The 72,089-nt window shown below is 38.9% G+C and overlaps 1 protein-coding gene across 1 annotated transcript; it reads right to left on the reverse strand.

Annotated features, from left to right (window-relative positions):
* Positions 1-28,410: 28,410 nt before the first annotated feature.
* Positions 28,411-40,880, reverse strand: LOC306773162 (monocarboxylate transporter 2; the record flags this gene model as incomplete). The annotated part of the gene is made up of 4 exons (XM_079262902.1): positions 40,661-40,880; positions 30,674-30,817; positions 28,942-29,745; positions 28,411-28,691 (listed from the first exon to the last, which is right to left on the reverse strand). Exons 1-4 carry the CDS (start codon positions 40,875-40,877, stop codon positions 28,411-28,413), a joined length of 1,446 nt encoding a protein of 481 aa, XP_079119028.1. The 5' UTR covers positions 40,878-40,880.
* Positions 40,881-72,089: the final 31,209 nt, after the last annotated feature.

Here is a 72,089-nt window from a genome sequence, read left to right on the forward strand (position 1 = left end):
GCTTGACCTACTGTCATACACAGAATTGGCAGCTGCTTTGTATGCTGCCATTTTGAATCTCCTTTACCTTTTAAAACAAGCTGGAAATTTTGGGACCAAACTCAATCAAGGCAGAGACTAAAAGGAAGACATGTTCAAGCAAAGTGAGATGAGATAGTAATTTACCGCTAACAGTACATGGAAGTAACACAGAACATGAAAGTCCTGAACAACATCATAACAGAGTGAGGAAAATGTGTAAAACCAACCAAGAGGCCAGCTTTTAAAGGAAACAAAAACCAAAACACAAATCTTCAGTTATAGCAGCTGACGTGGACGGAAAAAAAACCCAACTTGCTGCTGCTCAGAAAAACAAAAGAAACCCGCAACTCTCCTCATTAGCTTCTCAAATTCCATGTGTCAGAGACACCTGTACATCACAGAGAAATGATGGATGGACCAGACGGAAATTAGCCTTGACATGTTAAGTTGTGACTTGATCAGATTTCGAAACGTGGCACCATTAATGGACGAGCTAAGCGTTTTTCTCTGTATACTGAAGACCCAACCATATTTAGTTACCAAGACAAGTCTGTGACCTTGCCAGAATCCATCATACACTGAAATATTGACAGGATCATTACAAGATTTCAGTCAAACATCAGATGAAAGTTAACTGAGTTCAGTTCTTACCCTTCACAAGTCCTTTCGTTAATATCTCAGGTTACTTTTACCCCAAACATCTGAGCTTTGAAATAAAAGTGGACTCTGGTTGAAGTATTTTACTAAATCAAATATAGTGAGACTCATACAATTGGACAGCAACCTCATTGTAAATAAGTTTTGCACAGTTTCAAAGCTGAATCTGTTGTTGGTCCTCTGTGGAGTAAAGCAAGCCAATCCAAGTGATTTTAGCTTTATTCTTCTGAATGACCCAAAGTGAGAGATAACTTTTCGTTTGGCTTATTTATTACAGCTGCATCTAAAAACTCACTACTATAGATCAACCATGGAAATCTTACCATCTACACAGTGAAATAGTACGTAATTCCCCTCTTGCTAATGAAAAGTTAAAATCTTATCCATTTACCAGTAAATTAATCTTCTGTGGAACATCAACAGCAGTCATAGCAATCATTATGTTGACATTCTGATTAATACTCTGTAGTCATTATTCAATATTTTATTCCAAGTATTCACAGCTCATGGATCAAATAATCCACACATCCTGAGAAATATCACTAACATTAGTTGAACTCGTGTTTTCCATACAGCTGTGGGCTGATGATCAAATCAAATTAAATCACAACCCCCAATCCCATGTTGCATAGCACAACTCTAAAAGTATATCTTCTGTCTCTGTAACCAACAAATAGTGAAATAGCTGTTTTTGCAGCAGTCTGTTTTGCAGCAGTCCGTTAACAGACTGTCAACACTGGGTCACACTTCGCCATTCAAAAGGCTGATGTATTTAGTTCATTTTTAGCGAACATTCTCCTTAATCAAAGATGCTTTTTCTTTCATTTGTCACATTTTCTGACTAAAAGAGACGTAAAACGCCTTTATTTCTTTCATGAGAAGAAATTGCTTGGGACTGCATTCTTTAATGAGCAGCGATCTTGTCTGAAAAGCTCAGGCTTAACAAACAGGCTTTGTGGCACATCATGGCAGAGACATCTAACCTCATGATGGTGTGGAAACAGGACCTAAATGCAAGGGTGAGGCAGGAGGCAAGTAGATTTAAACAAAAGGGGAACTGCCACTGCATGGTAAAAAAAAAAAAAAAAAAAGTCAAAAATAACCACACAGAAAACAACCAGACTGAGAAAGACTCTTGGAGGGAAATGTGAGAGAACAAGGATCTAGCAAGAACAACAGAACCAAGGGGGGGGGGGGGGGGGGTATTTGTCTTTATATATGCTGTAGGAACTAATTAGAGGATGAAGAGCAGGTGGTGTAACCAGCTGAGGGGAAGTAGATGAAGAGGAAGTCATTTAAACCAGAGCAACACAAGAAACGGGCTCTTTCAAATAAAACAAGACAAACCAAAATGCAAATCAATACAAAAATCACATGTAAACAAAGAAACTTCACTAAATGCAGACATAGAAGCTAAGCAGATAAAACCAGCCTCCATGCATCATGACACCCGGCATCTGTACTTTCTGACTTTGTTTTGGGTTTTTTTAACTATTGTCTTCCCTGATTAAGCCTTTGTTTCTCAGGTCCAGACCGCAGGACCACCTGCCCTGCATCTTCCTTAACACACCTGAATGAAGTAAAGGCCTCATTAACATGCTGCAAAGAACTTGATGAGGAAGTTCAATAATCTGACTCAGGTGTGTTGGAGGAGGAACATGTCTAATTCATGCAGGGCTCCTGAGGACTGAAACTGACAAACACTGGATTAAGTTTAACAGCTTTATTGTCTCCTAAACTTTAGGCATTTATGAACTTTAGCTTTAAGCAGCCTTTTGCCTGTTGGTAAGAGTGCTCAGCTTGTAGTTGAGCGTGATGACGACAGAAAGCTAACAGGGTGTGATGCAGAAGCTTTCCCCATTTATCTTATTCATTTCTATTGAAATAAGCAACACTTTTACCATAACAGTGAAAAATGTTACCATAAATATTTAAGACCAAGGGGCTGTCATGACTCAAGTGACACCATGACATTATAGAAAAATATTAAGCATGAGCTTGTATGATTTATTTATTTATTTTTATTCATTATTGATTGGTTTTGATATAAGCAGACTGGTAACTGCACTGCTTGGCAATAGTCAGATGCTCTTATTGTTTTGATGTCCTACAACCAACCAGATGCCATAATGCACCAATTAATAATGATTTTTCTTTCTCTTTTTTTTTTTTTTTTAACTTTGAGCATAATCTAAAATTACTGTATTTGAAAAATGTTTGTTTTATTCTAAGTTACTTTACTAATTCAAATAAATATGTACCATACATACAGCTTAAAACTAAGCTAATATGGCTGAATTATAAAAGTAAAATGTTTTAACATGTAAGAAGAGCCAAGCCAAATGACCTGGACTACAGTTCCCATCACTACTTTAAATTATTTGCAGATGTAATGAAAAAACAAAAAATACAGTGCTTTTCTATATGATTTATTTAGCTCCTGTTTGACAAACCCAGGAACACCAGTTATTAATTTACTGCAACTGAAGCCATGTGTGCTGTACTTTTCTTTACATGGAGAAGAGAAATCAGGAAGTGGGAGCACTCAAGGCCAACTAACCAAGCGTGGCTATACTCAAGAGGCACGTAGGAAATGCCCATAGGGATGTGTTTTGGGTTGACAAGACCGCCGTTATTTCTGAATGTACGGACAGAGAATGTTCAGCTTCAACAAGACACTAACATTTTCATTCCTTTGCCCCTCATCGCAGGATGCATTGTGTTACTGGTTCAGTCTTCTTATGAGTTCCCTGATCTAGTTGTGAGCAAATCAATTGTCTGAAGATGTCAGAGGCATTACTGCATCCAATCACACGTCCACGAAAGCATCTGCAGACTTGTCTTGTTCTACATGCCACAAGTAAAACTGCTGCCAGTAGCTCTGATTTAAAAAAGGCTTTTAAATGCAGAAGACACACAACTACCATCCTGCAGGAAATCTGACAGTAACAACATGGATGTAGAGGTGACATGTTTTCTAAGGGGGTAAATTTTATTACAATTACTATGATTACATGAACGTGTCACCTGGTTTATCTGGTTGCTTTTGCAGATCCTTCACTGGAATCAAATTTCATGGTCAAAATTGGGTCCCGTAATGAAGAGTAGTTCCTTTTGTGTTTCAGCACTGTTACACTGTTGTGATTGATGCCTGGTTTAGTGATCAGTGGAGGGAGACAGCAGCAGGGCAGATAATACTGCATGAAAAATGGAGACAGGAGCAGATGAAGCAAAATGAAATTCCACCAGAGGAAATGTGGTGAGTGAATGCATATATCTGTGTCTGCATCTGGGGTTTTAGTTCAGCTATACCACCTTGTGTATTTGACTCTTTCAGTGTTCCAGATATTGTCAATATCAGTGTAATGTGGCACTCCTAATTCAGCGCCTGCCACTATCTCTGTTGGTCCCATCAGCCACTGCTTGGTTTCAAACATCCATCCTTCTATTTTCTTCACCGCTTAGTCCACCACAGGATCGGGGGATGCTGGAGGCTGTCCCAGCAAACATCGGGCAAGAGGCAGGGTACACCCTGCACAGACCACCAGTCCATCACAGGGCCACACAAAGAGACAGACAACCACACACACTCACACTCCTGGGGACAATTTAGAGTAACCAATTAGCTTAACATGCATATCTTTAGATGGTGGGAGGAAGCCGGAGTACCCAGAGAAAACCCACACATACAAAAGATTTATGAGATTATGCAAAATTTTTATTTTTTTAAATTTAGCTAAACTACAGAATATTACATGTTGTGAGAAAACTGTAAATCTTGAGTGACTTACAGTGACAATGTGAAAATGGTGGATTCAGGTGAAGAAAAAAAATACAATTTCCTCGACTTGATGCTGTTACTGTCATGTGATTAAACCATCACATATTTAAGTTTCACAAACTTAAACAGATTCAAACCTGATCTGATCAGCTGGTGCTACGACTACATACGTTGTGTTGACCGATGTCTACCATACCAGGCGCCCCTTTGTCAATGGAGTCATGCTGTACTCTAGTAGGAAATGTTACTCCAACAAAAATGGGCCTGTTCAGCAAGTGTCCAGTAAAAGTCTTCCAGCAAAACAGCTGGTCCACACCAAGTATCTTATCCATAAAGAAAAACTGTTTCAGGTGAAAACTGAAGGAGTTTAAGGGTTTAAGACAACACATGAAAACACACACACACAAAAAAAAAAACATTTACTGTGCATCTCATTAGTTTGTGAAATCATCCATTCAGTGGTGAAGAACATGTTCATGCAAAAATTACCAATAATAAAACATATTATATGATTAGTGTAGTATAATAATAATAATAATAATAATAATATAATTCCTCTTCTATGGAAGCAAAGCTGGTTTCTCTATTATGTATGACACAAAATAAATGTGTTGGACCACTGGACATGAGGAAAGTAGAGCTGAAGAGAACTGCTGAGCATATTGTATGCAAGATGGAAACTGGCATTTAAGGTGGAAGGTGAGTATGCTTGCACGCTGCATGCAGAGCTGAGTCCTTTCAGAGCAGAGAAAGATTTTCAGTGCAATGACTCGACCTCAGCTTTTGGGACTCTGTAGTGTGATGCTATTCTGGCCCATGGCTATGGGCAACAAAAGAAGATGTGTTTGAGGGGAGGAGAGAAATGACTTTCAAACAGCATATATTATACATCTTCTTTTGCAGCTTTCAACTTGTGCGGTAGCTGTCCTTTGAATTGGTCTCACCTCCCCAGGCTACGATACTAACAAGGTTTCCTGCTATAGTGTCTGATCACTCTGTATTTATCTCACTGTCATACACCATAAATACACGACTTACAACTGCAGCAACTTCCTGAACTCAAGTTACTTTGAAAGATGTTCTGTCGATAGATTGGACAACTCTTGGGAGCAAGTTCACGTTTGATAGGCTGATGTGTTTGAGATTAACAGAATAAAGATCACAATGTCTAATAGGAGTCCAGTCAGCTATTTGATTTGACTGTAAAAATGACATTTTAATGATATAAATTTCAATAACAAAACAATAAACATCTATTTTCTGGCAGGGTAAGACACAAAAAGAATGCTTTGCCCATGAAGAAGCCCTTACCTGATGTATTTGGCAGTTTCACTGTAATTGGAAAGAAAAAAAAAGGCGCCACCATGATTTTCTTGCATAACCGAGTTATAATTCATACACAGAAACATTGCTCACTTTCTTGTTTTCTTTTCATTGCTGGTTTTTATTTGTTCTTAGTTTTGATTTGATCACCTAAATTCTCTGTAGGTGATGTCTCACAATCGTGTTATCCCACCAGCGCCAAAGCTTGCAGGAAAAAAAAACATGCATTAAATTTGTGGGTACAATTTGGTTGTCCGTTGAGCAAAAAAAAAAAAAGCTTTATATTGATACCGCCACGAGTTTTGATTTAAATACAATCCCAGGTCAAACCGATACAAACCAGTACATGTTTGGGATGGAAGTTATGTATAATAGAATAATTCCTCAGTGACATATACTGTCTGACTTTAACATGCGTGATTTGTTCATTAAATGTTTGATTAAACCATCTCAAGAAGGTCAACTATTTTACTTTCACTGTTAACGTGAACCGTTGATGCATCTGCAAGACTTATATTTCTGCTTCTTTTCCCGTGGGATGGGCATCTAATGATCGTTTCAGGGTTGCTGGCTCACAGAGGCTGATCAAACGCTGCTCCTCCTTTGGCAGCAGTAACTACCTGAATATGTCACGGTAAAGAGTCACACAAGCTTTGGACAGCTGTGAGAGGAATTCTGATCCATTCCTCCTGCAGAGCATTTTCCAGCTCTTTGACAGATTACAACAGTTACCAGAGTTGGCAGCGTTTAAAAGTTGACAAATATTCTTCATGAAAGTAACCCTGCCAAGCAATATCTTTAAAGAACCAAGACGTCATGGCATAGCTGTTCCAACTTTTACAAATCCATCGTCAAGCTTAACAGCTGGGGTCAAGCAATCGAGATCAAAGGCTTCTTCAAACATAGAATTTTCCTCATCGAGGGGATGGCAGATGATTTGTCAGGGAATCATCCATCCATGTAGCTGCATTGAGCTGTCAATAAACCTTTTAGTTGACTTTGGTGGGTGAGATGATAGTTTAGCTTTGCAGACACTTGACTAGGTGCGACTCCGTTATTTAATAACTGAACGAGATTTAATGAGCTTTAGTTGCTAATTCTATTTATTTTACCTTCCATCTTGAGGTAGACCACTCCACTAACTTGGCATCTTTGACAGACACATTTAAACATGCAGACACATATTTAGACATGATTTGACACATTCAATGTACTGAAACACGTTTAGACATAGTGAGTGTTGTATATAAGTGCCATGTATGTGTCACACTGTGTGGTTCTTCTGGTACCAGCAGCAAAAAGCTGTTTCCACTGTTAAAAAAAAATGGAACTGGAGGTCGTAACAATTTAAATAATTTATTTTAAGAAAACAGTTAAAACCCAACTAAAAATGCCCAATAAAACCATCCAATAAAAGACCCAAAAGATGGGCCTAAAAAGCTAAAAAAGGAATATGAAAGATACAAGTCCAGAGCATGTGTCCAGTCCAAATAAACCCAATTTGAGAGGGGAGGCACCCTGGCTAGAAGGGGGGCAGAGGGGGGCCCTTGTCCACTTGTTCTCTTGCTCCGGCCCTGTATTCCTTGACAGTTCCTCCTTTGGGTGGCTGTTATCATTAGTCAGTGTTACACCAAATCCGTCCCCGCTCGAAGACTTGCCCTTCCTTGGCCTCCCGCTAAAGCTGTCGGTGTCCGTCTGTCTCGTGTCTGGCTTGCCATCCTTGCTGCCCCTGCTCAGCTTCGCTCTTCTTTGCTGGCCTCTTGTGCTCTTCACCCGTCTACACTTAAATATCCCAACCCTCTTCTACGCCAATCACTCACACTGGGCATGTGGCACAGTAATCAGTCTCCAAGTGGAACTCATTAGTCCAATTTGATCCAATTAGTATTCTTATCTGCTAAAACAGTCCATGCATGAATGTAAAACACATGCAGTTAAAAACAATGAAAAAAAAAAGCAAAACAACCAAACCAGGATCAAATGTTAAAATGCTGATGATTCACTGTGACATGTATTCATGAATCTTGTTTTTTCTCTCCATTCATTTTGTGTTGCAAATTAAATCTGGCTATACTCCACCTTAACAATAAGACTGAGTAAATGACATTTTTAAGAATGAGAATTATAGCTACAACAGCATTGTTAAGTAAGCTGTTGCACACAGGTGACGTCAACAAGAAAACCCTAAAAAGTCTGGTCAAAGATAATAAAGTAAATATTACATTAAACTAAATTAAATAAGTTAAGCTAAATAAGCTACTGTGGAGCTGTGAAGTCAAATCCATAATGTTAAATAAATATGTACAGTATGAGTTCTGACAAAGAAGATACACAAGCATATAAATATGGATATAAATATGTAAATTTAAATATCACATAAACAGCAGGAGAGTTTAAAAATGAAATTGCAGCATAGAAATGATTATTATGACTGAAAATATTGCACATGTTTTAAAAAGAGAGATTGCACTGGTGTAATGGGAACGGTTTCATTGTCTGACAGCAGCAGGAAGGAAAGACCTGCAGTATCTCTCTTCATACAGCGCGGATGGTTCAGTCGGTCACGGAAACTGCTCTTCGGAGCAGACAGGTCATCCTGCAGCGGTGTGGAACTCATGGTTTAGCATGGATGTCAATTTTACCAGGGTTCATACTGTCATCCACCCACCACACCGAGTCCAGAGAACAATCCAGGAAAAAGCTGGACTTCCCAGTGATTTTATCCAGCTTCTTCATCTCCCTTTCTGTGATGCTGCTGCTTCAGCAGACAAAACAGGACGGCTGTTGCCACCACAAAGTCATGAAAGGTCTTCAGGACTGACCCCTTCACTCCAAAAGACTCCTCAGAAGGCAAAGCCTGCTCTGACTCTTTTTATACAGTGAGTCCATGTTGCTCCAGTCTGGTTTATTGTTGATTGTTCTGGTTGATTGTTGAAGTGTTCCTTTCTCGGTGTCTGTTCCCTGGAGGCTCAGCATTGAGGAGCGGCAGTGAAATCCACCATCATCTCCTTGCTTTCCCTGTATATATCAGAAGGTGTTTTGCTTACAGCCTGGTAGCAACCAGACCACTGAAAGCACATATTGGGATGTTTTTTTTTTCCAGATTTAAACACTGGCTGATGTATTGAATATTTAAGATTATGGCATTATTTTCAATAGCATGCACACATACATACAGATCTGTGAGCAATCTGGAGGGTATCTGTTGATTTCAGGATCTTGCCCAAGGACACTTTCCCACATGGACTGAACAAGGAGGACCAACTCAGCAGTCTATCCAGTCTACATGGAGAACCCAGTCTGCTTCTACTTCCTGATGTTGAGATTAAGATATCAGGAGACTCGATACTTTCTGAAGCTGTGTGAAGCCAAAGGGATAGTTAAATATGAATAACCAGAGCTCCTTTATCCAAAAAAAGAGGGGAAAAATGTCTGTTGGTGTCTGCTGTGGTTTCACTTCATGGTACAAACGCAGGCTCGAGTTCGTTCATGCCCTGTCTGACTGGGTTGCCCAGACAGGTGACCTTTTTACTTCACATCATGTCATGAAAGCTGCAGCCTGCTGCTGTATGAATTCTGGGTAACCTCACCATGTAGACAGAAAATGCCCAAGTGTGACAGCCTGCTGTGTGATAGGTCAGGAGGCAACCCACTTCTCAGGAACGAGGAAGCAAAATTCTTCTTTTCTGATTTAATCTTTGTTTGCGTCTCAGAAATGCCATGTAGAAATCATCAGCAGAAGCCGTGGAAATGATGTTAAATGATTTCGAGTGAAGCTGGAGGAGTTTTAGCAAACTGAGAGGTCGAAAGGAGCAACGTGGAGAGGGCTGCATTTGCTGGTAGCCAAGTTGAAAGTGAGCTCTTCCTGCAGATTCAGACTTCCTGTTGTGACACTCCTGCAGGGCTTTCAGCCATAATTACATGACAGACTGATCAGAATTCAGCTTAGGCTGGAATATTTGTACATCTTTCCCAATTAAAATGAAGTAATTACACTCATTTGCATGCATCGGACACATTCTGAGTCAAGGTTTTGCTGGATCACAGTGTCTTTAAAGCAAAAAGAGCTGAGTAATAGATTATAGCAGAAACATACAGTGTGTTTCCCCAAGGCACTCAGAGAGACAGAGATGAGTGCCAGAGAAACTGCTGTTACTTGCAGCATATCATTTTGGATGTCAGCAGTTTGATTGTAATTAAATACCAAAAACCGGTGCCCTACTTTTACCCAACTTTGGCAGGCGTGCAAACAATCTCAGAGTGACTGTATTGAAGGACATGATTAATGACGCTGCCGTGCGAAACAAAGATAAAAGTCTGTGTCATCTATTGTTTTTGTTTGTTGATTTTTTTTTTATTCCACCTTTCCTTTCCCTCAGGGGGGATTTTGTTTTTTTTTTTTCTATTTGACAGTATCACAGTCTCAGGATGGATGGCAAGATGGTCTAAAATTAATTTCAGGGACTTCTTTTTCTTTTAGAGGGTATTTCAGCAACAGCCGGTCATCTTCGCTGTTCTCTGGGGATTCAAGCTGTCAGACATCGGTATATAGTCTTGTTTTTGTTTATGTTGTGTTCATGTTCTTTCAGGTCTTATTTGTTATGCTGTTTGTGGTCTGCAGCTCCTGTCATGTGTCCCGTCTGCTTGCGCCTGTCTTCCTTCACCTCATATTTCCATATTATGTTTATTTTATTATACTGTCAGCAAGTTTCCCTTGTTGTCCCCCTGATTTAGCATGTCTCTGCTAACATTTATTCTGTGCGAGTTTATTAGTTCAAATAATGATCAACTGAAGTTAAACAGAGATGTAATTGTGAATATTTTGAATAAAACTTGCTGATTTGCTCACGTGCAAACAAATACCTGATAAAGACATGTTTGAGATTGTGTTTCATCACCCTTTTTTTAGCTACACTTTGTGGGAGTTTGGGGATTGAAGATGCTAGTTGTTGGTCTATTTGCTTTTTCTGATTGAATTCAAGATTTCAGATGTTCAACAGTCTGGTGATACTGGTCTCCACTCTGTCAATGGTAGCCTCATGTGTGATCCATGTTATGGTTACTGATGACATCTTCTTAGCACATAAAACTGTGCACTTCTGCTTCTTTTTACCCAAAAGGAACTAAAACTCATCTGTCTCTCTCTCTCTGTCCATCGGAGATAAACTTGTGTCCAGAGAACTTGGTGGCATTTTTGTGGGAAGGTGATATGTGGCTTCTTTCTCTTATAAAACAGTTTCAAGTAACAGTCTGGACTGAGATGAATGTACATGGTTCTCCAAGGTTCTCCTGAGATCATGTGGCTATACTGATCCCATGGTGGCATGATGGTTTCTCATCCATTGCCCAGACGACTGAGGGTTATGCACATCCAGCAATGGGGTCTATTCGTGGTCTTTATGCACCAGGCTTCACCTCAGCTGCCTGAATCTCTTCACATTAATTTGAAATTTGGATATCAAAAGACCTCAATTCTTTGCAATCTTGCATACAGAACAGGTGAACCAGTACCATAATTGTTTGAAAAGACCAAGCCTTTCGTACTGAGGTGTCATGCCCTGGTCCTCGAGGGCTGCAAGCTGCAGGTTTTAAATGTTTAAATGATCCGACACACCTGATTGAAATACAATGGCTGTCCTGAACAACTTGTCAAGTTCGCCCCAAGCATGTTGACCCATCCATCTGATTCAGGCATGCTGCAGCAAGAAACAAACCCTGCGGGACAGCAACCTGTTGAGGGCCAACTTTAGGCACCCTTGCTTTAGTGGAAACTTCTTTTATATCTAATCCAGGCACCCTCACCTGTCACCATCTTCCAGAAGACTCCTACTTGTAAGCTATATAAACTTTCTTTTTCTGCCTCTCTGTGTTTATATTGGAAAAATGTAGGGATTCACTTGTCTGGTCAATGTGTTTATACTGACTATACTAAAGTACTGACTGGAGTTAACATGTTTTTCATGTTAACGCCAGTCAGTATTTTAGATGCACAAATATAAGAGTGGTGCTTTAATCCAGCAGTGTACAAAGTAATAATATATATTACTTAAAAGGAAAAAAAATAGATAAAAAGTACTGTGGAGTTACTTAAAAGCTTTAACCTTGAGAAAAATCATTTTAATATTAACCCAACAAACAAAAATATGAAGTAGAACTATAAAGCAGGGAAATCTAATATGGATTAGAACAAAACTCCATCTGTTCTATGAAAGATGAAAGATTTTAAACAGAAAATAATGATAATAGCTGTGTAATTACCACAACATTAACAGATAGTTTTGTCAAAGGAAACTGTTTTTACAGATATATTTGTATTCAACTTAAAAATCTATTTCTGACATGTAAAAACTATCATCATGAAACAAAGACAACCCACCAAAAAAAAGTGCTTTTGTGGACAAATAATTGAAATATCTGCATTTAAATTATTCAGCTGTCAGTTTTTTTAGATGGTGGCCTTGTTTGTATGTATATGTGCTCTGTTGCTTTGAGAAATTATATCATTAAAGATTCTCTAGAAGAAGGCACTAAGATAGTTGATTGAAAAGCGCTTTTGCATGAGCAGTCTTAGTAAGCATTTATATCATCGATTTATCATAAAGTAGCACATAAAGTAAAGCACATAAAGTAGCTAGAAAAATAAACAGTGCATGAATCTGGTGTTGGACTTAATATCAATAAAGCCACAGAAAGTCTGTGCGACAAAACAAACTGCTAAACATCAACCAAACTAGAAATTTTACCTTCTGTACTCTTATTAAACACAACTTAATTGTCTTTTCTCAGAGTAGGGAATGGGAAGACAGTCAGCAGAAGACAAAAGCTGTCCTTTCTATCTCACACAAAAGCAAAATCACCTCACTAAAACTTGCTCTCTTCTCCTTTGAAGCCAGCCTCTATAAATAACTTCCCTGTGGTATTACATAGAGGGGAGGAAAATCAGGCTAAGAGTGCCCTCTATGTGCAGACTGACACTTGCAAATGTGGCACACAGGCATGCTTAGGCGCAGATTATCTGCTCAGCACAGAAATCAGGCTTTTTCTGCTGTTGTGTTTGCACTCATGAGCCGGCTCAGATTTTAATGAGTTAAATATTTCCTTACCTGGAAGAGGTACTTTATCGAATAGACTAAATATTTACGAGCACCTGAGGTAAAAGTGAGAGTAAAAGCTTCAAGTTCGGTGTGCCCTCCCTAAGTGCAGTGTCATCAGAAGTTAAGTGGGAAGACAGGCCAGATCAAAGCAGCAAGGCAGATCTTCACTGTCTGGCTTTATCTCTGTTCAAGCCCAAGAAACCCTGTCACATCCTCACATGTTAAAAAAAAAGAAAAGAGATGAGTTTCCCTCCAGAGTCATTATTCCTTCCAGTGCCGCATGATGGTACACACACTGGTCACGCTTGTGTAACCCAAATCAAAGAGCTCCGTTTGAAGACTCTTTAGGTTAATAAGTCTATTACAGGGCCATAAAAACTGCAATTCACTGGAAAATCTGGATTTAGTATCAAAATCCCTGTTGATCTTCTCCAGCAGGATTATGCAGGCATGGTCTATCACCTGCAATGACTCATTCTGATACACTGCACCAATTGCCATTCAGAGCTCACGGAGATAACATTAAGAGTAAAAATTACAGAACAAATCTGTCCTGAAGCTTTATAGAACTGGGTTGCATTAACATACCAAAACACTGAAGAAAAAAATAATGATTCAGATTCTTCAGACAACACAAGAGAGGTGAAATGCAGTAACCATGAAAGAGCTTGAGAAGAATGTGCCAGAAGAAATCGCCAGTAATGAAATGAAGCATTGGAAGGTCAAATGTTTATAAAGTCACAAAATAGGAATTATCCTGTTAAAATATTTGGAAAACCTATGAAAAATATCATTTCATGGTCCTCACAAAAATATGTCACACATGGACATGGAAACATGACAGATGTACAACAACATGAGCTGGCACATTGCTTAACACTGCATGTGTGTGTGTCTGTGTGTGTTCAGGAGTAGGACTTTTCATGATTATTTTAGAACAAATTAACCACAAAAAATTAACAAAACTAATTATATTGATGCATGAGACAGAGCTCAGCTAACAGTGTTGCCATCTAAGCTACTTGGGAATTTTCAGACCCAATCTAGCGACAACATTTCAACAAGGCAGCGAGTGACAAATCTTACAACTTTTTCGAAATTAGACTTTTGGAGATGTTGACATGAATGCAGGCATGGTTCATCTCTTCTCAATGAGGAGTAGGTGTTGTAAGAGGTCCCCCCCCCCATCTAAAAGTGCCCCCTGTTGCAGTCACTGCAGAAAATGTTCTCCTCTGCTTCAGGAAAATGAAACACACAAACTTGCCACCGGCTGATTGTTTGGAGCAACACGCCTGACACACATCAGATTATATTAGCGGCCAGCTGCAGAGCTTGACATTAAACTCTGCACTCGTCTGCCACTTATCCATTGATTTGAATCAGGTGTATCGCAGCAGGAAAACTCCAAACACTTGCAGGACTGCGATCCTTAAGGACCGGACTTGAACCCACTCCCAGTCTACAAGATGTAACAGTACTTTTAACTTTTTTATTTTTTCCATTCACATTCTTCATCAAAGGCCAGTAACATCTGACAGTAAGGCAGGGTGGATTCAGCCAGTGGCAACTTTGGGTGCTTCATTTTCATGAAGCGGAGGAATGAGGAATTGCCCACTTGAGTTACCCACGCCTGTTGTAAACCTTTAGGTGCATTTTTCTAAATATTAATAGAGCCTGAGTGCACAATAATAGTGTCTTTGTCTATTATTTGATTAAGTCCTCCACTAAAATTAATTTAAATTAAATAAAAAAAATGTTGCTTTTGGGGACAAATACTTTGATGTGATTAAAAGGTGTTTAATCAAGATTAATCAATTACAAAGCCTCTAATCAATTAGATAATTTTTTTTCTTCGAGTCCCACTCAAAGAAAAAACATATATATGTATATGTGTGTGTGTGTGTCACGTGACTGTCACTTCACTTTATTTGAATGTCAGGGATCAGTTCATATGCTGGTTTTTTATTTGAACATGTGCAATAATACTAATTTAACTACAGAAGTCATTTTGGGAACATGTTTAAGGAATCTACAATAAATGGCAAATAGCAGGAGTGAAGTCTGTTTGAAACAGGCTCATAGAGGCAAGGCTCAAGTCGTGTAAAGAAAAGAGCTCTTCAACAATGAGAAGCAGAGAGGAGTCAGACTGGAGTTTGGAAAACAGTACAAGGACTGGACCAGAAGTCCAATTTCCAGCTTTTTCTCACACCTGGTTTTCTAATGGTCAGACGAGATTTGGCCACAGTATCTCACACCCACTGTGAGATCTGGTGGTTCAGTGATGATCTAGGAATGCTTCAGCAAGGCTGGAGTCAGGCAGACTTGTCTTTGCGAGGAACACGCGTATCAAGCTGTACAAGGTTCCCCTGTAATTCAACTTGCTTCCTTCTGCTCCAGCAATGTCGTCCAACTGTGGAGAATGGTGTTTCCAATCAAGTTGTGGCTGAAGGACCACCAAGTCAAGACCTTGTCATAGCCAGTCCAATCTTCAGACCGAACTATAACCATCCTAAAACAACTGGAATATGATCAAAAGGAAGAAATTTTGTTATAAACCATCAAACAAAACTGAGCTGCTTGAATTCTTCTGCCAGGAATGGCATAAAGCCACCCAACAGCAATGTGAAAGACTGGTGGAAAGCATGCCAAGACACATGAAAGTTGTGCACATGAAAGGGTTACTGCACCAAATATTGATTTCTGAGCACTTCTTAAGTTAAAACATTTGTAATGTGTTTGAAAATATAAAATGTTTTGCTTTTTTCCATTTTATGATACAAAATCAGATAGATAGATAGATAGATATATAGATACTTAAGTGGTGACCAGAACAGAACTCAGATGAGAAAATTAGAAATGATAAAAAGCATAAGTTTGTTACTTTAGCCAAAACAGAGAAATAGTGTGAGGAATTCCCCCACAAGCTCTTGTTCCCCTGCTTTACACAACTGTCTGAAAATCACATCTCTTTCCACCGTAAGATCCGGATTATGCATTTTTTAAGTGAGATTTTGACACATGGTACAGTAAAACCAGTAAGTTAATGCACTAGCAATGCACTAGCAAAGGAATGAAGAGCCAGTTCTTCCTTCCACAGCCCGGCGATGGAGCAGACAGATGTGCTGATATGCCATTTATAGCCCCGGGCCTTTTCTGACTTCTAAAGGCTTCCGCTGTCAAAATGGGGCGCCGGGGAAAGCATGACACAAAAGTTAAATGAAGGTTAAATGGAAGCACTTCAAAGTGGGAGATCTCCACAGAAAAATAACGGAGGAAAGGTTAATGTGTGTCTTGTTGAGACACCAGAGTAGCTTGTAGCTTTTGGCCATTTCAGTTTGAGGTCCAGTTTGGGTCAGAATGCCTCCGGGCCACCGTTTATTGGTTTGGTACGCACAGTGGCTGTGTGCAGTGTGATAACAGGGTTTTAAACTGATGCTTTGAGTTCGGCTTTCTTTCAGGTTAGATTTTGCTCTGTTATTGCTTCAGTACATGCACTGTGATACTGGCTTTGCATGCGCTGGATATCAGCCAACTGGCAGCACCCACATCTGATATGATGTAAGCCCCTCAGTCACTGCTGATGCAATGAAGTTGGGTAGAAATGATAGAGAAAAAAAAACCCAAACACTTATATTTTCATAGGCTTCAGTTTAGTTGCACAACCCAAGTGTTTTTCTATACATTTTTTCTATTTATATTTCATAGTTTATTTGTCAGGGACCATGTACAATTAAACATTCAACTCACACCAGACTGAGTGGAGCTGCACAGCATCATATTACAACTTTCAAGCTAGTTTCCATCTACAGTCCCTGTGGCAGGCAGAAGAGACATTTAAAAGTGTCAAGATAAAAATAAATTAAATATATCTGTTGTATGTGTGTAACTAGAATTATATTGAGTGAAGACCTCCATCAAGCTATATGATCACTCACCTGAAGAAAACCCACCGAGTTAGCAACCAAAACTCACACTTAACAAAGACGCAAAAGAGTCAGTGAGATGTTACTTACAATGAAATCATTAAGATGTATGAAAATATATGAAAATATTCAGTGCTGATAGGATTGATTTAACATTTTTTCGAGAAAATTCTTTTTTCTGTATGTTATCTTGTCTGTGGGAGCTTGTTCCATTCCTTCATAAACAAAAAGTGTACAGTTTTACAACGCTAACTACTGTTAATAACTCGCAATAACTCCCACCGCACAGGGTGTGTTTAACTGGTGAAACAGTGTCTTACTCCAACAACCAGTCACTGTATTGCAGACATTTATTGAATGTGCAACACACAAGCTAGCTACATTAGCCTCCACACAACCGTGTCGTTGCCAGGTAAACAACTGGAAAACAAAATGAACAAACAGAATATTAAAGCATGTACACATGAATATCAACACATGTACGTTATACATGAAACAAATAGGTTTTTAAGTAGAGCGTCTCTTACCAGCTCAGCCTCACCAGCAAACAATAACTGCGCAATTGTGTTCGCATGGGACTGAAGATCACTTTAAAGAGCTTTTGCTTAAAGGGGTGCAAGGTTTTAAAAGCTACAGACATTGTGGGATTCTGTATGAAATTAAGATTCCCTTGTGTTGTGATCAGTGCTTTAAGTGGGCCGGTATGAAGCGGTATGCAGTACTGGCACTTTTAAATTCTATCCCTTTGCGTACCGTGACTTTTTTTTACAGCGTATAGTGCATACCGGGACTTTTACCGGCTTTCTTCAGCAATTAGTATACCCTCGTATGACTTCACCACATATTACAACTTATATTTGTTGATTTTAATAAAGAAAATAAAAAACAAAAAAAATTGGCCTCAAAAGAAATGTTATTGTTGAGACCGGTTTAGACGCACAATGCTTGCTGTAGCCCACAACGTCACGCCGCACTTCACGTTGTTCACTCGCTTCTGTGTTTACATTGAAGTGGACGTGCTTTGAATGAGAGTAAAGGAGGAAAAAAAAAAAAATTATCGTGGCTGTAATGTTAAAAACTGGAGCAGAGTTGAGTGATGACAGTAGTACTACTTAACAGTCATTTACTACACCAGACAACGATGGTCAGATGCTGCAAACTAAGTGTATGGCTGGTCAGTATTTTGAGTTTTTGAAGATTATTTCTAGATTAAAGATAATATTAAAGATAATATTGCTAGGATAAAGATAATATTGCTAGGTGTCATGGACCAGGCCTAATGCTGTGGAAAAACATTTCTCAGAGTTAAAGTGTAATAGTAATTCACTGTTAAATTAGTCTGGTAATAAGCTAAATAAGTCTAAATGTCTTTTTTAGTTTTTTAACCCTGTCATGCGGGCTGCACGGTGGCACAGTGGTTAGCACTGTGGCCTCACAGCAAGAAGGTTGCTGGTTCGATCCTTGGCTGGGGTTTCTGTGTGTTCTCCCTGTGTATGCGTGGGTTCTCTCCAGGTACTCCGGCTTCCTCCCACCATCCAAAGGCATGCATGATAGGTTAACTGGTTACTATAAATTGCCCCTAGGAGTGCTGGTTACTATAAATTGCCCCTAGGAGTGAGTGTGAGCATGAGTGGTTGTTCGTCTCTCTGTGTGGCACTGCGATGGACTGGCAAGCTGTCCAGGGTGTACCCTGCCTGTCACCCAAAGCCAGCTGGGATAGGCTCCAGCTTCCCCGCAACCCTGAATTGGAATAAGCAGTTCAGAAAATGAATGAATGAGTGAATGAATGAATGAACCCTGTCATGTATAGTGGCCCTGTACTGGGAATCTATTTACAAGCTTTTTTTCTTGCATATTCATGAACAAGGAGGGTATTTTTGTAAATAAACCACTTCAGTGTTTTTTTTAACCAAAATGTGAAAAATGTTGCATTGTTTTATTATTAATTCATGCTTGAAATTAATGAGCTTTAAGTTTATGTATTTACTTTTCAGTGTTATTTTTAATGTCCATGCAATGAGCCTTGAAGTTCATAAAAGTCTCCATGGCACTTCGAATTTGGCAAATGTGGATTTGATTTAGAACTTGCTGTGTTTGTTTTTTGTCATTTCTGTGCAATAAAACTATTTATCTATAGTTCAATTTATAGATCTACATGTAAGTATCAGCCAAGTTTTTGTCCCATATTTGCACGACAAACTGACAGCAAGTCATTAAGGGAGTACCAACACTTATTTTGTTCCCCTTAAAGCACTGGTTGTGATGGGAGTCCAAACATTATTTTGAGTGAACATGTCCAAATGAGGAGTAATCTATTTGTTCTGGGAGCACTTTCCTGTTGTCTGAGTGTTGTCAAAACCCTACACATGTTTCATTACTTCACAAATAATGTAACCATCTTCTATGAATTAGGTTTCTGTCTTTACAATAACTTTCATGTGAGTTCAAATCAAACCTAAACATGAATAACCATTAAATATTCTCCTGTTTAAATCTAGGAACCCAGTTTTACCCATTTTCTTGAAGAACGGAACTCTTCAGCCAAAAAACAGAATCGCATAGAGGTGTAAAGTCATTTTGAAATTAACTCTATACTCATGTTGAAGTCCAACATTCATATGAGAAGTGCTTTTAGTGTCACAAGACCTGTGAAATGAAACTATCAATGTTTAAGTCCTAAAGAAGCAAAGTTAGACAACCCAAATGTTCTTTTCACAAGACTGGAGGAGCATTGTATTACAGCCTCATCGAGCAGAGTAATTAAATAAAAAAGCTAACTGTAGAGCTTTGGGCTAATTAGATGGAAGAGACAGAAGAAAGGAGAAGCTGTCTGTTTTGCTCTTGTAGCAGACCTGACATGTTTATGGGTGTGACAGTACAAGTCTTGTAGTCTTTCCCTAAGATGTAAAACCACCAGAAATTAGCTTCATTTGTCCAATTAAAAAAACAGAGGAAACGGATATGTTAAATTTTATGACTATAAAACATGAGGTTCATTTCTATTCCATCAATGTCCACAATCCCTGCGTTTTAGCCATATCAAAGTAAAAGAAACTGCAGCTGTACCTCCAACTGTAAGCCCAAAAGTTAGCTCTGAGCAGCCTCAGGTGGCAGGTCAACACTTGTCGGCCACCTGACCTGAGTCCTTCTGAAGAACTGATTCAGTTATTGAGAACTCTGATATAATTTAATCTGAGTCATGGAATCATATCCAGGCCATTAAAGTCCTTTAATTTGTATTAAGATTATTTATTAAATGCTGCTAAATTTAAAAAGGTACCATTTTGAAAGACACTGATAACCTTTTGGGGATAAAAATCTTTTTCTGTAACTTGTCAAGAGCAAGTGGTTTTGTGCTTATTAACAACAACAAACCTGCATCAATCTAAACATATGAGCATCTCAGTCGTATTACACTCACTAGACCAGAGGTGTCCAGCTCCGGTCCTCGAGGGCCAGAATCCTGCAGGTTTTCTATGTATCCCTGCTCAGACACACCTGATTCAAATTAATTAGTAGTAGAGCTTAATCAGTTGTGCAAGTCATTGGCTGTTTGATCCATTTAGTGGAAGCTAGATGTGTTGGAACAGGAATACATGGGAAACCTGCAGGACAGCGGCCCTCAAGGACCGACTTTGGACACCCCTGCACTAGACCAAAGTGTCATCATGGCAATAACCTCCTGGCGATAACATCATGGCGACTATCATCCTTGCAGATACCCAGAATTTTATGAAGCCTATGGGGAAGTTAACTTTCGTTAACTTACAAGAAGCTGTAGAACAGGGGTGTCCAGTCAGTCTCTTGGCTGTATCCTGCTGCAGCACACCTGAATCAGATTTATTGACATGATTGAGCAAATTTGACCGCAAGCTGTTGAGGAGAGAAATTTAATTTGAATCAGGTGTGTTGAATCACAGATACAACTAAAAACTGCAGGACTGCAGCCCTCGAGGACTGGAGCAGGAGACCCCTGCTGTATAAGGTCCTTGAATCACTAGCTTTGGATCCCACATAGTAGCTTGAAAATGTGCTGAAAAGCAGATTATTTCATTTTACTGCATAAATTTATCCAGATTTACAAAGCAGCTAGTTACATGCTCCAAAAGGGGGAATAGCTAATCACCAAGTTAAAACATGCTGTCAAAGGCCAAAGTCAGAGCTTATTTTGGACTTAATAACAGTGTTAGCTTGTATGACATGTTAGCTAGCAAATAGTTATCAACTTATTGCCACAGCGCACAGTTTTGAGTCAATGTTTTCAATAAAGCAGAACAACTGTTTGAATTTCTGTTTCCATAATTTCTTTGGAAACAGCAAAAATATGGCTCAAACTTATCCTTCTACAGAGAAAACATGCACCGTCGCTTAGTAAGTCCTTGAGTGGGTGCTTCATTAACAATGTGTCCATCTTTTCCTCTTCATTAATTCTCCATAAGCACAGGGTTAATTTATATATCTAGATTTTTTTCAAAAGTCCAAAAGCACAGTGTAAACATGTAAACAGAAAACCCAAGAGAAATAGTGGAAAAATGTGATTTATAGCTTTGTAATAATCCAAAAGGAACAGAGCAAAGAGGCAGAATCAGTGGAATTAAAGATATTGAAAGCAGATATGTATGTAATTCCATTACTTGCTCAGTGCATTATCCAAAGCATAGATACATCTCCAGTGAGCCACCTGTGTCCCATCACTATTTAAATTATTATCACAACATTGTGAGTTAAGTGTGGCTGGCCTCTGTGCCAATATGACCAATAATTGCCAACCACCAGCAATCAAAGCCAGCCAACCTGAAAGTCCACAGCCTTGCAGTGAATATTGTTTGACACTGTTTTGAAGGTCAGCTCCTTCTGCATTCAAACCCCTACAGGCACCCTCCCTCGCTGATCAGAGGAATCACTGCAGAGATGTGTTGTGCTCTCTTTGCCTGGTGACCCATACCGCCCCATTAAAATCTAGCCTGAAACTCTGCCTGAGGGTCTCCTGCCATAGTCGGCACACATGGCAGTGCCAAAGCATTGCATACTGATGAGACAGTGTGGAGCAGAGGTGGAGGAGTGGTCTGATTTGAATCGTGGGTTGGAAACTACTGCTTGGCTAAATTAATAACATGATCTTGCTAGATCATTAACAGGTTAATTGATGAGTTCAGATAGAAGCAGAGCTGAATGTTGCCTTTAGGAGTCGATATTGCTGACAAGTACAATGACACCTGCTCATCCGTTGTTTTTATGTATTGTGCTGACTGCATGGTGATGGCTACTGCCATCAGTTTCTGTCAATGTTTGGTGGATTTGTTTCACTCAACAGTTAAAACTTTCCCCCTCCTTCACATATAGTTTATAAAGTTTTAAATGGAACATTGAGGGCTTTTTACTCTGAAACTCCACATACTTCCACGGGACAGAGGATAAGTTGTTTTAACATTCATTCACATTCTGGCATGAAAAAACTGAACTGAACGCCCCTCTAGTCTGTCCATCAGTACCATAGTGGTACAAAATGATGGGGTTATTATGAGAGCCTCAGTATTCGCAAATAGTGCTGCAAGCATTCCTCAACAAAGTTATTTTCATGTTTGGTAAAATTGTATCTGGACTATTTTGAAATCTTTTCACATTGTGCATTGAGTTAGAAGAGCAGCACATCACATAAAACAGTCTCATATTTTCATTTATAAACTACAGCTAGGCCACAAAATGAGAAACCAGTCATACATCAGTGGTTATCAGGATACATACTTTATTTAGCTAGTGTGATAGGTGATATCTTCATGTTAGAGTTACAAAAGCATAAGTTTTTTTTCTGGACCCGTGATGTTCTTTTCCTTCATCCGAAGTGGCGGCTGTAGAGGTAGTGGACAGACTGACACAGAAGTTTCCCTGATGAGAAAGCACACAGTGTATCTGCTACTGGAAGGATGCACGTAACTGGACTGATCACTGCTAAAAACAAAATATGGTACAAAGATCTTAAATCAATGTAACTGATTTCAAATGTTATATTGTATAATGAATTCAGATTCAATTTAGCTCAACAGATGTTCACTTTTTGCTTCATTCATGTGGTTGATAGATGGAACGACTATGTGATTTGCAGCTACATTGTATTAAGTATTTACAGAAAGTGAAGCACTACATTGATTTGTAAACAAACAAAAACAGCACATGCAAGGACAGACATGGACCCTCACAGTTTAAAGAAATAATGTTCAAAACAGCACAGTAAGGCACAGTTAGCTTAACAGCCACAGATGTTACTATCCTTCAGCCTTCCAGTAGCAAACTACCCTCATAACTTTGAAGCTCATGTTGGAAAATTTATTAAGCAGACTGGATTTATCTTAAATTACAATGAATACTTCCAGGAGGCAGAGATGATCCACTTGTTTGCACCTTATTAGCTATAATTCTGGTTTATAAAAAATAAAAGTCTGAATAAGAAAAGCCTCATTCAACAATGATCCTTCAAACAGCAGTTTCGCTGCAGAAATTCAAACCCAGAGCCTTTAATTTGGAGTCCAAACAGATCGTTTTGTCATGTGGATTTAGCAAATTTTACATTCTTTGGCTTTGTCTTCTGTAGTTTTACAACTTCACTATTTCAGCCTGTTTATTTACTGGTCCGTCCAAGTTAGGGAGCCTCCAATCTGCTTTCCCTGGTCAGATCCTAGAAACCTAAACATTAAAGTGACATCGCTTCTAACCAGCACATAGATTTCACATGAAGCTATACAAAAGTCAAATAAATATCCCTAAAGTGAGCATCTTCTTTTACAATAATAACCTATGTTTACAAAAATAATCCAAGACAGGAAACAGCATTTAACATTAATTCAAACATAATCTCTTGATCAAATTTGGATTTAAGTAAATCTAAAAATCAATCTCTTGTTTCAAAATATACACACATAAAAATAATTCAGCAAAACTATTAGATGCCAAGCAGATGAATTTGTAAGGCTATATTGGTGTGTGTAATTTTTTAAAATTTATATATTGATTAAGTTTAACAAATTGCATTTCTTTTTCTTCTGGGAATAAACTTATATAGCAAAATACTATAGATAATAGCTTTGCAGCACAGTCACAACATTTCAAGCATATGTTAGTAACCTTGTCACATAAATACCAAATACTTTACTTTTTTTGTTGCATGCTCACTGCTGAACAACAATCATTTATGCTCCACCTTCTAGAGCACATTCCTTGTTACTCATTTCATTTTTCTAATCAGAAGGGAAATGTGAGTAGTTTGAACTGTCTGCATGCATTGAAAAATGGAGGAAACACCTTGCATTACTATTTCTAATACAAGGATGCTTTGTTATATGAGCGCATTATAACAGGAAGCTCAATACATTTGATTCAAAGTCATTAAAAGAAAAAGAAGTAGAAGAAAAAACTACTGTGATGCCTTCATTCTACTCTGAAGATGACTAAAAAGAAAATCCTGAAACTTAGGTTGTGTAGTCTTCAACCAGCAGGGGGCAGTGTTATTTGGTAGTAAGTGATTGTACAGCAGTCAGTTTCCCTCATAGACAATCATAGTGTACTTTGAGCATAGAGATGTAAGTAGTTCTTCTTTTCACAATGTGCAAGCAATATAACATTCACAAGGGTATAAGTAGAATACAGTCCAAAGAAAGTAAATGTGTGGGCATGAAATGCTGATGAACCAAATGTCAGAGACTGAGTCAAAGTTGCTTACTTGAGAAGTAGCTTTTATAATTAAGACTCCCTTATACTAAAGTGGAAACATACGTGTGACCAAGTTCTGGTATGACCCTAACTCAGAGACTCTAAAGTTTAGAACACATATCACTCTGGGATTCAGGTAACCAACCACAGTCACATCTGACTGATCTGATATTCCTATAAACTGCGCCATGATGATCTCCGCTATCAGGATCTTGGTTGAAGATGAGATGTTTTTGAGCCACAGATACACACATGGACATTCTCAATACACATTTAGTGATCGACAGTAGCGGAATTAAACAGGGAATAATGCCTGAGTGAGGTTCACGGTCACTTTGAAACATTAAACTGCATTTGTAGTTAAAATGTGTTTGCTGTTTTAAGGACACCTGACACTGGTCAACTTTTAGTGGCAGGTTTTCAGGAAAAACAGATCAATCACACAGCAAGGTAACACTTCTAAAAGCTTATCACATAGAATGGACAGAATATTGAATAACATTTACAGCAAAAGGTTTGAACAATCCAGCATATTTTAGTGCATACTATACAAGTAGATTGATTAGGAGTGTGATCCTTGATTTTTTTTGTACACCCTGGCATGTGTGTGGTTATTGAGTTAATGGAGTCTTGTGTGAATAACACAATTACTTAAAGCTTTAACATGGTCGGACAAAAATGGAGTAAATCACATAGATTTTTTGTGAGTTTTATGCTTCATCACGTCAAAAAAAAAAAAAAAAAAAAAAAGTACCTCACATTTAACACAAAGGTTCATCAGCTTTCTATAATACTATCAAGTATGAACTGTACAACTCCCCTGCGCTCATTACACTGCATTACGTTTAAGGCAATGTATCACAGAATGGACTGCCATTAGAAATACATTTCCCTGTGTATTTGCATTGAAATAAGAGTTAATACTGCTCATGGGCTCTACATGTAGAAAAAAAATATGATTATGCAGATGGGTTTTGGTCATTAATACCTTATTAAGGCCCACAGAGGAAATTACATTCAACCACAATTAAATTCAGTGAATTGCAGCAGTTTTCTAACAATGTTAGGGGTGAAGTGTGGCAATATCTCTCATAGTGCAGCATACTGTATGTGAGTGGGAGAATATGGAACCCAAGACATTTAATGCAGCATTTTATGAGTAGATCAAAACTTTGCACAGGCTTTACTGCACAGTGTTACAGTGCTCAGGCGGGCAGCATAATACGCAGGTACTGGCATCACCAGCTGTGCACACATCTGTTCTTTATGTAGGTGGAAATTTTTCAAGGACCCAACTACTGTATGAAACACATCCCAGTTAGAAGTTTCCCTGTTTTTTTGTTTTTTTTACATTGATTTTTAAAGTTTCATGCTTAGAGAACGGCCATGTTTCCCCATCAAGGTTCATCTAATGGTTTAGTCAGTCAGGTGTCTGGGTTAATGACATAGCACCTGCATGAACTGCCTTCAAAGTGCAACAAATAAACCAAGCTAAATGTGGTGTGAAGATCAAGTCAATTTTTCCTCTGTATGGTTTGGCTCAACATGACAACTGATTTTTCTAACTTTTGGAACTGGATATGTTCTTACTTCACCAACATGAGCCCCTTTCACAAACCTTCATGAGCCAGGACTGATGCACCTTAGTTGCAGATCAGCCCAATATGAGAAAGAGCAGCAAAGGAATGTGGAGTGAGAGTTAACCCACCACTAATTTGCCTCTGAGCCAGCATTAGAAAAAGTAAAAGAGGCGCGTTTCATGGAAGTTTTACTGCCCCATGGTATGATAATGCAAGCTGTCCTGCAACTAGCACGTTTCAAGAAGTAAAAGCATCATAATCATTGCTGAATCATACTTGCAACATGACAAGTCAAAAGATCTTATCATTATGGGGTCATGGAGAGCCACTGGGGAGATGGCATGACAGATATATCAGACACACGTTTTACAGTTTAACATCACGCCTCCTCTGATTGTGCAATGCTGTAATGATTTGTGAAAGGATGGATAAAGCCAGCTTCCATCATTCATCTTTCATATCATTTCTGAATGGACAAAAGTTTCCATTCACAAATGAACAGACTCATCCCCGTGAATAGATTGCAAAAACTAATATGTGGAAGGGGCTGCAGACTGTATTGGCTGATGATCATGGTGGTGCTTTGTGAAGCTGATGTGTGAAAAGGACAAAAAATAAAACTTCCACATTTAGAGTGGATGGACTGGTGACCTGTCCAGAGTGTCACCCTGCCTCTCGCTCAGTGATTACTGGGATAAACTCCAGCTTGCCAGCAACCCTTAACTGGACTAAGCAGTTCAGAAAATGACTGACAGACTGATGTTTAGAGTGGCCATTGCACTGATATCTTTAGGAAGAATGGCACCTATCAGCTCATCAAAAGTCAGCTATCATGGAGTGAAACTGCTTTATAGATTAAGAAATACCATTGGTGATAAACCGGTGACCTTTTAGAGACAAAGTTCTCTGAACCAAGTCATAACTTTGCTTCCAGTTGCTAACCTGACCTTTCTTTATTTACCACATATGTTGTGAAGAGGGCTAATCTTATTGCGATCACATTAAGTTCACTGATCAAATCTCCACCTCACCTATGGTCATAAGTAAAAAATTGTGACAAAAAAACAAAACAAAACAGCAAATACAGATTGCAGAAATGAGCATCTTCTGAAAGGTTAGAGTCTGAGGGGTAAACAGACTCCCTCACTCCTCCAGAAGAGGCTCACAACTGAATTACTGCTTATTGGCATTTATCGGAGCCAGCTGAGGTGTTACAAACATCTGATCAGGATAACTTGTTTCACAGAGAAAAAAAAGTTCTGGACAAGCTCTAGGGAGAACCAGGAACCAGCCAGCTTGGGAATACTGCAGCGTCCAAATGTGGTTAAAGAGAGGATGGTCTCTATTTACACTGCTTCCCCCTGTGACCCAGTCCTGAATAAGCAGCAGAAATTACATTGACTGATGCAATGCTTGTGGTGGTTGAGCAGTGGCAACATTTCTATGCTACATTCACCTCATGTTGGAAGATCAAGCAAGAATAAAATGACACTTGTTTCTACAGCTTAGCACAATTAGGACATAAAGCGACAGATATGAGGAAATTACAGAAGATAATGCATGAAATATGGGTTGCTCACAGTGAACTAAAAGCAAGCTCCCTTCTTTAAATATATACTCTTCATCTGAACAAATTAAGCCCAGATATCTTTTGGCAATTTAATTCTCTTTTCACAAACAGGATTTTAATTTTCATTTTAATATAGACAAATCTAAGTAGAAGTACCACGCTTTAATCATTGTTGACTTCTTTTTTTTTTAATTAAAATTTCTGAAAAGAAAATCTAATAGTTAAGAAATATATAAACCAGTTCTTAATTTCTTCTTCTAGGCAAACGTGTTTGTACCTTGGGGTAAACATTGTCCTCTGCCCAATGTAGTTATTAAATGAACATACGTAGAAAGTTATCCTCCCATGGCATGGTTTACAGAATGTGAAACAACAGCAGCCGTGTTTCAGAGTGGCAGTCTGTACAGTGCAACCAATATGAGGTAAATGTGGCAGAAAAGTAGACATTGCCAATACGATTACTATAAATACTTTTTGAATGATAGACTCTTCACAAACATACAGTAGGATAATCTAATTCTCTGGTTAATAATTCAGTTGCAGTCACAGCTATTGCATTTAATAAAGAGATACTACGTCTCAGAGCCTCTTACAACAAAACTGTTGCTTTGGCAGTTAGTTTCAGAGAAATACCCCAAAGAGATTGTGGTTGAACACTGAGAGGCACCTCTTGGCTAGGAGCTCAGTTTGGTTGTAGTCGAGGGTGTTGCAAAGTTGCAGTGGAGGTGACTGTGAGCTGTTGGCAGAGCAGAACATTCTAGATGTTGGTCTCCCGTTGCATTGGTTCTTCACCTTTCTCACTCTTGTCGACCAACTCTTCAGAGGCCTGAGCTTCACCATCAGCCTCCTTCTCGTCCTGAACTGGGTCCGGATCTTCCGTCTCAGTCCGTTTGTACATCTCTGCGTGCTTGCGCTCGCGCTCTAAGAGTCTGTAGTTAATGAAGTTTCCGATGAAAAGCCAGATGCTGGCGAGAATCACAACAGCGCCACAGCAGAAGTACATATACTTATAATTTTTTGTGATATCAACCAATTTCCCTGAAAAAGAGAACAAAAGTTAGGAAATGTCAAAAGGTAGGTCTACAATTACAAAGTTCTGTCATAAAGAACTGGGATGCACTGAACAGAAAACGTGCCTTAATGCTGACATCAGTCATTATTATTACTAGAAATCAGTCCTTGGCTTAATAAACTATATACCAATATTGAGAAGTCATACATTGTACCCCACAGTGACATGTGAAATATGGTTAAAACATATAGAAACATACAAAAGTGCTCACTGTACCTGCCAATGGTGGACCCAAGAGAACTGGGCAGCACTCTACAATCGTAGTGAGTCCCACAGCACTGGAAAACCTCTGGGCTCCAACCAGGTCCATCAATGTCTCAAACAGTACTGAGCTGACCATGCCAAAGGCAAAGCCAAAGAAAACAGCATACACCACCAAGCCAGTGTAATTTTCAACCAGTGGGCACAGGATATGGCATACTCCGTTGTATAGCACAGCAAAGCTGAAGAAGTACTGGATCCTGGGCCGGATCCAGCGGGAGTTTGCCAGTAGCCCCATAGAAGGTCTGGCAAACATATCGACAAATGCCAGGATTGAAAGCAAGAAAGCTGCAGAGTACTCATCCACACCCATGTCTTTTGCATAGGCAGTGAGGAAGACTATAGGTGCAAAGAAGCCCAGGAACATGATGACATTCCCTGACAGGTAAATGAGGAAGCCGCGATGCTTAAAGAGTGTCAAGTCCAGATACTTGTTGATTATTTGCCAGGCACTGCGCTTCTCTTTCGTAGTAGCAGGGATGGCGGGCAGTTCTTCGTTCTTTTTGGACTTAGTCGGTGGCGGCCCCAGTGGCCTCATGAGGGAGCCAGCCACACAGCAGTTCAGCAGCAGGCCACTGAGGATGAGGAAGCTGCCTCGCCATCCAAACTGATTAAATAGGTACTGATTGAGAGGAGCCAGGGTGCTAAGGAAGACTGGGCTTCCTGCCATTGCCAGCCCATTAGCAATGGGACGTTTCTTATAAAAATATTTGCCAATCATTGTCAGTGCTGGCTGGAGGTTGAAGGCCAGTCCAAGTCCTGTGATGACAGAAGCATGTCAGATTTGAAACAGCAATGCCAAATTCATGAATGCAGCTTCTACTTAAAAACCATTTTGTAATGGATTTCTTTCATGTTTTACTATAAAAATAAAGTATAAACCAAAAAGGGGGAATCACATTAGAATTGCTTTGAGTTACAAATCCGTTGTTATTATTATTAGCATTATATTAATAATTTACTCAAATCTGAAGTACTAATGGCATTTCCAATGCACCGAGACAAAAAAAGGTTAACCATACACTGGATAAACATTTGCATGCTAGCAATGTCACTGGGAACATTTTGCATTAGCTTGAAGACCGAGGCTTTCAAATACAGCTCCATATAATTACTAACTAATAATAATAAACACATAGACAGAAATAATGTGACTGAACATTGTTGGACACAACTGTATTAAAGTGCCCACACTAATGAAGATTTAAGATCCAGTGCTAAAAGAAACGGCTGCTTGTAGCCAGTCTGTGTTTTCTGGCAATTGTTCATCTTTTTCTTTGTTATACTTTGTGTCTCATTTTTGTCAGTTTCTCTTGTGGGGATACACTGCTTTATATTTCATGGGGAAAAAAATTAGATGTTACTTAACACCTTGGCAGTGCACATGATAGGTTTGTCCATGATGGTAAACATGCAATGCAACCGGGGTGGGGCTTATAATACTGCACTATATATATTGCGGCTTTGGGGAATGTGAATCTTAAAAAAAACATAGACGAGAAATTCAAAAAGGAAAGAAGGCCACTGTACATCTTAGTCTAATAAGAGTTTAAACAAAATTTAGAAATAATGTGCAATACAATGCAAAGACTATAACATATATATATTTTTAACTTCTTTTTTTTTAGCAGCACAGGTCAATCCTTATCAACTTAGAAGGGGCTTATATGGATTTAGATAGACTTACCTCCGATCACTCCTATACAGATGTAAAGTTGCACCACATTGTTACAAAAGGAAGCTAAGATCATGCCAGTGGAACAGAGGCATCCACCCATCATGACAATGGGTCTGCAGCCATATGTGTTGACCAGTATGCTGCTGATGGGACCTGCAACAAATTAAAAAAAAAAAAAAAGAACAAAAGCAAATGTATGTTTAAAGTTTTCAGGATCACTGAAACTGAGTGCGTAATGATTTAATCTGTTAAGTGCTGCAGTAAGGATGTGGCTGCTATTAATAGCAGTAAGTAGGTTGTTTTAAATCTTAGACACAGTGCTACCAAGTAAAGCAGTGACATTCCTGAAAAAGTCTTGCCTATAAAGACACTCATTTTATGACTTAGAGACATAGACTGTGTCAAGCATCTGACACTCAGACAAGAGCAAGCAATGCACATGATATTTATGGTTATACATTCTTATAAAAGGTCTGTTGAGTTTACAAAGTTGTATCATTTAGAAAAGGTTTTTCTGAATGAAGGCATTTCATCATCTCCACTTTCAAGTCTAAAAAAACTACGTTATGGTAATAGAAAAATCTCTTGAATTGATGTGCTTAAATTTGCATTAAATTACTTTTTTGGACACTGAGGGGCAGTGCAACACAACATGTTTTAAAGATTATGATAACCATTGGAATTATTTATGCTTCGTGGACAAAACAGGTCTTATGGGTAAAAAAGAAAAAGGGGTCCCATCTCTCAAAAATGGTTTTGTCCAATATGAGCAACACAAACATAAAAATGGAAACGTTTGCATAAATTATCCAGTATGGTATGAAAGGTAGCTCCTGGTAAATATGGTTGATGCATGTTTACCATTAAAGAAGAAGTACTGAATGAAGACTGCGGGTTTGAAATGCTGTCTTACAGCATGAAGATTTCTGCTAGATTTATGGTTTAGGTCTTTCTGTCTGGAGTTTGCATGTTCTCCCAGTACTCAGACTTTCTCTCCCAGTTCTAAACATGCAAGGTCAACTGGTAACTTTAAACTTACAGGAAATATGATGGATATTTCCATTTTAGTATTAAAACGCAAAGAATGTATTAGAATTCTTTTGGGGTTTTTTTCTGGACTCTACTTATCATTATAGCATTCATTCTGTTCAGTTTATTACCCTGTTGATTCAAAGCAGATTTATTTACCTTTTGTTTATCTTCCATTCATTCATTTATTTATTCATTCAGTCATTCATTCATTTTCTATACCACTTAGTCTCATTCAGGATTGTGGAGAAACCAGAGAGCCTATCCAAGCAAACATCGGGCAAGGGGCAGTGTACACCCTGGACAGGTTTCTCGTCGATCACAAGATTATTTATATGTTTATTTGATTTATTTACTTCGCCAATCTTTAACCAGAAATGGAGTCCTGATCAATAACTGCACCAGCGCAACCCACAAACAGGAGAAAATCCGTTTTAAAAGTTACAATTACAATACATTTCTGACACTTGGGCCTAAATCCTTACAAGGAAAATGTGTGGTTCCTTTGCTGCTTTGAGTCACTATTAATAACAAAATTTTGATGAATGTCAGCATAATTGGAAGAAAATAATTGTAAAATACATTTAATCTAAATGGATGACTCACCATTTGTTTTTGTCTTTTTATTTCTGGACTTTTTGATGTTTTAAACTTTCAACAATGCCAAATTTCACTTAAAGGTCTCCTATTATGAAATAAATCACTTGCTAAAGGTTTTCTAAAAGTCATGTGTAACCCCATGGCTTCTGTATGAGGCCCAAAAACAAGTAAATTATTTCACCTCTTTCAGCTGCTTGCTACACTTTTTTAGCAAATCTGTGCTCAAACAGATGAGTGTGGGATCTTTCCCTTGGTGACCTCACAAAGGAAAATAGCCACTGCCCCGGCCGTGGATAGTAGGGCTGGGCAATATGGCCTCAAATAAATATCACAATATCTTGAGCAGTTCACCATAATGATAAATGGAGGAAAACTACTAGACTGATACGAGACTTCAGACTGATGTACAGATCCGTTCTGTGATTAATCCAGAAATCAGATGTGACTGCAACGTGCTTAACGTATCTTATATATAAAGCAACTTTTAATCTCTCCATTTTGTGCAGTCTAGGAATCAGTTTTCCATCACAGAAACATTTTTTTTTTTTTTTTAAACCAAAATAACCAACACGGGCAAAATTATGTCAGTTATTGTTGTAAATTTCAGTATCGGTAAATTTTCAGTTTATTGCCCAGGCCAGTGCCTTTGACTCCCCCTCAGCTAGCTGAGCCTTCCCTCTAAAATCACTGAGTGTTCCATAAACTTTGTAATCTTTTTCACTTCAGAACCAGACTCCTCGTCATTGACAGACTTTTTTCCACAACACCAGCAAACCCACATCCTCTCCCCCGAGAGGGGAGTGGACAGCCACCACTGATGAACATTGAAAGGTTTAGACACAGAAACCACCTGTTCTCCATAGAGCTCTCCAGAGATCCTTTTGGAATGGCTGAATTAAGGACCAATGCTGAATTTGGGGTAATATACTTTGAAATCAGTGTTGTTGGACTTCTGACACCTATATGAAAAAATTTACAATACGTGGCCTTAAATTACTTAAAGTACTTCAAATGCATTATTCACATTCTGTTCACTTTTTTCCAAATAAGATATCAGAGATTATTTGATTGCTTTCGCTGCACATCACAAAAAAACAGGTTTTTTTTCAGTGTTTCTTGAAATTGAGTGGAATTTTAAGTACAGGAAGTGTAAATCGAAAGGGTAGCAAAATGTAATTAAAAGAGTTTTTTTTCTTTTGAAATAATTCCATGTATCATATTTCTGCCAATGCAATTTAAAAAGCCACAGCGGACAAGAAGTCATCTCACTTAATTTGCTCTGCATGAATCTTTTCCTGACCTTGAGGAAAGTTCCCCTCATTTGCATCCACAGCAGTGATCATTATTCTCAGGGGGGCTTGACTGGGCCTGAATCGGCCAAGATGAGCAAGCCCCTGAGCATGCACATAACTTCCCTTGCAAAAGCTTTATCATCTCGTGGCCAGACCCAGTGTGGAGTTCATTACACAGTGCATAAAACCCTTAACTAAATATAACCACCTAGATTCCAAAAGGGAGTAACATACAGGAATGCCATGAACCGTTTTCTCCCCGATGAGCCTTTAAGGTAAAAATATGTGCAGCTCATGATGTGAGGAAGCCAGCTATCCATCACACTTCACACAGCGTAGAGCTGACAGAACTGGAAGCAACTACTTTTAAAAGCTGTTCTGCTGCAAGTAGACATGGAAAAGGCTTTCAGATATGATTTCACATCTGGCTTCTAGCCCATGGGGCAGATTTTCAAATGGAGAATAAACATGTCTGAGAAAACACTAAATCTAAGTTTTTATGTTAATGTGAATCTTGGAGATAATGTGGTGTGTAATATGTAGCAACAGATGGTGCCTCTGATATTAAAGCCAGCTTGTGATAGGAAGGAGGCCTTCAACTGTGAGATCTATCTGGATGGGAAAATGATCACCAGTGAGGTGGCAAATGTAAAACTCCTGTTTAATATCTGCAAAAGCAAACATGAATGTTTTTCTATAGTATCCATTCATCACAGACAGTTTTCGTTTGAGCTTTTTCCTATTTATGAAACCGTCCCATATGAAAAACTGTTAACAGGATGCCCAGTGGATTATTTGACAGAATTACATAGTCAGTGAAAGACTTCTTAATCCTTTCCACATCCAGCAAATCCAGTGAACATCATGGTGCTATTTCAACAGTGAATTAAATTTCAGAAATGGGGGGGGGGGGGGGTTTCACGAGGGACTATCATATAGATGAAAGAAATAACTTTAGACCAAAACATGAGTTTAGTAGAGCATAACGGTTTAAGTTAGCCACTTGCTAATCTATGTAAATATCACATTTAACTTCTTTGCAGCTTCTGAGAGAGAATTCCGTTCATACCGTCTTCTTGCATTTATGACTGGCAGAGAATTTAACTGTCAAGGTCAACCCCGAGCCTCTCCATGGATTAGAAACATTGATCCACCAGTCACTCAGCATGCAGCTTAAAGACATCATCGCAGTGCGACAGTCTTCTGAAGGGATGACAGCATGCCGTGGCATCCCTTTGAACATTTTCTGTGATGTGAAATAACTGCAGACATTTCCTTCAGGAGTTCCATAAACGGGGTTTTACAACTTGTAGCCACACCTAGTTTCAACAACTTTACAGGTTTAGCTCACAATAGTTGTTTTGTTAGAGATACTGTTGTTTGCAGGTGATTTGCATAGTCGGTAAACTGATTATGCAAATCTTAAGATCTTCCTCTGCTAGCGTACCTTACTGGTGGGAAAATGTCAAGATATGACATGGTGGGCATCTACAAGTTCAAGTACATCACAAATGGTTTAAAACTACACTATTTATATCAGGCTGTGTTGGTATTCCAGGCTCAGGAAGAAAAATATTATTATAATATTATCATCCGACTATTCAGAAACCCAGCAAAAGGACAAGACTCCAGGAAATCCAGTCAACATTAGCATGCCAACAGTATAGTAAACATGGATGTTTACAATCACCCAATCGCAAATCCTCAGCTTGTGTCAAAATCACTAAACTTGACAGACTCAAGCAGGTATGTGGTTGAGTGTGTGAATTCATCTTCAGTCTGTATTGGTTCAAACTGACATCACTTACAAATGCACTTGCAGGTGAATTTCCTGACAGCATCATCCATGCTTTTGGTGTATACATTTTAAAGGTGCAAAACAGCATTTGTTGGCATCACGCCACAGAGGATTGTGGGTTTTTTTTTTGTTTTTGTTTTTTTTTTTAATTTTGCCCATTTCTAGCATCAGACCAAGTTGTTTCTATGCATATAAAACTAAAATAATCCTGCAGCCCGTTCCTACTAAACCAGAATAGTTAAAAAAAATCTAACTGTGTCATAATGTGATGTGTCATGTGGTTTCTCAGTTCTGGTTTTCTGTATTTTTTCTTGTTTAGTTCCTTTGTGTCCTGTTTTGCTTTCCTGTTTATTAGGTTCACTCAGTATTTAAGCAGAAATATAGTTGTTTTTTTTTTTAACATGAGATGGAGAATTATTATTAAGAGCTCCATATTCCAATAAAAGGATGCAAAGTTGAAATATGAGCAGCTGCACTGTAGGATGCAACCTGTGGCCGAAGGTTCATCCTAATGCACAAACACATACGTCTCTACACAACACCTTTGCACACACTCTAACCAGTAGGGCTGTGATTTAAATTGCAATTCTCACAGTTCTTTGATATTGCTGATTTTTGTAGAGTAAAAACAAAAATAAATGTATAAAACTTTTTTTTTGCTCGTCATTTTTACTGATTTTAATGAAGAAAAAAACAACACAGTAGCCAGATCATCATTCTGCTGCTATAATGCCCAAGAAGACAGGTAAAAAGATCAATAAAAACAATGAAAAAGACAAATTTTATAGGGGATTATTTGTATTTATTTGGGGAAAAAAATCAATTTCTTTAACAAAACAATTAATTTTAAAATTGTGAAGCAAAAAACACAAATTTCTCTATTTGATGTTTCCACCCCTACTAACCAGCAGAGAAGGCATGTTTCTGACATGCCGACAACAGTATGTCTTTTTTAAACTCTCCTGTAGAAGAGAAGATGGAAACACGCACGTTGTACTAGGGACTTCATATTAATCACAGAGACACATCTGAACAAGTTGAATCTACTCATTTCTGAGACGCATTAGGACCCAAAATGGACTCATTCTTTGTAGGTTTTATTAATGTCATAATGTTATTTGAGATCTGAAATCTCAGAATATGTAGATAAACTCCGCTCAGGAAAACTGTCTTTATTGATTTCATCGGGACATTTCACAAGCAGAACAAAATCTGTCCTCTGTGTTTTTGTCACAGCATCATAATGTCATTTACGGAAAAGTAGTCTACGATGAGGTTTGAAAATGCAATACGACTTCATGTTTAAAAGTTTAGACTGTCGCACGAGAAATATGGAAATAAATAGTGGATTTGTGAATCTTACAGGTACAAAACCTGGATCAGACACCATGTAAAATGAAAATTAATCACAATATTTTGTGATTTGCTAATTGCATCCATTTAAATTGCCATTTAGATTTTAAATGAATGAATCACTCGGTCCTAATCTCTACTCAAAATGCCGGACATCCGTTTACTGCAAGTTAAGACCACCACCTGACACGAAATAAAGTCCAAGTTGCAAAATCATAGCAAATCGAATTATAATAATAGTAATAATAATAGCTTATAACTACTCACTACAGCTCCTTAAGGTAGAGATAAAGGTTGATGAATATGGATGTGTCATTAAAAGGAAGGTGAATTAAAACTAAGCACAACGCCTGCTTGTTAATTAGTAAATTTTACGCACAGCCATTATAAAAAGGTTTACAAGCTTATTGGTATTCAATACTTTAAACTTCCAGGAATCTGAGTAGAGAAACAGGATTAGGTTTCCAGTCTAGCCTGTGGATGATATCTGGGTTTTTGGAAGGGACTCAGTTTCTCCTTATAAAGCTAATCTCCTCTTTTTCCAGCTCAACAAACACTCAGCCTTCTCCAACTAATTTGAGAATTTCTTTCAACTTTTTAGTGGATCTAAACCAAATCTAAAGCTAAACAGGCAGCAGTGCCAGGAACAACCACAATTAAGTCTGCTGACTTTATGTACCTTTACGTTCCCTATTGACAAGGTTCAAAATAACAAACCAAAGGGCATTTAGTGTAATGTTCTTCATTAAAGTTTCATATTAGCATGCTAATATGTTATTCCTCGGCACAAAGCTAATGTGAGCTAAGCTTTCATTGTCTTTGCTCTTCAATCAAGCTAATGGACAAAAAGTCAGTCCTGAGATGATTACAATAATAGATAAAATGCCAGGAGAAGAGATTCATGGTGATCCATTAAAACTACTGAAACGTTTCACTCTTAATTGGTAGTTTTATACTTAGCAACAACGGTAGCATTTCACCAGCATATAGGAAGCCATAAATAATGAACTTGATTGTACTGAACAAAAACCAGCACAGTGACTGACTCTAGTGTTTATTTTAGCTAACATCCAGGAAGCAGATTTGAATGGCAACATGGGAAATATCAGTCATTGAGCATTTAGCATTTTGCATTCATGACCCAAAAAAAATAAATAAATAAAAAAAATAACGAAACAAAAAGGATTGCAGGTTGTGAATATGAGGTTAGTGCAGGGCAGTGGTAATAAGTGAAAGGTCTTTTCAGTCATTTGGATCAATTGCATTAGTACTTGTGGGTATCTGTTGCTGTTTGCTCATTACCCGGCAGCCTTTCTGTAATGACAGAGCTGTGTAAACACCACACTGAAGCAGCTGTGGGGAATTAGAAAGGTGTTAAACATTCCAAGAGTGATGGAATCATCCGTTTAATAGGCAGAACAAGAGAGCAGGTGTTTAATGAATAGCTGATGAGTGCAATCAATATGAATGAATGAATGAGAATAGCTCCTCGTTTAGTAACTGCGCTTATTGACGCCGTCACCGCATGATGAAGACATTAAGCCTTTGGAAAGCAGAAGAAGTGTGGCTGTAGCCCTTCTGATAACCCCAACCCAATTTTTTCTCTCTGTGGAGTTCAGCTATTAGCAATTACGACCAAATATTTCTAGCAAGAAACAAGTTTTTCCTCAGCTATGAGCAGCTTTCAGGCTGTTAAACTTTCAGACAAATGAACACCACCTGTTAATGAGCAGTAGCCTGTAATAAATACATTTCAGCCTCATAAAAAAAAAAAAATTTCCTTGTTATCCACTTTCCTTCCCTGTAGAAGCTGCTCCATACAGCACAGAGCGTTTCCGGCTTGCCACTGACCAGCACAGATGGTGACAACAGTACAAGTAGTGAGGATTACAGTGTGGACAGATGGCAGCCACGGCACTGCCCAAGAGAGCGCTGCAACGCTAAAACACAAGAGGGAAATACAGCAGCTAATCGGAGCAATGTTTAAATTTCTTCTTCACCAAGTCAGATTCATGTCATCACTGTCTGAAAGCTTGTCTGAATCTCATTAGTGGCGGAGATTTGTTTAGAATATTAGAAAACATCAGTTTATCTCTATCACACCTCATTTTTTCCATGGAGATCCATTCAATGACAATCCACCACCTCCGTATGGACTGTTGAGTTAAGTCAGTGTATAGATAACAGGTTGTAACAGACTCTGGCTCAAAGTAACTGGTTTCTAGTTTTGGTATGTATAGGCGAGTGTGGTGCCAGCATGTGTTCTGCTCTATGGTTTTAACATCTAGGTCATCATAGGTTCTATTTATCACTTGTGTCGTTATAAACTGTATCCGAAGTTAGATCATAAACTTAAAGTGGTGCAGGAAGAGGTTACACTCAGCAACTCTTGAGCAAAATACGTTGGTGTAGGTTTCTGGTACACATCACTTTGTTAAATCCTCTTATTATGCTCGACACATTGGTACTGTACAAGAGAAATGTGATGTCAGTGAGCCTTATGAAAGTTTAAACCAAAACTTGAGTTGTGTTCAACTACTACTTGATCCTAAAAATCAGTTAAGAAAAATTAGACCTGATGATTTATGCATTTGTAATATTGGAGCTTATAAAACATAATGGATGGTGTGATATTGCCAAGAATTTGCCACATTTTTAGGGGTACAACCCACACATCTAGCCGTGTTGCTCATTCCACTGGAGCACGATCCTTACAAGCTATACCTCATTGCGAAACGCGCCTTCCAAAAATGTTGTGCAAACAACACCAGAGGGTATTATTTAAAAAGTAGGAAAGTCAAAAAAGATTTGTGTGCTAGGATTTGTTTTTGTATAACAGTTTAAACAGGTCCTTCAAATTTGTTTTATGCAGTTTTCATGGAGAATGAGATAACTTCCATGACATGAACTAATAGTATACAAAATCAAAACTGGGTTGTTGAATACTAAATAAAAAAAACTTTCTCCTATAAATATACAGAAATATAATGTGGCAATGACTTTTTATAGGAATAAATGTAAAAGAAAAGTTAAAAAAAAAATTTTTTTTGAAAAGCTGAATTTGTTTAGGCTTCAGTGTGAAATGGCTTGTGCAGACAAATAACTTGCTGATATAAGTGAACTGCAACCTAAGCCAGGGAGCAAATGGTGAATATCAAGGAGAATTTATACTGACAGGGGAGATTGGATAAGTAGATGCAGCTGAGTACAGAAAACAGGTGATACTGTGGTGAATAATTAACAAGACAAGACACTGTTTGGGGAAAATGACAGGTAACTAAAACTATCTGAAACAGATTAAAACCAAGAACAAGAAACCAAACAAATACACAATCAATAATGTTCCATTGGGAACATTTAGGCAGATACTGCTTGAAGAGAACAGCTGACAGAAAAAAGCAAACATGTCAGCAAAACAAGTATAATCAAGCTAAACCAGAGGATCTGATTCACACAAAACATCCACTCATGGAACAAAAAGACAAATCAAAACCCAATCTTTTTGTTTGTTTTTAACTCTTTGTAAAGGATATTATTTGGTCTGCAGTAAAGCATGTTCAGAGTAAACATGAATGCTCATACGCAGAGGGACTAAATAACTGCTGAGGATCCTGCAGCAGATGCACAGTTTTCATTTAAGTTAGTGGATGCATTTTATTCTATTTTCATTTCAGACCTTAAAACAAATCTATGCATGTTCCAACTGACTTACAAATCTGGGATCTTCACGTAAAAGAACATATATTGGAGTCTTCTATATGTTACATGCTAAGAGGTAAAACTATGTGACTGGTGAAAAATTAAGGATATGGTCTTAATCTATAAAGTTTAGCAGTTTTCAGAGTGTAGGGCACAAGAAAAGATGACAGCACACTCTATGTTTTCTTTCGCTTTGGAATGAGATTAAATACAACCATGACTAACCTGCAGCGTACATGACTGCAAGCATGATGGAGGAGATCCATGCGATCTGACTGTAGGAGGCATTGAAGATGATCTGGATCTCTTTGAAGAAGACTGTGATGGCTTTGGGGAAGGCGTAGGAGAAACCGATAGAGATGAAAGATCCCAACACCACAGCCCACCCCCACCCGCCGTCTGGTGGGGGCACAGCAGGAGGACTTGTGGCTGGAGGTGGCATCACTGGCCCACCTCAACAATATTTACTGCAATGACAGATAAAAAGAAAAAGAAAGAAAGTTAATTCTCATAGAGGAAATAACTTGCATAATGTCTACTCTTCTGTTCATTCGTTACTTCTAGGAAGCTTTAAAATTAGAAGGAAGTCAGCTGAGAAGGTGTTTATAGGAAAAATGTTACATTTCGTCAGTGAAACTATGGGTACACAACCAGCTTCAGCTCATATTGACACTGTGCACACAGCTGTGTGATGATAAAAGGCTGTCATTTGTGTCATTTAAGTGAAAACCACCAAAGTGACACATGAAGACACACCAGAGCTTCACATCCTGAAAGAGATGTGTCCTGACCAAGTGGCAACCTCCGGCGGTTAAAAGTGAAGCTTATGCGGAAGTGCATAAAACTGCAGTTCCCCCTTCATCCACTAGGGGCTGGCTCCAAAACAGAGCAAATCTCCATAGACTCCCATGTTAAAAAGACCAACTTCACGACAGAAATAAATATGTTTACAGCCTGGTTCAAAAATCCATTTTCGGTTTATAGGTCAGGTTTACCTTCATGACAACTGTGGGGGGAGTGAATTTTCTTCTAACTCACCCGTTTAAAAGTAATTTAATCTCAAAGTTCTGCAAATTTAGGGGCGTGTCCTTTTGATTGACAGGTACCAATCTCCGGCTTCAAGTAAGAAGAACATAGAACAACCGCGGTTTTTAGCCGGTTAACAACATGACCTAGCTTTAGCCCGCTTACCTCCGTTAGCTGGTGTTACGAGCACCTGTGAAAGACCCACACCTGATCTCCATTCTGGATGAAAGTGCAAGCTCCGCCCCCCCGATCCGGGAGTGGTTACTGTGGTCACACCTTCAACCAGGAGGTTGACCAGGAGGTTGTTTCAGCTCTGCCTTTGCAGGACAGTTTGGATTACAACACTGTTAAAACCACTGTTCTGCAGGCATATGAGTTAGTCCCTGAAGCTTACCGCCAAAGGTTTCGACAGCAGAGACCAACTGCTGGACAAACGTATGTGGAATTTGCACGGGAGAAAAGCGTGCTCTTTGATAAGTGGTGCACAGCATCAAAGGTTAATGACTTAGAGACATTAAGAGAACTTATGTTGGTGGAAGAGTTTAAGAGATGCCTCCCTGAGCGTATTGTGTTATATTTAAATGAACAAAAAGCCCTTACTCTTTCTTCTGCCGCATTACTGGCGGATGAATACGTGCTGACGCACAAGATGTCTCTTCCTGTACGTGGGGATAAACTCCCCGTGCGCTCAGACAGACAAAGCACAGAGACAGCATGCATACGTTTAATGAGAAAGCCTGAAGTACGAGAGTGTTTTTATTGTCACAGACAAGGTCACCTCATTGCAGATTGTGTGCTGTTAAAAGGAAAAGCAAAGAAAGCCCAGTCCATCACAAAAGAAGTAGCACTGGTCCAGTCACAAGACCACCTAGAAAAGGTGAAAACACGTGAATCTGATAAAGCTGATTCATGTTTTGCCCCTTTTATATTTACTGGTTCTGTTTCATTAACAGGAAACGTAGATGATGACGTACCTGTTCGTATATTGAGAGATACAGGTGGTTCTCAGACTCTCATTTTGGCAACTGCGTTGCCATTCTCTGAAGTGTCATCATGTAAATATAACGTGGTAATCAGGGGGATAGAGATGGGTTATGTACCGCGACCAGTTCACCGGGTTCATATTAAAACAGACCTTGTAAGTGGTGTTTTTCCAGTGGCTGTTTGTCCTGAGTTGCCTATGAAGGGAATAACACTAATTATGGGGAATGATGTGGCAGGGGGACGTGTAGTTCCCCCGCTAGAAATATTGGACCTTCCTGCAGCAGAGGCATCCCAACACTCCCCTGTATTCCCTGCTTGTGCTGTGACTCGTGCACAAGCTCATAAGGGATGAGAAGTTGAGCTGTCGGACACTGTTTTTGGAAAATTACTGACAGAGGAGGAAATCCCTGTTAGTGACAAGGTCTCGATTACAGGGAAGGATCAGATTTCCAGGGAAGATTCTTTATCTGAGCCTGGCTCAGATACTCTCCTAATTTCACGTGAACAGTTGATTGATGCGCAGAAAATTGACCCAACACTGAGATGTTGTTACGAGTCATTGAAAAGTAGTGCAGCTGGTAAAAGCTCATTACCTTTGTACTATTTAGAGGATGAAATGCTGATACGCATGTGGTCACCCCCGGGTGGTGATGGTGAGGAGTGGAGCATGGTAAAACAAATAGTGATACCCCGTCAATATCGTTCAAAAGTCATTTCATTAGCGCATGAAAGCCAATGGTTGGGTCATTTAGGGATAACAAAAACATATAAACTGTTATTAAAGCACTTCTTTTGGCCAGGGATGCGACGCGATGTGACACGTTTCTGTGGAAGTTGCCACGTTTGTCAAATAGCAGGCAAGCCGAATCAAGTCATACATCCGGCTCCGTTAACACCCATTCCAGTTGTAGATCAATCGTTTGATAAAGTTCTGGTAGATTGCGTAGGACCGTTGCCACGAACTAAGAATGGCAATCAGTTTATCTTGACGATAATGTGTGTTTCTACTCGTTATCCCGAGGCCATTCCTTTGCGAAAAATCACGGCTAACACAGTGATAAAGGCCTTAACTAAATTATTTTCCACTTTTGGATTACCTAAAATAATCCAGTCTGATCAAGGGACAAATTTTCAGTCCAGACTGTTCAGAACTGTGTTTCAGACATTAAATGTGAAACACGTTACGTCTAGTGCATATCACCCCCAGTCACAGGGTGCACTGGAGCGTTGGCACCAGACTCTGAAATCCATGTTGCGGAAGTATTGTGTTGAAAGTCAGAAGACTTGGGATGAGGGGCTCCCATTCGTTCTATTTGCAGCTCGGGAAGCTCCCCAGGAATCCCTAGGGTACAGCCCCGCTGAGCTTGTATTTGAACACACACCGCGTGGTCCACTTCGCGCCTTAAAAGAGAGGTTTCTTCTTCCTAAGGATGAAGGAAAACGCAGTGTACACGAGTACGTGAAGCATTTTCATGCCCGATTAAATCACGCAAATTCCTTAGCTCGGCAATGCTTAAGTACCGCACAGAGAAAAATGAAGCGGTTGTACGATGGCTCTGCAGTACGGAGGGATTTCCAGACTGGTGACCAGGTTCTCCTCCTATTACCCACTGTTGGCTCTGCCCTATCTACGCGCTATGAAGGACCATTTGATGTTATAGATCGTGTGGGAGAACATAACTACATCATTAAGACTCCCAACCGCCGCAGAAAAGCTCGGATGTGTCATGTAAACATGATGAAAATGTATAAAGAGCGTGATGTAGAACTGGGTGGCCCAGTTTCAGCAGCGGTTGTATCCGAAATTGTTGAGGATAACACGGTGAATGGGGAAGAAGGTCTTAACCCACCTAAAGGAGCGTATTTAGCAGCTCGTCTCCCAAACTCTGAGATGCTGGCCAAACTACCTGCCACTCTATCTCACCTCCCTCGAGAGCAACAGGCTGATCTGCTAAGTTTAGTCAGCCGTTACACATGCCTATTTGGAGATATTCCTTCCAGAACCACCGTTTTAACGCATGACATCGCCATCAAAGACACAAAACCCATAAAGCAGCATCCGTATCGAGCCTCTCCTGCAAAGAGAGCCCTCATGAAGCAAGAAACTGATTACTTGTTAAAACATGGGTTTGCTAAGGCCAGCTGGAGTCCGTGGAGCTCCCCATGTTTAGTAGAAACTAAACCTGATGGAACACCCAGGTTTATAACTGATTACCGTAAGGTAAATGCAGTCACCGTGCCTGACTCTTTTCCGTTACCGAGAATTGATGACTGTGTGGACAAACTAGGAGCTGCGAAGTTTATGAGCAAGTTAGACTTATTAAAAGGGTATTGGCAGGTGCCGTTAACAAACTGTGCATCAGAGATATCTGCGTTTGTGACACCAGATGATTTCCTCCAGTATACGGTGATGGCATTTGGCATGTGCAATGCACCTTCTACCTTCCAGAGATTAATGAACCATGTGTTAACCGATTTGCCAATGTGTTCTGTGTATTTAGACGATTTGGTAGTGTTCACTGAAACGTGGGAGGAACACGTGAAAGCATTGCACGCAGTGTTTGATCGTCTTGGGAAAGCTTCGTTAACCTTGAACTTGGCAAAATGTGAATTTGCACAAGCAACTGTGACCTATTTGGGGCGTGAAATAGGAAAAGGAAATGATCGTCCTATTGATGCCAAAGTAACTGCTGTTCTTGAGTTTCCTGCCCCAGCTACACGGCGTGAACTCCGGCGTTTTCTAGGGATGGTCGGTTATTACAGATCTTTCTGTAGAAACTTTTCAGATGTCGTTCGCCCACTCACAGACCTCATTAGTCCGAAGCGCGAATTTAGGTGGACTGAAGAATGTCAAAAATCCTTTGAAACTGCTAAAGCTATGTTGTGCCATGCTCCTGTACTCGCAGCACCTGACCTAAGTAAACCCTTTAAACTGGAGGTGGACGCAAGTGCTGGGGGAGCTGGTGCGGTTCTCCTGCAGGAAGATCCACATGGGATTGACCGTCCTGTTTGTTATTTTTCACGAAAATTTAACAAACACCAAGGCAAGTATTCAACCATTGAGAAGGAAACACTTGCATTGCTTTTAGCCTTACAACATTTTGAAGTGTACCTTGATTCTGTGAACAGCCCAATTATAGTGTACACAGATCATAATCCTTTAGTATTTCTGTCCCGTATGTACAACAAAAATCACCGCCTTATGCGGTGGGCCCTGTTGGTCCAGGACCGCCCACTTGACATTTGCCACAAGAGAGGCTCAGAGAACATGTGTGCAGATGCACTTTCAAGATGTATGTAACTAACCTGTGCTTATATCCATTGTCACAAACCCTGAGAAAGGTTTTGTAACTTTAGGGGGAGAGTGTTACGAGCACCTGTGAAAGACCCACACCTGATCTCCATTCTGGATGAAAGTGCAAGCTCCGCCCCCCCGATCCGGGAGTGGTTACTGTGGACACACCTTCGACGGCCCCTCTTCTTATTGGTTCACAGAGTGCCATTCCGGGAGCAAACCAGGAAATAAAAGGACACTGCTGCACTTCGGCTGGAGGGGGAAGCAACTGTCTGTTTCTGGTGGTTGTCCCCCTCAACTTGGGTTTTGTGTTGGACATTTTGCGTGATGTTTACTTTTATGGGAGTCCTTTGAGACCTATGTCTGTGGTGAACTTTAAGGACATTGTTCTGGTTTTCATGACAGGACATTCCTGTGTGTGAACCTTATGAATTTATTTGGGATTCAGACTTCTGTTTTGTTTGTTTTTCTTGTGGTCTTACCCTGGTTGGGTTCATCAGACCTAGAGTGTGCATTGGCAGTCCTTTTCTTTGTCTGTTTAACAACCAACTAGCATGTTGCTACATGCTTAGCTACATTGTGTTAGCTACCCAGGGGTATAAAATAAAATGCCTTCCTTTTGCATCCATGGTGTCCGCCGTACTTTGTTGTGCCAACCCTCATAACGGGTCGTAACAGCTGGGTAGCTCCCGTTATCTTGGGGTTAGCTCGGTTAGCTTTTAGCTACAGAAAGCTCTGAGTTCGCTCAATGTCAATCATCCACCATGACGCTCACGGCTGCCCTCTCAGCTCCACCTCTTTGCCCATATTTGTATTTTTCGGGCAAGACAACGCGCATGACGCTGCCTACATGGCGACAGTAGGAACCCCCCAGCGAGCTTCAATTCAGCTCTTCAGAAACCTTTGGGTGATGTCACAGAGACTCCGTCCATCTCTTTATATACAGTCTATGGTCCTGACACACAATCCCACACACAATACAACCCTCTTCAGAGACCTGGCTCCCACTCCAGATCACGCCGGACCTGCCCCGCACAGCGTTCACCTTGAGCCTGCAACCTTTCCTCCCAGGTAGTAATGGAAAACAGACAGAGGTAGTCAAGTGACAGAAACTTTGTCACGCTTTATAATCAGGTGATGTGTGTACAAAGTAAACACACCATAATTACATTAAAGAGAGGGACGCACGATCAGCAGTACTTACTGTCAACACCCACATCACAAGTTCAAATGTGAACCTGCTTGAACCAATTCCCTCTTAAAACCCAACACGCAAATTTAGGTTCTTAAAATATTCCAGAAATGTTGCGTTTTGGTTGTTTAAGGGTTCTTCTGATGTTAATATGCCATTAATTTGAAGTCTATGAAGACTTGGATGGACTGGATTGTGATGCCATGTTCGGTGTAAAGACCCCTTTTGCATATCAGATGTTGATTATTAGAGCAAATGTTCTTTTGCACATAGAGTCTCTTTATTTTGAGCTGAATATCTCTATTATTTATGCAACTCTTTGTCTACATAACTACATTTTTAAAAGAAAACCATACATAATGAATAAACAAATAAGGTTTCTGTAAAAAAAAAAAAGAAAAATCAAATGCAATGTTTCAGTTTTTTCAACTGCTTTCATAGGTGCATGACTCGACACAAAAAAAAACCCCTAAAAAATAAAAACCAACAAAAATACATTTTGCGTACAAACTGGCCTGGTGAGTGAAAATATAATCCTGACTATGTAGCCCTTGTGTTGCCCTTTTAATCAAAGTTAGAGATTACAGCTTTTTCCAGAGTTCCACACAGTGGATCTAATCCACGCTAATCAGATTACAGGCTGTCCAAAGCAGCACGTAGTGGAGATAATGGTTTTGATTGATTGAACGTGACGACAATGCAAGATGGATCGTCAGAACTTATAAGAAGCTTAAGTTGATGGGTTCAAATATGAAGCTCCAAATAGAAAGAACTTAAAAGAGCAGCGACTGAATTTTTAAAAAAGATTAATACGGGGAAACGTCCAGCTTTACAGAGCTGGTTTATCATCAGTCATATAAGTACATAAGAAGTCAAGCAAAGCAAAGTCACTGCCCGGTCATTACAATGTCAACACTTCCCTCTTTTAAATTCCAAGTCCAGTTTCTCCTCATTTACCATCTCTTCTGTGTCCTTCACCTGACGTTGCAAACTGCAGGAGCAGCTGACAGATGAGTGACGGCCAGGCTACAAACAAAGCTAATATAACAACACAGCAAAGAAACAACTTAGCAGAAATGTAGTGACAACAGACCTGCACGTGTGACCCATTCCCACAGCAAAGGCCTCATACAACTAAAAAGACCATCACTTGTAGAATATATTCCAAATTAAGCAAAAGTTAAGGAATTGTGTAATATTGAAACTTTAGGGTCAATGTTGTCAGAATTTCCACCATATACAGGTCAAAATCAAGTAGCTCCAGTACTTGATGTTCGCATGTCTTATAGGAATAGGAAAATGGAATAAAAAAACTCAAAAATCTGGATATTTTTGCTTAACAATTTTCAAAATCTTTTTTTTTTTTTTTTTGGTTAAAAAAATAGATTTTTCTTTCAAATAAAAATAATCCATTATAACTTTTTTTTGTCATTTTTATTGTTTTTGTTTATCTTTTTACTTGTCTTTTTGGGCATTATAGCAGCAGAATGATAGTCTGGCAACTGTGTTGTTTTTTCCTCATTGAAATTAAGTAAAATAATGAGCCAAAAAAAAAAAAAGTTTGATACATTTATTTTGTTTTTAATCTACAAAAATCAGCAATATCGAAGAATTGTGAGAATCGCAATTTAAATTGAATCGGCACCCAAAAAATCGGAATTGGAAACGAATCGGGACAAAAGCGTATCCTCACAGCCATAATGTCTTAATCCCAACATTCATGGATGAGTACCCCCGATGTGTAGGCATGTCACATAACAATCATTGGAGGTCATCTCACTGTTGTAAAAAACAAGTGAGTAACTACATTAACATTTGACTATTTGGACGCAATGAGCAGCTTGAGAGTTTCATCTGAGTCTACAGTTGATGGATTCAGGCACATTGTGTGAAGGTCACCTGCATCTTGGCTGGTTGTCATGATTGTATAATATGGTTTATCCAGTATTCTGCCCATAAAATGTATCAATCATAATACTAGTATTGCTATCCAAATGATACCTGTGTCTAAGCAGGAGCCATCTTCTCTGAAAAATCAGTGTATTCATTTGCTGCAGATCAATTTAGTATTTACATCAGCATGAGCTACCAAGCACAAACATGTATCTTAAATAAGCACAACACAGAATCCTTTTCAACATGCAGACAGACTGGTTTCCTCAGACATGACAATAAACAATAATAATGATTAAATAATCAAACCATGCAAAAGGTCATCTGACCGAAATGACAGTTTCATAAAAATAATATAACACTGTGAGCCAGTATGTCTGTGCAAGTGGCTCCATCAAAGACAACTCAATACTTGGACAGAAAGCCTACAAGACGTCTTTGTAGAAGGACTATCACAGGGTATCAGGTTTAATTAACAATAAGAGGCCGTAGTAGAGAGAATAGTGTCGCATTTCAGGTCAGCCTCAGTTAAGAAGGAATAGATATGCTTGACTATTGTGCCGAGAAACTAAAAGAAAACACGAGTCATCCATGGAGAGACGTAAAGTCACTGGGTTTCAGGAGCTTGTGTTTGGATTTATAGTTTCCCACCATTTTGGCCGTTTCCGCAGCAATGAGATATAACTTTGTTCAAATAAAGGAGCCTGCATGGAACTGGAGTAAGGACAACATAGAATAACACAGCAGCTGGTGTGAATTTATACATACATAAATACTTAGGCCTACTACATGACCTATTTTGTAAACCAGCAGTTTTGGTTGATATTTTTTATCAGATGTGATCGGTGCAACTTATTGATAGGTTCACACTGATGCTACATTTCATTTGAACATTGCATTTCTGGATGGTAACAGACTGTTTCTTAGCACTTCTGGCTGTCTTTTTTCTGTTAATAAACTGTGTAGACAGAGTTGTTTAACCTCAGAGGGTAATATTTTGCTATAGTATGTGCTAAATGCAATGTAACACTTGCTTTGATAACTATAGCTACTAGGGCTGTGACGATTTGCTTTCGTCCCGATTTGATTTGATTCAATTCTGACTTTTTTGGGTGTTGATTCGATTTAAATTGCAATTCTCAAGATTCCTTGATACTGCTGATTTTTGTAGACTTAGGTTATAAAATGTACAAAACTTTTTTTGCTAGTCATTTTTCTTGATTACAGTTTGGAAAAAACAACACAGTAGCCAGATCATCATTCTGCTGCTATAACGCACAAGAAGACAAGTAAAAAGATCAATAAAAACTATAAAAATAACAAAAATTTCATAAAGGATTATTTTTATTTATTTGGAAAAAAATTATTTTTTTAGTTAAAAATCTATTTTAAAATTATGAAGCAAAAAATTCCCATATTCAATTTTTCAGTTCAATTTTCCCACCCCTAATAGCTACTGTAGTCAATCATAAAACAGAATAACTGTTAACTTGATGCAACGTCCTTCCAAGCTCAGAGTTCAGACTTCCAGAGCAAAGTGAGTGCACTGAGTTTATCAGATGATTTCTGCCTGCTTATATAAATAAGGATAATAACTGAGATGTGTGTGCTCTATGGAAGATGGTAAAAGCTTGTCTCACCCACCAGCTGGTGGACAGCTGCCTTGAAGCTTCAAGTTTTGAACAAAAAACCAACATGGTTTTTGGAGCCAAAGGTGACTGTATCTGCGTAGCAAGCTGAAACTGGAAAAAGATACTTGAAACTTTGATGTAGTTTGATTCATGACAATCAGTATATTGATTAAAGCTGTGGTACCATATTTACTTACGGAAAAAATGAACTGGGGATTGAAAGCAACACTACTGAACTTCGTTACCTTTTCGCACCTTGGCGTCCCCTCATCAAAGCTTATTCAGCATCAGTCTGAAATGTTTTTCTGTTCTCTGAGCTCTCTCCAGCCAGTAAAAGTCAGGTTAATGTTGACTCCTATCTTGGTGTGTCACTTTCTCTTTTTTATTTTCCTTTTTTCTTCTTCTATGTCCTCTCATATTACACTTCTACATCAGTCATTGTGCATGTTTATAAAAGCAAATATCCATCTGTTGGCACATACAGCAGAGCTGCAAAGCCAAATGGAATGGTTATGTGATGCCTGGGCCCAACAAAAAAGTTGTGAATCGCCATTTTTTCCCCCTAGGCACATTGTACAACAATGACAGCTCCAGAACTGACTCAGCAATATCCCTGTACCATCAAAACACATCAGATAGAGCTCTTAGACTAAACAGCAGCACTGCTATCACAAACTGTGAATTTTTAACTTAGAGTCTGTTGGACACTAAAGCTTGTTCCATACTCCATGCCTTTCCATCTTAACCCCGCCCACCTCAAATGTCCAACCAATCACACGGTACTTCTGTGACGTCATTTTCTTCTCAGGCCTTAAGAACAAGAAAAAGTTCTTGTTTCTTTTGGAGCTTGAGGCTTTTTGGAGTTAACCCCATGTGGCCAGAAGGGGTATTGCACTTTCAGACACCTCATTATTTTTTACTTTAGTTCAATTTAAATTGAGACGTCCAGCTCTCGATGAGATGTTTTGGTTCAGTACACCCTGCTCTCTGTACCGTTTCTACAACCAACCCTAACCTTAACCGGTAGGCATAACACAAGCTGGATAGCAATAGATGAGTGTGTGTCAACTATGTAATTATGCAATGTCATAGCAGCACAACACTTTTCTTTAATTATAATGACGAAGAACATGATGCTTAAACAAAGGACTCAAATGGTGAACGTCTGGCAGTTGGTTTTTTACTTTCTTATTATGAGGCTTTATACAACAAAAAATCCACCGTAGATTTCATTATGGAGATCTTCCTGGTTTATTTCTTTTTGCCAAGTCGCAAACTAAATAACAATTCTTTCAACCAATCAGCAAATTGCAGTTAGTCAATCTTCATCTTTTAGCATTGTAACAGTGAGATTGGGACCCTTAAATAAAGATACCAAAAAAGATGGTTCAGATCCCACATTTTTTCCCTTCCCAAAGTTTTTGCCCATGAAAATCCAACTCTGACCCCTTGGTGGAAATAAGGTTTTCAGACGCAGTGACCAAATCTGTTATATTCTGTCTTTTTGCCACAAAAAGGATGTTCACCTAGGAATGTGAGGTTTTATGTAGTGTTTTACATAAATAAGTTTATTTACATAAATAAAACTTATTTATTTTCATAAATAAGTTTTAATTTTTTTTTTTTTTTTTTAAATTGTTCAGGTCAAAGTTGCGAAGAAAGATGGCGATATTCTATAACCTAAAGATAAATACAGCTTTTCAAATTTTAACATTTGCCATCTGAGCTCAACATTTGCTAAAATTGAGCAGAACTGAAACATCCAGCAGCTTGTGTTAAATGCCTTTCAGGTAAACATTTAATGTAACTCCTGACAGACTCTACAAAGGGAAACTTGACCTCTACAGTCAGCAGTTACCAACATTGAATATCACTTCCCCACCCACTCCACTCAAGTCTCATGCTGCGACTTAGTTATGGCAAAGCAAGATTAGCACTAAGGTTACCTTGGAGTAACACAACTCACTTTGTTCTAGAAGTAGTTCATCATTAACACAATCAGCAACCCCTTAAGGGTCGACTAAGTCAGCATTCACATTCACAGTGAACATAATAGTGTTGTAATCTCACTACAGTAATCAGGTAAGCACACTTGACCTTGGAGAAACAGGAGAAATGCCACAGAAAGCTGCTAACAGGCTCACAAGGCCATCAGGCAGGGGGTCTTCCCAAAAAACTACACTAATACTATAATACTCTTTCGACTAAACTCTCTGCCTCTGCACTTTGAAGTCCTTGAGCTAATTCCTCAGGATGAGCCTTGATTAAATAAGTCCACTTTTCCTTGTGGGGTGACAACGCCCACGCCGACAGCCAATCCACAGCTCCTGCTCTGCCACACACCTCGAGGCCACTAATAAAGATCTGAAGCTTGTAGCACTGTTTCTTCTCTGCTTTAGCATTTGTTTCTACACAACAAGCTGATGTCAACAACAATCTTTCCCCCGCAAAGCTTTTGAGAGGACGTGATCTTGAAATCTGATACTGAAACAAAGCTCACGTGCATTTTGCACAGGGGAACAGTGTTGTCTGTCTCACACTAAACTAAAATCTCAATGCTCTACAACCTTCACGACAACATTAAAGGTCTAGTGTCTAACATTCAGCAGAATCTGTTAGCAGAATTTACAATGCACACATTTTATCACCTTGATTTGTTGATTTGAATTGTAAAATGTCCTTGGCTTCAAATAAAATATATTATTATTATTATCATATATTTGTGAATGTATTTCCAAAGTAATAATCATGATTTCATGATTATCAAAGTAAATATACAATTCTTTATTGCTCAACACTATAAACGTGTCATATACACTTTATAGGTCTTGTAGGTTTTTTGTTTTTTTTATTTGTTGATGCAAGCACAAAAAGATAATATAAAAACATAAAGTTACCAAAAAGTTACATTCCAGCTAAATCCTTTGTGTAAACAATAAATACTACATCTTCACTCTGAATTTCTCAGACAGAAAATAGACGCAAAAGGAACCAGAAACTCGACCTGGACTTGGGAAATTTCTTTTGATAAACTACATCCTAAAATGTTTTTGAACGTTTCATTTCAAGCTGAGGAGAGAATTTGAAGCATTTGGGAAAAGAAATCTGGATACCTTTTGATTTCTAGCAGTCCTTTAGCAGAATAGATGCTGCTCCAGACATAAATAATAGTAGAAAACAGTAAATAGAGAAAGAAGACCACACAGCAAAAACATCTATCAATAAAGACTTTTCCCATTTTTCTCAAATGTATAATGTAACATTGAGTAAAACGCTGCGAAACGTGCTGCATTTTAGTCCAACCTGAGTCGAACACAATCACAGAATTGCAAATGACACAATGACAATTAATCGTTAGGAGATTTAACCAAACTTCTGTGTGTTTACCTTTATTCTGGCGTAAAAAGCCAGAGGTTATCCTGCAGGCGGTGGAACAGGTTCAGTCTATTTACTCCTTTCACTGCAACCTCCCTATAGCTGCTTTACATGGTGGTGAGTTGTCCTCCATCATGAAAACACAAACATCCAACAGGTATGACTTCATCAGCTTGTTTGGAGGGATTTACTTTTCCACTGCCATATTCTTCCACTGAGGCAAACCTCTTCTGCAAGTCCCACTGAATTAAAACAAGCAGCAAAATGTGGATGTGATGCAACTTTTTCATTCTGAATCTGATCTGCCAATACTGTTCAGAAACAATGTTTTATGGAAAGTAACAATATTGTTAGATTTTTAGGAATGATTAACTGTAGTGTTAATTGTAAAATTAGCTAATCATGACATTTTTACTGTTATCTTTAAGAGACAAACCGAACACAGTTTGTCAACAATTAACCTGACGCATGGTCATACCTTAAACAGGCAATTTGATCCTATCAAGCCAAACGTATCATATTTGATGCACAGTTTTTGAGACGCTTTACATCATTTCATGGTAAAAACTTTGCTTGAAATCCTGCTGAACACAGTATAATTCTTGTCTTCTGCCCCCTAAAAGATACCAGGATGTGGAAGATTGACATATTGCAAGGAAAAAAATGGTAAATTTGTTACATTTTTCTAAAGGTAAAAAAAATACATTATATTATATTATATTATATTATATTATATTATATTATATTATATTATATTATATTATATTATATTATATTATATTAACTGGACTTTTCTTACCCCTACCCTTCTCCTCAGGCCAAACATTTAGCAAGCCAGCGGTAAAAGGCCAATCTGAGTCACATTCATGCAGGCTTCATGAAAACAAATTGAAAGACTTAAGAGGGTTTTTGCAGTTTTAGAAGTTTAAAAGAGGAAACGGGGGATTTTCAGGTGGAGCTTTCTCATCAGATGTATCTAAATGCTACAACTGTGCAGAAGCATCATCGCCCAGACTACCAGTATCTGAGTTAGACATCCATAAACTATAATCATGATATTCCTGCCCACATGTTCAAACATTGCTTCCCTCAGAAACAGTGTGGACAATGACAACCAAGGTGTGTTTAGGTTACCTACAATTACACACGGCAACACTGAAAACAAACATATAAAAAATGCCCTCAAAGATCAAAAACTTTTCAATAATTTACTCTCTAAAGACTCTCACATTTCAGAAAGCAGGCTTATTAGCTTAAAGCATACGACTCTTTTCCCTGTGTAGTAAACAAGCAACATTTCAGACGGAAAGACGTTGAGTCAGTTGGCTAACTCCAGGAAGCAGCTGCACCTGGTCAAGATAATGTCAACCACATCCTCTCCTAAAACCCCACAGTGTTGTTTTTACACTTCACTCTGTGTACAGATTACACAAAGCAAATAATAAATGTTAATTCCAGGAAATAGGACAGCAGATGTCTTCTTCTGCTCAACTTGGAGTACAGTGCCAGTGTTTCAGTGCTTTCACATCTTGTAATTACTACCCTTGGCCAGAGAGTGACGCTCCGACAGACCAAACTTGTTAAACAAGAGCTAAAACCAATGGTGTGTTGTGAATTTTGGTCATATTTTAGGAAATGGCCCAAAGTCTTAATATAAAACCAATTGCCAAATAAACTAGAGTGACCACATTCTGATTTACAAAATGAGTGGACACTTGGCCCAAACACTTAAATGATTACTTAAAGGTGCCTTATTGAAAAGTATGTCTCAAATATTCTTTCAGAAGTTCACAAAAACAGAAATAACTTCATAAAAAATAAAATACATGGAATTAAGTAAGGATTGAAATAATACTTCTTCTGTATTGGTAAATCAACCTGTAACAAAACAACAGCACCTTTGTTGGACAATGGGACACAGTCATTCGATGCCAGTTTGTTATCATGCTCACAGCAATATTTGCTACTACAGTAAAAACATGAAGTGGTCAGCAACAACTTCACTTGACGTGATTTATGTAACGTCAGTAAAAGGAGAAAGTCATCTCAACTAAGACAGATAAGAGAGAGTCCATTTTAAGGAGGGGTTACCAAGCTTTATCTTACAGCAACACACCTGTGCTGGTATTGATTCAGCAGGATCTGCCAAATATTCCATGCAGTAAAATAAAGCCATGACATGACTATGTATACAGAAACTCATCCACAAGCACTCACTCCATATGGTGTTGAATAAAACTTCAGACATCAGCATTTAAGCAACAAGCACAAAAAGCAGCAATCACATCATTTACAACTAAATAAACACACTGACTAAAAGGTGAAATTAAAAGGTTTTATCACCAGTATTTAAACTGGACTAATAAACTGTTCCTTGTTGCCACAGTTTTGCAGTTGTTTCTAGGGTGGACAAGTGCAGGAGAGGAAAGATATCGACCTGCGTTCTGGCCAGCAGCCAAAATATATATGATCCAATCGTCAGTTAGCACATTAATTCATTCATTCATTCATTATCCTAACCGCTTAGTCCGATGAAGGGTTGCAGGGAAGCTGGAGCCTATCCCAGCAGTCTTTAGGCAAAAGGCAGGGTACACCCTGGACAGCTCGCCAGTCCATCACAGACACAGCCCATTATATTAACTAATATTTTATCTGTGATACCAGAAAATCCAATTCAGGACATTCTTTATATCCACGGTTGTATTAACCAGTCGGATATTACAGTACTGCAACAAACCACAGCAACAGTTATATAAAGTTTTGCCAGTAAGTAGTAGCGGGGTCATTATTACAGCTTTAACTAGTTATCATTATAACATGTCCACATCTAAATCTTCAGCAAATCGCCAGCATGTATGTATGGCCCTACCACTTTAGGCCTACAAGGCAGTATGACGTCACAACAGATACCCTGTCATGCATAACATCAGTCAAATAAATTGCATGCCTATTAAAGGAAAAATGTAAACTGGATATTTTCATTAATCTACATCCTCAGTCAGCCCATAAAGAGTGGACATGTCCGGGAAAAAGAGGATGTTTGGTCTGCAGTGACAAACTTTCACCAGAATGTTACATGTGAAGCTATTTTTACAGCTCCTGCAGCTATAACAATGACGTGACAAACATGCTGGTTTTGGATTCTTAAAAAAACAATTCTCACCTCACTGTTTGATTATAATAAACTTAATATGATGCATTAAGCCGTGATCCCAAAGGAAAAACTAGATGTGGAGAAGTGATGCAACAGCACGCAAAGCGATTCCTTCGCACTGCAGCGTAATCATATGATGCTGCTGATGTAAGGACAGGGACCGGATGAAGCCAGTCTTAATTCCCCGGGCCTGCATGGGCTAAGCCAGGCGCTCAAAGTAGCAGCAAAATGTACACACGCGAATTTAGCTTGAAGTCATCCAATTCATTTACCAACCGAGAGTTTACCGAAAGCCAGAAGTAACAAATTTTCCACCTCTTTCAAGGCTCTTGAACGCGTCTTAAAATGTCTTCAGCCATCCTACAAGGACATCGAACCGGACTCCAATATTACTCTTAATTTGTGGAATATTTGTGGGCAGCCGTCTCGCAAACTTATCCCTGCGTTTACACAATGAACACAAACACAAACAAGCGGAATTTAATCCTCTCGTTCAGCAGCAACAGCGGGTCTTTCTGCTCCGTCAGCCTCAACATACATCTGCATTTATCTTTTATTTACCTTTGGAGAAACAGAGACGTCCGTGTATTTCCTGCGCAGGCTGCCGGCTCGGTGACCTTGGAGCAGAAAGATGCGTGTGTCCGTACTCTGAATGGTTGAATTTGAATTTCCTGAGTGGCGAGCCGCTCAGGCGCGAGGACACAGAGCTGCTGCGCGCGGCAGAGGGCGGCGCTGCTTGCCTCCGTCTCTTTTTAGAGCAGAGCAGCTCAGTACCGGACTGTCACAGTCTGCTGTGCCTATACTTTCATTATCCCTCCACTCAGTGAGTGGGTATTGTCACGTAAAGCAGAAAGGGACGCAAAACACCTTGTAAATATTCAATTTCAAAGCGTACATATTTCCAGTTCCTTCCTGCCCAGCCAGTTTCAGCTGGGACACGTCTGGGTGGGTCAGTTTGGCACTTTATGTTGGGCACCAAAAAGACTAGAGGGGGCGTCGCAAGGCAAAGTAGCCTACTGTACAGTGACAGAGTTTTATTAAGTTTATTCCGTTTCTAAATACACGCCCTAAACGTGATAAAGTGGTTAGAATAGTACTGTAGTGAAAACACATGGCAAATAGACAATGCTGCACTGAGAACATACAATACAGTAAGCTAAGAAGCATCTTTTGTGACTATATTTCAGCTGTGTTCTTTGATGTCTTGTTAACAGGGGCCGTATTAAAAGTGAGCAGGCCCCTGGGCCCAGAGTGTTCCAGGGGCCCCTTTCCCCACCGCAACATTGTGAAAATTGTGAATGATACACTGTGAAATGACATTTTTAACATCTCTCAGCCAGTGGTACCAATAGCAACACTCTGGAGACTGTGGTGTAACTATCTGGTTTTTATATACATTCCGTTTTATGTCTTAACTGCTGGTATTTTCCCTACCTGGGCCCCAAGTGGGCATGGGCCCCTGGGCCTGTGCCCATTATGCCCATTGGATAATCCAGCCTTGCTTGTTAAGAACAACTTCTCTGCCCGCTATAGTTATATGTGAAATGCGGGACAGTTGAGGACTGGGAATTAATTTACAAATGCAAAGCAATAATTCCTGAGGATGTGCACAAACAAATGCAAGACTTGCAAAGCAGTAGTGATAATCACGCTATGATGACTGGACATTTATTTTCTTCCTTATTTAGCCGAAGCTGATGTGGTCTCTGTTGGTCCAGTTTAGCCAGTTCTTTACAATGGCTGAATGCAAATGCAGGCATGTGTCAGGTTATTTCCACACCTCAAACAGCGACATGCAGTATGTCAAGTGTGGAAAGGGATAGTGGGATGTTTGGTCAGAATAAAATGAATAGTTTTAACTAATACAGTCTACAATAACAATCCAAATGGAACAAAGAGAAACAACAGAAAAGCTGTCAATGAGACAACAATGGCTTCGCACATGCAGGTTTAATTTTCAGTTTGAATGTGGAGGCATGACCATCACCTTTTCTGACTGCATGCTGCTCATTAAGACGAGTAAGAACACAGCATACGTTCATGTAACAATCTCTAAAAGTCTCCAATAAAACCTGAAAAAGTTGTCAGTTTTAATGCTGGTTACTTGTCAAAAAATGCCCGCTAGAGCAGTCTGGAAGCTTGCTAAATATCCTGTTTAAATAATGTTTAAATATAAACAACAACATTGCTAAGTTGTCAACATCACTGCTTAAGCATTTAGACTTTGGTTGATGTGTTCCATCCACTGATTTGGCAGTATCTGGCTTTCTTCTTTCCCCACCTAAAAGCTTTTTACTTTGCTTTAAGAGGGAAGTTTCTCTTGTGCCATACCCACCTCAATCATATTAATGGCTTAAATCAAAGAAGCATGTACACCGGATGGCTTAGCTTGCTGGCAATTGTACAGAGCTGTAAGCTTAAACATTAAATATCCATCAGCATTGTCTTAGTTTCACCAAAAAGATAATATGCATCTTCATTGAGTCACACTTCTGATGTGTGCTCAGATACACAAGACTGATATTCACACCAATAGGCATACTGCAATCCTCCACAGACTCAGAAACCTTCACTTCAGCTTGTATTTAGAGTTAAACGATCCCAGATGTGTTTTTTATGCTGCGCGGCACACCATGTACCAATAGATTGGTCTGCTGCATGTGCCTCACAATTGTGCATCAGCAGGATAGACTCTGCTTGCTTTTTGAGAAGACATCAGCTGGTGTGTTTTTTTTTTCTTTTTAAAAAAGGGGGGCATTGATTGTGTATGTTGGTAAATCCCAATTGTCCCCATTATTACTATTTCAAATTATCATATTCGGCTTGCTTATTGACCATCCTTGTGAGATTTTGTTGCTCAGGTGGTCCTTAGTGAGGCCCACGGTTTCAATTTGTCAACTTTATATGGGACTGAGATGAAAGAGGTTTAAATGGAAGCTGAATGAGCTGAAAGGAAAACAGTTCAGATGTTGGTCGAAGCATCAAGAGACACATTTCTTTTAGAAATCAACTTTTATCTCTTGAACACCGAGTTAAAGTCGCCTCAGTCATCTTTGTATCAACAAAGCTGCTTTAATCACCAACAGCCAAGTCAGTGTGGGTCATCTGTGCCCAATCCATGAGATTAATTTGATCACCGGAAAGCCTGAGCATATGGTGACACTGACTCTGCAAATGTAAATAAGTCTGAGAGCAATTGACTGCAAAGCCAAACAGTGTATGAACTGTGAGTAACACTGCCAATAATAAAATATTACAGTTTTACTGTTGCAACAATGGGGTGGTTTTTACTTATTTCACTACTTCTGAATTAAAAAAAAAAAAATTAAATAGATATGAAATCAACAATAATATAGAGATTGTGAAAGGGCAAATTTAAAGAATTTAAGTATGCATCATTAAGTTTTAAAATAAATCTACATTGATTCAGTTTTTATGCAAACAGTTTCTGCAATATATTCCTAGTTTTTACATTATTATTAAGTATTATACTACTTTCAGATATTATTTGATAAATAGATAAAATTCATAACTTCTAAATTGATCAAATAACCAAAATGATGGAGAAATGTTACCAGGGTGTTTCCTGGCAGCCTCTACCCTGGTAGCTGCTGGGATCTTCCACAAAATCTTTGCATATGTTTAGATTTTTATTTCAAATCATCTCAATTTCATGTTTGTTTTTACTCTGTAAAACCCTTGGATTGCTCTTGTGTGTTTAATAAAGTGTAATATAAATAAATTAAGTTTAATGTTGTCACAGAATACTGTATATGCCTTTGTTTTCTAAATTAATGACACAAGGTGGAAACAAATATTAGAGTTGCCTTTATTCAGATATATTTATGGAGGCTGTAGCTCATGAGGAAAAGCAGTCTTCTGCCAACCTGATGGCTTCCTGATGGTTCCTTTCCAGGCTTCCACTGACTACATAGCAAAGTGTCCTTAGCCAAGACAATGAACCCCATACCCTGCAAAAACCAGAGGTCATAGCACTACCTCAACAGGCTTGTACAGTAGGCTTTAGGCATGATAACTGCATCTCTTTATCTGTCTCTCTTCTTACCCTGATGCTCCCATCTCTCTGTAACAGGGTAAATCTGGACTCATCAGACCACATGACCTTCTTCCATTGCTCCAGAGTCAAATCTTGCAAACTGAAGCCCTTTTCTCTTTTTAGTCTAGCTAATTAGTGATTTTCTAAAGGCTATGCAGCTGTTCAGTCTGAAACTTTTGAGTTCTCTTCGCATTGTCGAAATATATTTGACATTATTCCTCTAAAACAAAGCCCTGAGTTCTCAAAAGTGATTGCCGAAAATGATCATTCAGGAGGCAATGATCCTCCTGATGGCTTTTCTGATGGTCCAATTTATCTTTAATTGGAAATAAGAAGGATTTCAGAAATAAGTGGTTTGTTCATTTTCAGTGGGGATTGAAAGTTTGGGCACCCCTGGTAAGAATTTATTTCATTGTGCAAAAATAAGCCAACAAAAGGCGGAAAATATGCAAAAGGTGTCAAATTACAGAATAAACATTCTTATAACATGTTAAAAAAAAAAAAAGTTAGATCTTATTTCCATCATTTAACCTTTCAAAATAACAGAACACAAAAATGGCATCTGCAAAAGTTTGGGCACCATGCAGAGTTAGTACCTTGTACTCCCCCCTTTGGCAATTATGACAGCTTGTAAATGCTTTTTATAGCCAGTCAATAGTCTTTCGAATCTTGTTAAAGATATCTTCGCCCATTCTTCCTTGCAAAAGTCTTCCAGATCTTTCAGATTCTGGGCCGTCTGTGACGCACTGCTCTTTTAAGGTCTATCCATAGACTTTCAATTATGTTGAGGTCAGGAGATTGTGAAGGCCATGGCAAAACCTGCAGTTTACACCTCTTGATGTAATCCACCCTGGATTTTGAGGTTGTTTTTAGGATCATTATCCATTTGTAGAAGCCATCCTCTCTTTAACTGCAGCTTTTTCACAGATGGCATTAGGTTAGCATCCAAAACTTTCTGGAATCCCATTGAATCCATTTTTCCTTCTACTCGAGACATGTTCCCCATGCCACTGGCTGCAATACAACCCCAAAGCATAATTGATCCACCCCCACGCTTAACAGTTAGATAGAGGTTCTTTTTATTAAATTCCGTGCCCTTTCTTCTTCAAATGTACCTGTGCTCATTCCAGCCAAAAAGTTCAATTTTAACCTCATCAATCCACAGAACTTGTTTCCAAAATGCATCAGGCTTGTCTATATGTTCCTTTGCAAACTTCAAATGCAGATATTTGTGGTAAGGATGTAAAAAAGGGTTTCCTTCTGATGACTCTTCCATGAAGGCCATATTTGTAAAAGTACCTCTTTATAGTGGAATGGTGTACCATGACTCCAGTATCAGCCAGATCTTCCTGGAGGGATTGTGCAGTCAAACTTGGGTTTTGACTTGCTTTTCTTACAATCTTGCGAGCTGTTCTGTCTGATATTTTTCTTGGTCTTCCAGATCTTGCTTTAACTTCCACTGTTCCCAATGACTGCCATTTCTTGATTACATTTGGAACAAAGGATATTAGCATCTGAAAACACTTTGCTATTTTGTTACACCCTTCTCCTGCTTTGCGAGCATCAACTATTTTCAGTTTCAGTGTTCTTGACAGCTGCTTAAAGGAACCCATGGTGCCGATTGTTGAGGCAAGGTCAGATGAGTCTGGGCGTTTAAAACCTTTGAGATTGACATCACCTGGTCTTTCCAGACACTAATTTGCAACAATACAGGACACTGTCAGGTGCTCAGCTGTCCAAATGTGGGAATACAAGGTACTAACTCTGCAGGGTACTCAAACTTTTACAGGCACCATTTTTTGTTTTCTATTATTTTGAAAGTTTAAATGGTGGAAATAAGATCAAACTTTTTTTTTTTTTTTTTTTTTTTTATGTTAGAAGAATGTCTAATCTGTAATTTGATGCCTTTGGAGATTATCCATCTTTTGTTGGCTCCTTTTTTTTAACATTAAAATAAATTTTTACCAGGGGTGCCCAAACTCTCGATCCCCACTGTACATATATATATGTATATGTATATATGTATTTATATATGTATATGTATATATATATGTATTTATATATGTATATGTATATGTATATATATATATATGTATATATATATATATATATATATATATATATATATATATATATATATATATATATATATATATATATATATATATATATATATGTATATATGACACGCCTCTGCAGCATCACATGGACATCGGGGACAGTGCCGCTGGATTGGCAGACTGGGGAGGTGGTCCCCCTTTTTAAGAAGGGGGACCAGAGGGTGTGTTCCAGTTACAGGGGAATCACACTCTCCAGCCTCCCTGTCCTGTATGGACAGAATTGCTAGGCGCAGCCGAGGTGATCCATCTCCGTGGCCTCAGGATTGGGTCCCTGCTTTTTGCAGATGACGTGGTCCTGTTAGCTTCATCTTGTTGTGATTTCCAGCTCTCGCTTGAGCGATTCGCTGCCGAGTGTGAAGCGGCTGGGATGAGAATCAGCACCTCCAAATCTGAGACCGTGGTCCTCAGCCGGAATAGGGTGGATTGCCCTCTCCGGGTCGGGAGTCAGGTCCTTTCTCAAGTGGAGGAGTTTAAATATCTCGGGGTCTTGTTCACGAGTGAGGGAAGGATGGAGAGCGAGATCGAGAGACGGATGGGTGCAACGTCTGCAGCTGAGCCAAAGCCTGCAGCTGAGTAAAGCTCTCGATTTACGAGTCGGTCTACGTTCCTACCCTCACCTCTGGTCATGAGCTGTGGGTTGTGACCGAAAGAACGAGATCTCGTATACAGGCGGCTGAAATGAGTTTCCTCCGCAGGGTGGCCGGGCTCTCCCTTAGAGATAGGGTGAGGAGCTCGGTCATCCGGGAGGGGCTCAGAGTAGAGCCGCTGCTCCTCCTCATCGAGAGGAACCAGTTGAGGTGGCTCTGCCATCTGGTCAGGATGCCTCCTGGACGCCTCCCTGGTGAGGTGTTCCAGGCACGTCCCTCTGGGAGGAGACCCCGGGGAAGACCCAGGACACGCTGGAGGGATTACATCTCTCGGCTGGCCTGGGAACGCCTCGGGATCCCCCCCGCAGAGTTGGCAAATGTGGCTGGGGAGAGGGAAGTCTGGGCTTCCCTGCTTAGGCTACTGCCCCCGCGACCCGACCCCGGATAAGCGACATGAAGGTTATATATATATATACATATATATATATATACACATATATATATATATATATATATATATATATATATATATATATATATATATATATATATAGATATATATATATATATATATATATATATAGATAGATATAAAACCATATTCACTTTATGGATTGTGAGAAAGAAGGGAATATTTGTTTACTTTTAAAAATAAATAATTGATCCATTGAGCTTATTCAACAGAGAATGTGCACTTTTTCATGATTCATGATTTGATTTGGAGTCCATGTGAGCAAATGGCCTGGCCTGTATAATTCATTACAAATGCCTGTCCCATATTTGGGCAAAGTATTACTACGGATGCTTTCCACACTAAGTTATACTGAACATCTGGAAGATTGTCATTTTATTTTGATCTAAATGATTTAGTATTTCTTTTTCTTTTTATTTCTTTTTGCACTTCAGTTGTTGATCTTTTTAGCCTCTTTTCTTTATATTTCCCCCCATGTCTGATGTAAGCTGCTGGTTTTGTCCCAGCCTGATAAATATTTTAAATCATATGGCTGACTGTGTGTACGTGCACCATTTAAATGACTGCAGGATGCACGGTGACAGGAATGTTAGTCAACAGCTGCAGAAAGGCAGCTCTTTAAGGCTGTAACAATTCATGAAGGCAACAGACTCTTTTATCTGAATAATTGGCCCATACTCCAGAAATTGGTCAGGGTTACTTTGAGGAAAATAATAAAGACTTCAAGGTATTGTTTTGGTCTCTGAATTCTTCAGATCTCAAGCCGATCAAGCATTTGTGGAATGTCCAAGAAAAACAAGTCTGATCCTTTAAGGTCCCACCTCACAATTTACAAGCCTTTAAAAAAATCTTTAATCTTTTCTGAGCAATAAAATTCCATTTACAGAGATATAATGAGCTTGTTAGGGGGCATATTCGGCCTTATAACAAAACATTAATAAGCTTGAATTCATCATTTTGACTTGGAAAAAAATCATGTTTGAAAAAGGTGAAGCTGCTGTTTGCTTCAGTGTCAATTTAAAGTCACCGAGGCAGAAACAGTGCTTTTGGAGCACACTTTGGGTTTATCCATATTTGATGTTCTTTTGAGTTTCTCTACAGCAAATGTTGGAATGACTCAAAGAGCTTGCATCCATGCAACCGAATGAAACAGATTGCCTATATATTATGCTAAATCATCATAAAAAATTTTTTTTAAAAACTGCTGCAGCACAATGTCTGTTAAAACCTACCCTGTAACATTTTCATGGATAATATTCTTTTTCTGGAGTATTCTATGCTGAGTACCACCTTGGTTAAAAATGCAGCAGTTTATACATAAACTAATCCCAAAAAGTAAGACTTTTTTGGTTCATTGATTAATACTCCCCACAATAATACCTACTGATGTTGCATTAAACATTTTTATGAGGATCAGTTATTCACTTTTACAATGAAGTATATTCTGTGAACTTCGCAAGGCAGTTAAATACATGGCTGGTGCTCCACAAAAACATACTAAAATCCCCCTGCTCCTCTTCTGTTCGCATTCACTCCTGTTTTATGATTCTTGTTGGATTGGATGTTGACACTGTCCCACAGTTATAATGAAAAATACAGAACATATTGGCCATTTTGACCATTTTTTTCATTTTACAATAAGAAATCTCATGTGGAGGATCCATACCAAGCAACAACAGCTCAGAGCCTCCACCTCATGCTGGCCACATTGCACTGCGGGATGGCATCCATTTCTCAACCAGTTGTAGAAGGTCAGCCAGTGTGGTTGTGTTGATCACTTTAGCATGGACAGCTCAACCCAGCTGATACCACAGATGTTTAATTGGGTCGGGATCTGGAGTCAGAGCAGGCCATTCCATCCTTTCCAGTCCTAAACACGGGAAGTACTATGGCTCCAGTGAAAGGGGACCATACAAATGGACAAATAGACTGAACACCCAGGGAGAAATGCCAAAAAAGATACAGGTAGAGAACAAAGGAAACAGACAGATTGAACACAGAGGGGCGAACGATGGGGGTGGCTGAAGCTCAAAAGGTGGAGCAGCTGTCTACCAACCAAAAAGTTGATGGATTGATTCCAGGCTTCACCTGACTACATGCTTCACACTGACCCCTACATTGGTGTATGAGTGTGTGTATTGGTGTGTGTGTGTGTGTGTGAATGGGTAAATGTGACATAAGTGATCAATATGATTGGAAAAGCTCTATATATATACTGTTCATTTACCATTAATGAGGAACAAACGGGCTGCATGGTGGCATGGTGGTTTGCACTGTGGCCTCACAGCAAGAAGGTTGCTGGAGCAATGTGTGCTCAGTTTGTTCTCCCCGTGTATGTGTGGGCTCTCTCCAGCTTCCTCCTACCATCCAAAGATGTGCCACTAGGAGTGAGTGTGAGCATGAATGATTGTTTGTCTCTGTGTGGCCCTGCAATGGACTGGTGCACTGTCCAGGGTGTACCCTGCTTTTTGGTCAAAGACTGCTGGGATAGGCTCCAGCTTCCCCACGACCCTGAATTGGATTAAGCAGTTAGGAAAATGAATGAATGAGGAACAAATGTATCAGTTTGTTGTTACAATCAGCAACAGAGAACCAGGTGTGATAGGAGGATATATACAAATCTTTTGTCGTCCTTTTTTTTAAAGTTGTGTTGGCTGACCTATAAAACACAAAGCAGAGCTAACAAACTGAAAACTCAACCTGAAACTTGAAACCGTCAAACTAGTCAATAAATCAAACAAGAACACCGAGACATGTGTGTATTTATAATGTAAACAAAGTATTCTGTCTAATTACCATTTCACCTACTTGTGGGACCAGGTTTACCCATGTGCCACTTAAAGGATTATAAGCTATCACAGCAGCCACAATATGTTAAATCCATATTAATTATAACAAAAACTCATTGGCACTGGTTTGTTTTGGTATTTTATGCTTAAAGAAAACACATTAATCTGTCTTGTGTCCTAAGATTTGTCTGTTTTCCATCAGATTCTCTGCTGTAGTTCCCATTAAGCTCCTTAGTGCCTTACTTGGTACTACTTTCATCTCAACAAAAGCACGTGCTGGTGTTTGTGGGACTGCATGTGATCTGAACTGTTTGAAACCGTAACAATAAGCTTTCCCATTTGTAGCTGAAAACACAAACATGGAAGCTTAGATTATAGAGACATGGCGCTCTAAAAATCCAAACAGAAACTTTAGACAATCTCTCACTGTTGAGGTGGAGGTGTGGTTCACAGTGAAAGCCAAAAGGTAATATAAACCATTGTTATTGTTTTATAAGGCGCCTTTTCACCTCTGCCAAACAATTCTTGTGACCAAACCATCAGAAATATCTCTTCCGTATGAAGATAAGCTCAGCATGTTGAACTTAATGTTACATTTTGAAGGTTCACTTGGAGTTTGAGGGAATGCATATTGCAAAAGTTGTCTAATCCAGTTCAAAAGACAAAAACAGAAACTGAACCCAAACTAATCCACATCAAGTGATTACACATTTGTTCTGGAAGAAAAGGATCAGCCACATGCATTGCAGTGAGTCAGATGGTAACAGATGAGTTCACTAGTCAGCTGCTGTGAGGACATCTGGGGCAAACAACAAACATATACGTAAACTCAAGCGTCATTCTGACAGGTTAAATACTTTGGTGACACAAATATGTAATCAGTCAACCACACTGAAGCAACTCAGTGCATTTCGACATGCAAACATACTATGACCTGCTGAAGTTCACACCCTGCATCAGATCTGGGACAAAATTAAGGAATTACGGTTCTCTGAATGTCACATAATTGTTAGTGACAGACTGAACATTTCAAAAATTGATGACCTACTGACATTTTCTCACACAACCATCTGTAGGGTTTACAGAAAATGGTCTAAATTAGAGGAAATATCCAGTGAGCAGCACTTGTCTCAGTAAAAACTGTCTTGTTGTCAGAGAGAAGATGCAAATGGGTGGACTGGTCAGAGAATGGTAGCGAGGCAACAGTAACTCAAATACCCCAACATATTGAAAAAAAAAAAAAAAATACACCATATCTTACTCCTGTCAGCTAAAAACAGGAAACTGAGGGTAAAATTTACACAGGTTAAACAAAATTGAGCCAAACAATTCTTGTGACCAAACCATCAGAAATATCTCTTCCGTATGAAGATAAGCTCAGCATGTTGAACTTAATGTTACATTTTGAAGGTTCACTTGGAGTTTGAGGGAATGCATATTGCAAAAGTTGTCTAATCCAGTTCAAAAGACAAAAACAGAAACTGAACCCAAACTAATCCACATCAAGTGATTACACATTTGTTCTGGAAGAAAAGGATCAGCCACATGCATTGCAGTGAGTCAGATGGTAACAGATGAGTTCACTAGTCAGCTGCTGTGAGGACATCTGGGGCAAACAACAAACATATACGTAAACTCAAGCGTCATTCTGACAGGTTAAATACTTTGGTGACACAAATATGTAATCAGTCAACCACACTGAAGCAACTCAGTGCATTTCGACATGCAGACATACTATGACCTGCTGAAGTTCACACCCTGCATCAGATCTGGGACAAAATTAAGGAATTACGGTTCTCTGAATGTCACATAATTGTTAGTGACAGACTGAACATTTCAAAAATTGATGACCTACTGACATTTTCTCACACAACCATCTGTAGGGTTTACAGAAAATGGTCTAAATTAGAGGAAATATCCAGTGAGCAGCACTTGTCTCAGTAAAAACTGTTTCAGGGAATAAAAAAAATTAAAAAAAAAAAAAAAAGCTAGCTTGCCAAAAACATAAAGCTCAAGTCTCCAGTTCAGTCGTCACCTTTAAATGGCAGGTCAGAATCTGTGTAAATTGACACGAAAGTATGGATACATCCTGCGTTGTATCAACTGTTAAAGTTGCTGGTGATCCAATTCTGTGGGGTCTGTTTTCTTAGCACACTTCAGGCTCATCAGTACCATGTCAAAAACCTGTTACACACATCAAACTGATTTGTTGAACGGGAGTTAACTGTACTTCAACATCACCAAATCTCAGTCTAACATTGAAGACGTGGTGGGCAGAGGTTTGCATCATGGAGGTGGAAATGACAAATGAATGCACAAAGCATGGGTAACTTGCATATCTGTGAAAGAGCTATTAATACGCAACAACACAAACAGGTTTATAGTCAACATATTGTACAGTCCTTGCATTGTATTTATGTATGGCTGATTGGGAAAAAAGCATAAAGAACTGGATCAATATTTCTTTTTTTATTATTTTTAATGTGTCTGGTGTATTAATAATGTAATAAACAATTGTTAAGATAACAGAGAAAAAAAAACAAGACCGCAAAGACTGTCTTGTATACATACATCTGCATACAAATACATATACATGTTCATATATCCATATATTTCCATACATACGTACGTACGCATAAACACATAACTATACATATATCCATACCCATATACATATGCAGTGCTTATAGCTATATATACACTTGTGCAGACACAAATTTGAGCATTTATAAATTCACTTACGTATATATACACACTCCTACACACACATGTACCTGTACCTGTACATACACACACATCACATATATGCCTCGATATCCGTACCCTTACATCAGCACATATTGTATAATGGATCAATATTTCTGATATTTTTAAGTTGCAATTTGTAAACTTGTGGAAAATAATTTCTTAAACAACATTTGTGGAGTTTTTTTTTTTTTTTTTACTTGAATACAACAGCAGCTGCTTCAGTGAAGACAACCGGTGTCCAGAAGCCATGCGTACATTTAAATTACTGTCTTTATGTGTGACAATCATCCTCTTGCACGTTTTCACCAACACGTCAAACATGGAAATTTGTGTCTCTTGTGTTTTTTTTTTTATATTTCAACTTGCATATTCTCATTATAACCTATATTGAGCTGTTAGTCATTTTTCACATTTAAGATGACCCCTCCTATATGTAGAGCACTGTCACTAGTAATCACTAGTATAAGTACATGAACAAGGACATCAGGAGTGCAGATCTGAAATACACCACCAGCAGAGGGCAGTGTAGTAACTTTAAATGTCCTGGACAGATTATTTAATTCAGTCACATTCAGGGAGTTTTGTTTTTTCATTAAGGCTTCATCATTACATTTTTAGACAGAAGAAGAAGGAGAGAGGCTCATTCTCCTGATGTCCTGTAAGGGACTTTGAAACAGCAAGTAAAACCTTTCTTATGGACACACTTGATGATTCTATTTTTTGTATTTGAGTCTATAGAGTTTTAAAGCAAGTGATGATGTTTTCCAAACCTTAACCAGGAAAATGTAAAGCCTAAACCTAATTACAAGTGAACAGGAGGTGAAGTTGAAATAAACACATAAAATGTACTGGATGAGATTGGGATTTAGTTCAACAGAAAGAGACAGAAATTCATGACCTAAAATAAGATTTAGTAAATCTTGGCTCGTAAAAGATTCACCAACCTCACTGACTGTTTAAATGTTATGGATTAATTTAGTCATAGTATTAGCTGCTCAGCTTCTAAATTTAAGATTTGATCAATATTTTAACTATAATTTACTCCATAGTTTTTGACATTGTGGTGATATACTTTTCTTTCATTTAATTCAATGTTCTTTCTCAAAAAATGGGAGGAAAAAAACTATTTCCTTTGTAATATCTTCATTTTATGCTAAGAAAGAGAAATGATCTCATTTCAAGACAAGTCAAACTGAAAACATTAAGAAGCACAAGGATCTCTTGAAGAGATAAAGCTATAAATCTGCATGAAGAATATGAATCATGGAGGTTTTTATGCTCTTATCTACAACCTATATCTGCATTATCACTGTGATGCTGAGAAAACAAGATCCTCTTTCACCTTCACCCCTAGAGGTCAGTGGATACCAGATAACCTCTGCACACAACACGAGAGCAGCTCTGATCCTTCACATCATCACTTCCTCTCGCACATCATAATTTCTCATCTCTGCAGGGTGGTGTTTGAGTTTACAGGCAGCGGTCTTGATTTAAAACTGCATTTAACGCATGCAGACCTGTGTGAGCGATGAGACCACCGAAGGAAGATTATGATTCTTTCTGCAACTTGATGTTTACGTTTCCTGTCAGTTTGTTTCCACAAAAGCTTCGACAACCCCGACTGTTTGGGTCAGAGGCGCTGCAGCTGGAGGGAGGGTCACATTCTCACCTCAACACCTCCATATTGGTTGGGAGTAGGGGAGAAATAAAGGAGACATCCAACAGCTGTTGGCTGTTGGATGTAAAACAGGGGTGTTGACTTTGCATATTGGTATTATGGCCGATTCTTTTATTGCCAATATTGAAACATCCAATAATTTTACAGGCATTTCCCCAAATGCTCTCATTTGTAACTAAAAGCAACCCAACGTCGCAGCAGCTGTTTGTTTTTTGTTTCTTTCAGTGAGAGATTAGAGCATAAGATTTAGCTTTATAATTACCTGGCCTGCTCACATTTCCACATTTTGGACCAAAAGATAAATCCTTTCTTCTTCATATGAGGTATATTCTGCTGCTCCAGAAACAAACGCCTGAATAACAAGGCTTGGAAAGTGTTCATGCTAAGTCAGCCAACCAAAGGTCAGTTTGGAAGAGGTGAGGGGAGGAGAGCATGAATTAAGAAGATGGACAGCAGGAGTTTTGGTGGGGGTGTTCAGAGTCGAGCTCACTATGGAGCTGTGACTATTGTCGGGAAGGAGGGGAGCAGGAACCAACAAATGATTTAAATTAAATTAAAAATGAATCTATTAGATATTGTTCCAAGAGGCATTAGGACATTTGTAAATATCAGTAAAGCAATTGTTCACTCTTTTGAATTGAAGCTTGAAGGAG

This window comes from Telmatherina bonti, assembly GCF_933228915.1.
Source record: "Telmatherina bonti genome assembly, chromosome: 23".
NCBI classification, from domain to species: domain Eukaryota; kingdom Metazoa; phylum Chordata; class Actinopteri; order Atheriniformes; family Telmatherinidae; genus Telmatherina; species Telmatherina bonti.